This window comes from Schistocerca americana, chromosome X (assembly GCF_021461395.2).
Source record: "Schistocerca americana isolate TAMUIC-IGC-003095 chromosome X, iqSchAmer2.1, whole genome shotgun sequence".
Classification (NCBI taxonomy): Eukaryota; Metazoa; Arthropoda; class Insecta; order Orthoptera; family Acrididae; genus Schistocerca; species Schistocerca americana.
In genome coordinates, this window is record NC_060130.1 from 679,301,595 (window position 1) to 679,373,683 (window position 72,089).

Genomic DNA, 72,089 nt, shown 5'->3' on the forward strand with positions numbered 1-72,089 from the left:
CAAACTACATACTAAACGAAAGAAGCAATCGAATCACGCAACATTCAAGGATTTTTGTAAAGTATAAAGGTATCAAAAATTAAAAGCTCTTTTAATATATAAGAACTGATGTAAAATGTATGGCAGTGTGGTACACAAATGGCACCTGTGGTAAAAAATGTGTGATTGAAATTTGAGTACACCATGTACTTGATGACGTCAAGTGTAATCTGTCACCATAATATAAATTAAACCAGAAAAGTGTAGAAACATCAAGGGCTAGTTGAATATGAAAACAAAATACCGGAAACCGGTAACATTAAGAAATGAAGGATATCTATAAAATAGGATGGCTGGAAACGGAGACTATGACGCCACACAATAGCACAACAAACTGGTGTCCCTATGTATGTATGTAACCGTAAGTCACTGGTGAACTACGTTACAGTATTTTTGCTAACTCTAGCACGCCAGTAATAAACAGATTCTTTCACTGTCAATATTTCATGATATCCACACTTTCATATATGATTCTAATGTACTGTAAAGCGTTTATGTGCCCTTAAGTAATATTTGGACACCGTGTACCGAGTACACAATACTGCAACTAAGTCTGACACGCAAGCAGTAAACGTAATGAAACTATGAAATTTTACATTGCTATAGATGTGTTTACAATGCCTGGAAATAAGTGCATCTTTGACAACATCGTAATAGCTGTTTTAGTTGTGAGGCTGCAGCACTTTTTCAGGTGCTTGATAATGGCTCATCGCCGAAACTAGCTAATAGCATGATTCAAATATACCACAACACAATCTGCAACATATATCATCCAAACGGAGTTCCTTGGTGCACGTCTGAAGTTACATTTACGTTTGTTGGTGGCTTTTCATCCAAGATAATATGCTGCGCCATTCTTAGCAACAAAAATTTTGTTCGATCGATCCCCATCTGATCGTACTTACTTTAATAGTGAAACGTCCCCTTAGAAAAATTAATGAATTACTGTGCTGATAAACCTCTACATTATTTGATTTTCAAACAGCTGAGCAAAACTGAACGTACTCAGAGATTACTCTCTTTACTTATTACGATCAACACTAAACTGACACACAATATTTTTAGCGCAACGCAGTCTGACTTTCAACAATCCCTACAAAAGAATGGCCCTGACTAACATTAACCTATACCTTTCACGTATCACTTACCTCACAAAAATCTTAGTTACTCGAACTACTGCAATACAGCTAGTGCCACTAGTGCCAGCTAAATAAAAGATTAAAAGATTCAAACTACTGAAGCCACTAACTACTGATAGGCATAGTTAGCAAACGAAAGATTTTGATAGAGAACAAACAATGTATTTACCTTAATAGTGTTCAAAAGTCATTATATATACATATATATATATATCAGTTCATGATATCCAGTATTACAAATTTACTCTTTCTGGCAGACACACGTCCAGATCATCCACTCTCAAAACTCTGCCATCTCACTCCCCACATCCACCACTGCTGGCTGCTGACCTCCAATTGCGCAACGCTACGCGCTGTTCACATTCAACTGCCCAACACTACAATAGCGAATATTGCAACAATGCCAACCAGCCACAGACTGCACACAGCGCAGCTAGTGATTTTCATACAGAGCGCTACGTGGCGTTACCAGTATAAAAACCTAAACAGCCTACTTACAACAGCACTAGTGTGGTAGTGATTAAATCACTTTTCCGAAGCTAGGTGACAGATTCACCTGATTGCACTGCTCAGTAACTTAGAGGATATACATGATAAAAGTGCCAGTTGATTTTCACACGACAAATATTTTTGGATTCCACGCTAGATGGGCTTTCAGGACGTAGTTCTGTTCTATGTACTTCATTAAGGCTTATAGCATATTCTAAGATTGAACAACTGATAGGTGAGAGTGAGACTGGATGGTAGTTTTGTGCTTTCCTTTTTATTCGTGGGGATTGCTTACGTTTTCTTCCAACCAGTGGCGGCACTTCCCCGAATTGAAGTACTTACGGCATATCCGTGATGTGGTGGACTATGGAATGGCTAATACCTGCAGACCTCTGACATGGAGCGTCTGTCGCGTCGGACCCTGATTATATGCGCCGATAATTCGTCGAACTATAGCGTCTTTCGAGGCGGTAACAGCAGTACTCCTCAGAAAAAGGAGCTGTCACAAATTAGACACAGAAACCGCAGCAATACTGCACAGCATAGTAAGTAGCACTGTAAACACATTTGTTATCAGAACAGTCCCATTTACGACCGCGAAATATTGTATCTTTCTCTCTCGTTCTCTACATGGAGGGTTCTGGCAGTTGTCAACAAACATCTCAGCAAAACGTATAAATGAAGCAATTAGAGATTGATATTGAAAATTATTTGTATTGTAAGAAATGCCTTGTTATGAGGCTTGTGCCTTGATAGGCGTCCCATTAACCATTAATGAAATTTAAGTAGTACAACTATAAATTGAATCGAGAACTACATTTGGCATGAATTTATTAAATATTTCGCTTCACGTCTTCTTTTTGACAAAGCGCAAAATGATGTTTTCCTTGAAGTACTTTTACCTCTACTACTAGTACCGAAATTACCGACTACTTCCGAGAATATTTCCGCACTGCTATTAAAGTTAGACTGCGTATTTTTCCAAAGACTTTCTAGGGAAAAGACCTAATGTCCCCGTACGCAACAGGCTTACAAGCTGTGGATAATATATGATAATTTCGAAGCAACTTGAGCACTGGTGTTCAGCACCGCTAATTTGCCTAAGTGAGACAGAGTCAGTCAATTAAGTGCCCCAATAACATTCTCTCTCTCTCTCAAAAGAATGATCTCGTCCAGAAAATAGGTGAACCAGGAAGATATCTGCAGACAGATTACTGCATCTAAGGAAATGCTAAGAACTTTTCGAATTTTAAAATTTTAAAGTTAACCCTAACCCCTTTAACCTCTCCCCCCCCCCCCCCCCCACACACACACACTAACACACTTGTTGTTGATACCAAATGCTGTTAGAACTAAGGCCCCCGATGAGCATCAGCATGGTAGTTCTAAATACTGAAGTCCGCGCAATGCTTGGGATCAGTATTGTTATACATAGTTTTCAATCTATTCTACGTAAATATAGTTCTGTATTATACAAAAGCCAACAAACAGGCCGCATTCTATGGTCTAATCAAATTCCGGAGGTGATATGAAGATTCAGTGAGTAACAATTTTAACATCTATTGTTTGTTCCGCCCAAAAGATAGGATCAGTTTGACTCATCTGTTGTCAATTCTAGAGTGTAACTCTATTTCTGACCCCAGATTATATAACATCAACTGACCCGGAAATATAGTTTTCTGACGTTGGAACCGAGAGCTGTGTATGTTCTTGCGTAAATTAACTGGGCCAATAACTCATTTTTATGACCTTTGAACAATGACGACCTCCTTTCAACTTTGGTGACTTATTTCATTTATTTCTAACGCTCGTTAATTCTTTCACGTATTACAGTGGCAGCCTATGAACATACAGTTACGTTTAGAAGGACGTAATTCACTTTATTGCTGTGACTGGAATATATGAGAGAGTTGCTGTTAGTTCGTTCGCTAGTTTAACGTTCCATCGATCATTCGCACGATGAATCTCAATGATGTGGAACGACTCATTTTACTCATACGTTAACACTGCAAATTCATTCGTAAATGAGGCTATCTGCTGAGCATTTATAAATTTTATTCAGTTTTTTTTAAATTTTTTTATTATGTATACAGATGTGGGTTAGTATTTCGCTCCAGCCACCTTTTACACGTTACCATAATACAAATTCTTCTTCGGAATGCAAGATGTTGTCAAGTAGAAACTTTTTCAGGTGAAATTACAATGAAATCCTAACTTTTAACGGCTTACAGGCGTTGATAAATACCAACGGGGACAGTTGAAAGTTTGTGGCCCGACCGGGACTCGAACCCGAGATCGCCTGCTTACTTGGCAGACGCTCTATCCGACTGCGCCCCGCCCGGGTTCGAGTCCCAGTCGCGGCACTCATTTCCAACTATACCCGTTGATATTTATCAACGCCTGCAAGCAGCTTAAGGTTTGGATTTCATTGTTATTTCATTCTTCGAGAGCTGCATGATCACCAATGGTATCTGTTCTTTCGGACGTGTCCGGAAGAACAGATACCATGTTCATATACTTTTTCAGGTTGTTTTCAAATTTTACTTTGCTGTCCGTTAGACTTTATATCACTGGGTACATTATTAAAAATTTTGGTTGCCCGCATTGTGCACCACTTTTGTGCTACAGGCTTAATGTGGAGTAATGAATGTCATTTTCCCTTCTGGTACTGTAATGATGTACACCGTTGTTCCTTTTGCACTGCAGTTGATTATTTACAACAAGCTTGGTGGGGGAATAAATAAAAAGAGAAGCCGTAGTCAACAGTAGTTAAACAGATGTCTACCTGATGGTCTTGAGTGAGCACCGCATATTAGTCTTACAGCGCGTTTTTGAGCAGTGAAAACTTTTTTCTCAAAGATTTGTTACCCCAGACATAACTGAATGAAAATATGAAAAATATGTCAGCTTACTGATTTGTCACGCCCAAAGTTTTCCAGTAATTCTAAATGCAAATCCTACTCTTCTAAACTTATTTCTAGAACCAAAATATTCTCCAGTTTAAATTCTCATCTGTAAGGAAACCCAAGAATTTAGAAGTTTCCAGCATACTTATTATTTCCTCGCCATATGTTACACTTATATTGATGTAGTACCCTAAGAGTGATGAATTGAATATGTTTTGTCTTCTTAAAATTAAGGGTGAAATCATTGGCACAAACCGACCAATGATACTTTTAAGAACATTATTTACCATGCCTCCTGCTGCTGTATGTAAACTGGATTGATTACAGTTCTAGTGACATCTGCACAAGGAACTAAGTCTCTAGTTGCGTATTAGATGGAAGGTAGTTTATATACATGGGGAATAGCAGAAGACTAAGATTGAGCCTTGGGGAAACCCATACATGGTTTCTCCCCGGTCAGAATAATGTGTCTAGACTACATAATTTGAATTACTAAATACAATTTTCTGCATTCTTATGGTTAGGTATATGGCTATGCCATCCATCCCATCAGCTTTAGTTTAACTACGAGAATTTGCTGATTCACACAGGCAAATGCAATGGTTGGGTCGCAGAAAATAGCAACTGGTGCTATTTTTATATTTAATGTTTATAAAACTTGGTGAATAAACATGTAAAAGGCATTCTCAGGAGAGGTACTCTTCTGATATTCTAACTGATTTGCTGAGCATATTACTTCTGTCCTGGTGTGATTCTATTCTAAAATATCTCACCCTCTCAAAAATTTTTGAAGATGATGTCAGTAATGAAAGAGATCGGCAGTTATTGACATCTCTCCTATCACCTTTCCTATAGAGGGGTTTGACAACGGCGTATTTCAGTCTCTCTGGAAAACATTCCTTGAGACAGTGATGCATTACATATTTCATATAAGTCAGTATTCATTACGTGGGAAAAATCTTTAGTTTTCTGTTGGAAACACCAACAAAAACAGATGAGCTTTTATTCTTGAGAGAATGTACAATTTTTTTAACTTCAGAAGTAGAATCTGTTGATACATTCCTGTGGCTGAATATACAATTTTCTTAACTTCAGATGTTGAAGTTGTTTATACATTTCTGTTAGTGAATTTTATGATAGTTGATATTTCAACATACTGCTGTGATTTTTCTCTTGAACTGTTTATCCCTATACTTTTTACTATATTTAAGAAATGATTATTAAATATATATGCTACCGGTAACAAAGCATTTACAGCCCTTCCCTTCAGTTCAATATCGATGTTATCTTGTTCTGTGGCTGGTTGTCCTGCCTCTCGTTGCACTTTCCATACAGCCGTAGGTCTGTTGTCGGAATTACTGATTTCTGACGTTATGTCGATGTTCCTTGATTTTGTAAAAACTTTTCTTAGTAATTGTAAGTAGTTTTTGTAGTGTGCGACTACTTTTGGATCTCTGCTTGTCCTTGTCAACAAATACATTTCCCTTTTCCTTTGCCCGCCGAAGTGGCCGAGCGGTTCTAGGCTGTACAGCCTGGAACCGCGCGACGGCTACGGCCGCAGGTTCGAATCCTGCCTCTGGCATGGATGTCTGTGATGTCCTTAGGTTAGTTAGGTTTAAGTAGTTCTAAGTTCTAGGGGACTGATGACCTCAGAAGTTAAGTCCCATAGTGCTCAGAGCCATTTGAACCATTTTGAATCTTTTCCTTTCACAAGGTACTTTAAGCCCTCTAGTGGTCCATAGCTTTTTACATTGCTGTTTAGTGTTCTTTCTGATTAGCTTATACGGAAAGCTATTTTCAAATAGTGGCATCAATTAATTATTCAATACATTAAGTGCTATTTAAGCATTTGGTTCATTGTAAATTTCATTCCAGGTCATCCCTTGCAAACAAATCTTCAAAACGTGTGTCCAGGAGTCACTGATTTTTCTGTTTTCTACTGAGGAATATCCATACTGTAAGGCAATGCCTTATTTATCCCAACTAAGTGTGCACCATGATCAGAGAGCGAAATTGTTATTAGGTAACGGCTATATTCTTCCTTTGACCTTCACCAAAGAAAAAATTATCAGCGTCCTACTGTCTTTACTCACCTGTATTGGGAAGTTAATTGTTGTGATCTAATTGTTGAACCCAAATAAATTATCCAGATCGTTTTTCCAGTTAGAATCCTGTAGAAATCTACATTGACGTCACCTCAGAATATTAACTGATTGCTGCCGTATGACAGATAGCACAGTAAGGAACACGGATTCCTCTTAAATAGTTCAAAATTTCCCGTTATGGATCTATATACAGTTACAATCAAAAGGGTCAAAAGGGACTCACAAGTACACTTCATATGTGCTCATTCCCGCAAAATCTACTTGTCTCAGTGGAGCTTGACTTCTGTTGTATCTTAATATATGTAATAACTCCTCCTTCTTTGATATTAGTTCTGCGTGAGTAAGAGGCCAGAGTGTAATATTTTACACGTAACTTGTCGAACCCGGTAACTATGTGGTGCCCAGAGAGATAGACGTAATAATGTCTCATGGAAAAGCTAAGTATTAAGGCACAACAACAAAGTGCCGGATAGAGGCAGTAAACTTATGGTACACGGATTCTAGTTCCCTCACTATAATTCAGAAATTCTTGTTCCACAGATGAATTTCTTAAAGAATCCAAACATTTTCTGATGAAACACTTTATCAAACCCATTCCCTTTTTTTCACTCACGGGACAGGCGGGCATCAGTCTGTCGATCACAACTCCCTTATAGTAGAATATTAATGCAGGATAGAATGCACAAATCGTAAAAGTATCTCTAAAACACTTATGCATCGCAATTTTCACATTCTGAAGCGCCATTTTCAGCATTCTCACAAGAGTTGTGGAAGTACTGAAGATCACTAAGAAAAACTGAGTGCAGAAGGTATTACCGAACCCTTTTTGCAGGGAAAATGTACCAGGTAAAAATTCATTTAAAATTATCACTGATCAAAATTAGCTATAGGTTAGTAACAGAATGAGACAAAGAAGTAGCACGAGCTACATCGTATAAAATTGTGGAATGTTTAATATTTCTTTTTGAATCGGTTCGTGTGTCGACTAGCATGTATATTTCAGTTGACCGTACATCAAGCAACCCGAATATTTCTCCATCTAACAGCAGCTCAACAAGAGTTATTGTATTAACCTACTGGCCTTAAGCAGCATAAGACTATAGTCTCGGTTGCGTAAGCCCAGCAAGACTGTTGTCCTATAAAAATGTATCGTCCTACTGTGTGGAAAATACACAGCCAAGTGTTCTAAGCATCTCCTGGTACCCGCGCACTATTACATCTTCTTAGCCAGTTTCCACGCGGCCGAAGTGGCCGTGCGGTTAAAGGCGCTGCAGTCTGGAATCGCAAGACCGCTACGGTCGCAGGTTCAAATCCTGCCTCGGGCATGGGTGTTTGTGATGTCCTTAGGTTAGTTAGGTTTAACTAGTTTTAAGTTCCAGGGGACTAATGACCTCAGCAGTTGAGTCCCATAGTGCTCAGAGCCATTTTGAACCAGTTTCCACGTGTTCTTCTCTTCTTTTTTTACTTTTATTGCTAGAGGTTTCATTCTGATGTAAGTTCACTGCTTTTGTTATTTTTTCTTTTCATGATATGTTTTCCGCATAGTCGTTCCGGTGTTTCAGTCCGAAATTATTGCAGTTTCCATATCTTTGTCTCTAATGCTGTTTCTAACACTATATCGGAAAATTTTTATTTTGGTGAGGTGTCTGAAAGTAATGAGTTCATTCCTAGGCAACGAATACATTTAAATTGAGAGTCCCCGTAACGAGAAGTTCATTTACTATGGAGGTAAGTGATCGCAGTATATGCTGTTCCCCGAGAAAAAAGAGGTGAGAAACTTATTGGAAAAACAGAGGATTGTTATTTTGTACTTCGTTTGTAAATACGTTAGACCTTACAAAGCGGAACATATTTTACAACTGTGTTAACTGTGCTTCCGACAACAGTTTGAAGCATAATGGATTTGCGGCGGCTGTTGTGATGTTTTACATTGTCCCGCAGCACACAGCGCTCGTTAGACGGCAGCGGGGCAGAACTGCGAGAAACAAGGCGGCGGTGTTTGCTCGGCACGCTGTGCTCCCATTCACTGCAAGTTGGCCCCGCTGCGAACCGTGCCCTCAATTACTCTGCGCACAATCTGCAGCCCTCACCACAATTGCTCACCCAGTAATTACTCAACACCACAATTTCTCTCCCAGTAAACACTCATCGCCACATTCGTTCCAAATTCGGATTCCGAATGAGAAGTGATACAGATAGTTCTCACGGCTTGGGTAAAGTAAGAAAAAAAAGGTTACAACTGTAGGAAGTCATATGTGACACTAGACTTGAAAGTTCGTACGAATATTTATATCACTGATAGAACTGTAGAAATACTTTGATGATAGCAGTGACATTATGTGTATTATTTTATTTTTGGCAGAATGGTTGTAGCACAAGAAAATTTTTCTATTTCATAACCTCAGTGAAGCCAGCTGCAAACTACGTACTGCACTCACTAATTGAACCAATGAGATTTTAATACATTTCCCTTGCATTAACCAAACTAAAAAATGTATATACTACGTATCTACCGTAACTCTGATTTTTCCGTGTGATACATATCTATACGATATACACTGCCCAGTCACATTAATGTAGCCACCTGTCAAAAGCCTGGTCCCACAGATTCTCCAATAGGGCATGGGAGCACGGTAAACACACCCTGATACTCTTAGAACCACACACGTACACTGCAAGCAGTGGGACACATCCCATTTTTCTGCTGGTAGATGCCATCGTGCCGAGGAGAAACTACTCATATATATCGGATACATTAGTGACACTTGTGATTTTGATGTTGGAACAAGTCATATCTGTAGATACACTAGGCACTTTATAACTTACTATATGGATGATTTTTAGTAGTAAATTATGTCATGCATTTCGTTGCTCCTATGACTCCATGTTATGCTCATAAAATAAATCCCAGATGTTTACGCTAATTTAGGAGCACGTTACTCTCGAGCAGTTGTTGCAAAGCTCTAATGTGTAAGGCAAATTTTTTAAGGCACCTAACACCAATGATGAACACTAATTAAATATAGTTGAGATCAAGAGCATACGCTGGTTAAGTAGCAAATTTCTGTAAAATAATTATAATCTTCCTAGTGTTAAGTACGTGAAAGAGGTCGTTGGTTCGCAGCTCGGCTGCGTTGATGACTCGGCGATCGTCGATGTGTGGCCCAGCCATGATAATGATCTGCTTGGCTGGCGCAGGGATGTACATACGGCTAATGGGGGCTTGTTAATGCGGAAGATCATTACTGTAGAATTCTTCGGAGCTGGAAAAACTTACTGAAGGCTGGTCATTGGCCGGAGAACTGATTCGCTATTGATGAAGCTGTTGATGTGGTAAAATGCTGCGAAGGCTGGCTGCAAGCTGCGCCTTGAATGAAGCACTCGACTCCCGACTGGGACAATGCTATTACGTTTCCTCCCTCCTAGAAATTATTTAGCCCACCATGTTTCTGCTTGAGAAATGTTCTATAAAAGAAATGCTCATATATTTACAGTTGTTTACACTTGGCATTCTCGTACATGAATTCGGAATAATCACAACTTAGTAACCTAAACCTTTTGGCGTCGTTTATTGTTATTCTCAATTTACATTACTTCACTATCTCGCTTTTATGTGGCATAGACAAGGAGTCTTTACGCTCTGTTTTGTATTACTCTACTTCAGGTCTTCCTTTTTCGTCGGGTAAGCAGCTGTGTCGTATCACTTTGTAGAATGAACGTGGGGGGGGGGGGGATGGGGGGAAGAGGGGAGAGGGGGGGAGGAATGGGGATCAAGAAGAAATCCTGTCGCCGAAACCTCACTAAGCTTAACCATTCGTGTAATAGCTTCCTCGACACCACAGATTCTGGGTAAATAGTCTGGAGACATCAGTATCATGTGTGTCCCAGAGGACTATGACCCGTGTTTTTCTAAGTAAATAATGCTGTGCATTCTTAAAACGTTCAGGGTGACATCAGGCGCTTCTTTGCCTTATTATCTGTATATACTTTGCCCTATTGTGCCTTATCGCTGTATCATAACAAAAATGATAATTATTTACAAATTGAAGTCGTCTGTTGTGGCATTGCTATGGTCGCATTCTCAAACTTAATGATCAAATAACTATCAAAACTCCATCGTTCTATAACTCCTATTCTATAACCCTGTGTGTAACACTTGGATAGCGCCCTACATTTCGAATATTCCACTTTCTGCATCTGCACGGTCCGGCACCAGAGGCCGTCTGCTGTGAGCCACGTAACTTTTTCACACGGCACCGCGCCAACTACCGGAACCCTCCTCTTTAGAAGTGCAGTGCTTCAGGCACTTGCTCTCGCAACCACTTGCATCAGTAGTTGGATTGTTACTGTGGTTGTGTACATTTGCTCAGCTGTTGTTCGCTTGTATGTGGAGGAAGAATAAACTTGGGTTCACTGTGGCCGTGCTGTTGTTTGTATTTTACAGTACGTTACAACTGGTGACGAGTGTCGTGTTCATTTACACCTGCTCAGTCTATTTGATAATTCCTTCGATTCCTTTGTCCATGGTGGCAGTGCTCCAACCTCTGCTCGAGCATCAGAAGGCTCTTACACTTGTTATCACGAAACTGTCGGCTACATTGAATGTGCAGGCATCCACGCTGTCGTCCTACGCGCTGCCCTTTTCCCCTAACGAAGTTGCGGTTGAAGGCTGAGAGACTTACGAGAAGAGGCTTCGGCAGCACTTCCTCGCCTTCTGTTCCTTCACTTTCTTGGTTGTGGATGATACTGGCACCGCAATTTTTTTCGATCTGGGTGATTTCAATGCCTTTGGGGTTTCCATTTCAGATACTGTGCACTTCGTTTCCAATCAGATCTTTTACCAGTAGTTAGATTCTCTGTGTTCTGAGTTCTCATTGCGTTTCTCGGATGGGTTAGTTTGTGCCACTAATTTTTCTGTCCACATTACCATAAAACCTACGGAACGGTCGCACGTTTTCCATGCACGCCCCATTCCAGTGGCTCTGCGTGTTGAAATGAAATCAAAATTGGACAGGCCGACGTCGTTGGGGGTCATACAACCTTTTACATCGAGTGAGTGATCTAGCCCCTTCGTGGTTGTTAAAAAACCGGCTGGTCAGCTTCGCCTTCTGCGTCGACTTTAAAGTTCCAGTTAACGCTCAATACAACATTGACACCTATCTTTTGCCCTTTCTGGAAGAGTTATTGGCTAATCTCGCTGGGGGCCAGTTCATCTACAAACTGATTTCTATGAAGCCCATTTACAGGTTCCGCTGGATGAAGGTTCTAAACGGCTCTTTGTGATTAACACGCACTTCTGATTGTCCCAATATCTGCGCCTTGCATTCGATGTGGCTAGTGCCCCGGCGATTTTTCAGGATCTTTTGGAACAACTGACCTTTCCCGCTCCAAGGAGCCTCCGTCGTCATAACGGTCACAGATCACCGCCTATCCTGCTTTGCACAACAGGCAAGCTTCTGACCACCACGTTGTACGGTGAGGCGTAGATGTCCAATACCTTCTTGTCTATTCGTGTTTTCACAGTACTGAAACAACTTTGCATAGCTGCACACGACAGTATCACGCGAACAGGCCTCCAGCTTCGAAGCTTCGTCCCCAGACACTGAGCTTTCAAAGTCACTTATGTCAATATATTGTCCCAATGCGGGCCGTTCCTCCGCAGAATGGTACCCCATTCGTCTTTGCTCCGCTTGTATACTTCCTTACCGTGAGGTTCAAAATGCTTCAAATGGCTCTAAGCGTTATGGGACTTGACATTTGAGGTCCTCAGTCCCCTAGACTTACAACTACTTAAAACTAACTAACCTAAGGGCATCACATACATTCATGCCCGAAGTCGGATTCGAACCTGCGACTGTAGCAGCAGCGTGGTTCCAGACTGAAGTGCCTAGAACCGCTCGGCCACATCGGCCGGCTACCGTGAGGTGCCATTCACTCTTGCGGTAGCAGGGGTCATAGTGAATTGGCTCATAGTATACATACATAGTATCATAGTATACATTAATAAAGCCGACAAACTGCAGGGACGGATTCCTGCCTGGAAATGGAGGAAAAAAGGTCCTATGAACATGTGTCCGGAAATGGACGGTGTGCGTTCTATGACAACAATTCGGCCCAGAACACAGTACAGAGTGGCATCACATCCACATCACAACAGATGTTCAAAGTGGCCTCCAAGGGATGCATTCATTTTATGGGATGCATTTCATTTTATTTTAAGATTGGTCTCTAGTATTTTCTAAAATTAATTCACAGGTCTGAAGATGGTTATATAAATATAACCGAAACTGGTCACCTATGTTATTGAGATATAAGTGTTGTGATCAAGACTGAACTTTAGTTAAAATATAATACTCTATTGATCACTATTTCCAAAAATGTTTACCAAAATTGTACAAAGTTTGTCTAGTCAGGCAATTGCAAATTACAAAAGGTTTAGAAATATTAGAACCAAAATTATGAAACTTGGTATGAAAATTAAATTTAATAAAATTTGCCTCATGAAACATATCATACCAAAGTATGCTAGAATCAATATCCAATCCAAATCTAGTACTATAACATATGTACAACAAAAGAGTAGTGTCTTATGGATTAAATCTGGAATTAGAGAAGCTTTTAAGATAAAAGATCTTTTAAATATCGAAATGTATAGTATGCATTTACAGTTAAGTAATGGACTCTCACCTTTGATTTTTTTTCTACTTTACTAAGCAGCACTGATGAGAAAATAGACTTTTTACGTAAAGCGATTACCCAAAAACATCAGAGAAAAATTGACTTACTCGTAGCTAAACAACAAAATAAGCTTTTAGAAAAGGTTCACGATATACATCAGTTTTATCCAAGGACAATGAATCTTACAGATACTCGGTTCACAAAGTCCGAAATGTCGCTACTTGACAAAGGCTTACAATATAACCTAACTCCCCCACTAAATAATACGAACGTTAAACACATAACTGCTGATGTCATAGCAACATGCAAAATATCGAAAATAAATAAACCCGAAACATGTAAGATAGCCCTAAAAACCAAAGATTTAATTCTAAAAGAGAAAAATAAAGTGCATAGTAAAACTGAAGATAAAACACTTAAAAATATCAATAGTAAATTACTGGCAGTAGAAGCAATTGTAGTGAAGGCCGATAAAGGAACTACCCTTGTTATTATTAAAGAAGACGATTATATATCTAAAACAATCTCATTTTTTAATGAAAACGGGATCGTTGAAATAACTGAAGTCCGCACTCCAAAGTACCAGACAAAGATTAAGAAATTAGTCGATGAGAATAATCATCCTTTGACCCCTGGAGAAAAGAATATCATGAAAATTATGAATCCCCAAATACCTAAATTAAGATAACAGATTAAACTGCATAAAAAAGAGAAAATTATACGACCTATTCTCAATTACAAAAGTAGTCCTTCATATAAACTAAATATGAAACTTAATGAAATTTTGAAAGCATTCTATGTATATGACAGCAATTGCAGTATTAAAAACAGTTATGAACTTGCCCAACGTATCCACAATATAGACATTCCAACTAGTGCAAGTTTCGCCTCATTAGATATTAAAAACTTGTGTACAAATATACCCATTAATGAGACGATTAACAAAATTAGGGATAACTTAGTACAATACAAAAGTATGACTAATGATGAAATAATAGAATTTATAGAACTGCTTAAATGCACTTTAGACTACAATTATTTCTCTTTTAATACTAAAATCTATTGTCAGAAAGATGGATTAGAAATGGGCAATTCTTTGGCTGGGACAGTTGTAAACATTTTCGTGAACCACATTGAGATGCAATTCCTGAAAAATAACCCTGATATCGCAAACAAAATCATATATTACAAGTGATATGTAGATGATACATTAGTGCTTTATAATGCTTTAAAAGATGAAATTAAGAAGCTTGCTCTAAATTTAAACTCTATGCATCTGAAGTTACAATTTACGGTTTAGCATGAAAATCAAAAATCTATCAACTATCTAGATCTCACAACAACTAATAACAAGGGGAAACATTGCTTCACCATATACAGAAAACCTACAACCACTGATGTTATTAATAATGCTACATCATGTCATCTGGCAAATATAAAAAAGCATTTTTTAAGTCTATGATACACCGAATACTAAAATTACCGTTGGAAGCTAATGACCATCTTAAAACAAATTGCGGAAACCAACTCTTTCGACACACGACAGGTAGATATCATTTTTAATAAAGTGCAACAATCACAAAGTACTCCACTAATAGGTAATCCAAAATATATGAAGATAACATATATGGGAAACGTATCAGATAGAATTACTAATTTATTCAAAAATTCTGGAATAACAATAGCATTCACAACTGCAAATACCTTACAACAAAAACTAAGATATAGCATAGGTAAAGATCATGAAAAATTTACCAGATCAGGAGTGTATAAGATCCAATGTAGAGACTGTGAGAAAATATATATCGACAAATTTTGCAGTAAGGTACAAAGAACACACGTTGGGTACCTCATGTACAAAATCTGTATTTGGCCATCACATAACATTTAATAACCATGCTGAGGGGACAGTAGAGCAGAATCTACAAGTTCTTCACTATGCAAATGAAGGCTTACTTATGAATATCTTAGAAGAAATCGAGTTATATGCTCATTTGAAAACCAAATAATCAATACTGCTCAATGAATAATTAGATTTTCGAAAAAAATATTTTTACGACCTTTTTGACGAAATTTTATAATGAAGATGCACCTACTCTTTTGTTTTAAAATATAAGATTAGTTATACCCATGGCAAAAGCTATGTAAGAAAAATATGCTATACAACATATAAAATTTTTTTGAGAGTGATTATTATAAAAACTATTACATCGATGAGTTCTAAATATTAAACAACATCTCATCAGTTATTCAGACATACATAATGCGGAACGTACTCTTGGCTGCTACCCTACTGTTATAAAAAATGTCACTATGAAAACTACAGTTAAAGTAAGACGATTCTGCAACATCCATCAAAGATGTAATTGTGGTGTAGGCGATTCGGTATAATCGATATATACCACAACTCCAAGGACTTTTACATCTTTGGTCTAACAGACACTGTCATAGTATTAAGGTTGCCTATAGAGGGCACAGCTATTACACATCGTAGTTTACCGTTTTTATCTAAAATATAAATAAGTTTTACACATACTATCTGTTAATCAGACATTTTAAAAGAATCAATTTTATGTTATTAGTGTATTTCGTACTTTTATACTTTGACCTTAGCGTCATATTATGAACGCTGATTGGCAGTTGTGAAGTAGTGTGAGAGGAAGTAGGCGGATCCTCTGCATATTTAAGCTCACACTCAGCCCTCCTAACCATCAGTTGGCTTCGTAGCAGCTGAGGTGGGCTCCGCCTACAATCCTCCAAGGAGGCCGTGGTTATAATAAGTTTTATTTTATCTTGTTAAAATTTTGTCGTCATTAGACACATCTTATTTTACAATTGATCTCTAGTATTTCCTAAAATTAATTCACAGGTCTGAAGATGGTTATATAAATATAACCGAAACCAGTCATCTATATTATTTAGACATAGGTGTTGTGATCAAGACTGAAGTTTAGTTAAAATATAATGCAACGCACGCTTTCACTCGTCGCATCATGGATTGCCCCACTCTTTCGCACGTTCTGGTATCTCTCCTAATAGCGTCACAGGCGTCGTCAACACGCTTTTGAATGGTCTGCACATTATGAACGGGTTCAGAATACACAGCGCTTTTTAGATTCCCCCAGAGGGTTTAAGTCCGATGATCTAGCCGGCCATGCTACAGGGTCTCGTGATCCTATCCAACGTCCGGGGAAGATGTTCGGGTGTCGGCGAGGTGTAATGCGGAAGTGGGATGGTTCTCCGTGATGCAGAAACCAAATAACATGTCGTATTGCCAAAGACACATTCTCAAGCTGCCCAGGCAAAGTATTCCACAGGAAGTACAGGTACTTCCCTCGGTCAAGGCGTTGTGGAATAATAACCGGTCCAAGTACGTTGTAGCCAAGAATTCCTACCCACACACTGATGCTGAACCGATCCTAATGAGAGGCCTCAACCATTTCCCGAGGATTTTCTGTAGCCCACAGATAACATTTATGCAGGTTGATGGTCCCAGTTCTTATAAAGGTTGCTTCGTCGATATAGAGGACTGCTGACAGAATTCCCATAAATGTGATGGGCTGGCGCAAAAATCATCGACAAAATACTTCCCGTAGAGGGTCATCCGCTGCTGGTAATCTTTCCATTCGTTGTAGGTGATAGGGACAGTAGCTGTTGCCATGCAGGGTACATATAACCGCACTTTGGCTCACAGCACGTTGAAGGACCACTTGCCTGCAGGTTTTACTAGGGTTCGTCTCAATAGCCTATAGAAACTGGTCCTCAAAATCTTGTGTACGCACAGTAAACCTCCTCCCTGCACATTCGTTTGTCTGAAAGGATTCATAATCACACAAACGCACAAAAAGAGCTTGAAATTTTTTGTGATGAGGTTGACGTGAGGATACTTCCTGTAGTATGACCATGCTGCCTCTTGACCATTTCCGTGTGCTTGGCTGTACACGAACATCATCAAGGCTTGTTCATGATATGAATACCGTACCATTCAGCTACTTACTGTAAGCTCCGTCAATCACACCACCTGAAACACACACGGAACACACGTCATGTGGTCAGAGGAACTTCCATTCATAAGCGCCATCTATCGTGGCACGATGCATTTCTACACACATGTTAATAGGAGATTTTTTCGTCAATTTCCAATCAGGAATCTGTCCCTGCAGTTTGTCAGTTTTATTAATGTCACCCTGTATTCAGCATGGCACCACACACGTGGCAACGCTCACAAAGGAAAACTTTATTTCCATTTTAAAAGTTCACGCTATGTTCTGAGATATACGTAGAAGCTAAACAGTTCCCAGTAAAACGAAAAGAAAATAAATTTCATTTATTGGCTGTTAATAAAGTTACCGGCTGTTGAAACGAGTCCGGGTCTATGTGTAGCTACCTCACTTTGGAAACCATCCCAGAAATATCACCCTGTTGGAGTGTCGGACCATCAGCAAAGGAGCACCCTTAGCCATAGACCAGTGGTAATAAAACTGATGACCAGTGCACACGCGTGGACGGAACTGCTGAAGCATCCAAGCCACCGAACTGCACAGAACTTCTCCCTGTCTACAGCTCCACTCTGTTGTCTGTTGTTGAAGTAGAGTCGGATCATTCAGTGCGCTGGTGGAAAAGTTTTTCTGTCTTTGATTTTAGAACAAGATGTGAGAGCTTACAGTATCAAACGCATTTCTGAAATAAAAGGTTTGTGCCCAGGAGAGTGTCTATATCTTAATCGTGGTCGTCACTCGTAATTTGTATAGTATTCATCTAGTGCTGCCATATTGATAATTACTATTTATGTTACAAAAATTGTCATCCAACTAAAGACGGTATTATCATTCTTACGGATACAAAATACGAACCTTCTTCATTTCTTCATTGGTTTTCAGTATTGGAGAGGATGCTAGAAGAGGATAGGGAGCAGGCTACTTTGAAGCGAGTGGAGCAAACACAAAACCAGATCTACACCATAAGAACAATCGTAGAAAAGAGCATAGCCAAGAACCGGGACCTCTGTCTCGCGTTTCTCGATCTTAAAGCTGCTTTTGACTCCGTGACAAGGCAGTACGTGTGGGAAGCACTGGCAGCAAAGAGAGTACAAATGAAATTGGGGAAGTCTGTGAATAGTGCATGTGAATAACCAGTAGGGGGTGACTCGTATTGATGGTGAAGAATCAAGAGAATTCCCAAAGGAGAAAGAAATGAAGCACGATGATAGCCCCACGCTCTTATAATATCTTTCTCGATGAAGTAACAAAAAAATGTAAACGTCGGACACACAGAAAAAATCTTGTAATGTGGAGACTACGAGCAGTCTCTCTGTAAACATTGCTCTCTCCAGATGATATGCACTGTTGAAAAAAAAGTCGCAACACTGAAAAGGAATCGTTCGACGTAATCGAAAGTTGTTAGGCATGTTTCCATACTACTGGCCATTAAAATTGCTACACCAAGAAGAAATGCAGATGATAAACGGGTATTCATTGGACAAATATATTATACTACAACTGACATGTGATTACATTTTCACGCAATTTTGGTGCATAGATCCTGAGAAATCAGTACCCATAACAACCACCTCTGGCCGTAATAACGGCCTTTATACGCCTGGGCATTACGTCAAACAGAGCTTGGATGGCGTGCACAGGTACAGCTGCCCATGCAGCTTCAACACGATACCACAGTTCATCAAGAGTAGTGACTGGCGTATTGTGACGAGCCAGTTGCTCGGCCACCGTGGACCAGACGTTTTCAATTGGTGAGAGATCTGGAGAATGCGCTGGCCAGGGCAGCAGTCGAACATTTTCTGTATCCAGAAAGGCCCGTACAGGACCTGCAACATGCGGTCGTGCATTATCCTGCTGAAGTGTAGGGTTTCGCAGGGATGGAATGAAGGGTAGAGCCACTGGTCGTAACAAATCTTAAATGTAACGCCCACTGTTCAAAGTGCCGTCAATGCGAACAAGAGGTGACCGAGACGTATAACCAATGGCACCCCATAACATCACGCCGAGTGATACGCCAGTATGCCGATGACGAATACACGCTTCCAATGTGCGTTCACCGCGATTTCGCCAAACACGGATGCGACCATCATGATGCTGTAAACAGAACCTGGATTTATCCGAAAAAATGACGTTTTGCCATTCGTGCACCCAGGATCGTCGTTGAGTACACCATCGCAGGCGCTCCTGTCTCTGATGCAGCTTCAAGGGTAACCGTAGCCATGGTCTCCGAGCTGATAGTCCATGCTGCTGCAAACGTCGTCGAACTGTTCATGCAGATGGTTGTTGTCCTGCAGACGTCCCCATCTGTTGACTCAGTGATCGAGACGTGGCTACACGATCCGTTAGAACCATGCGGATAAGATGCCTGTCATCTCGACTGCTAGTGATACGAGGCCGTTGGGATCCAGTACGGCGTTTCGTATTACCCTCCTGAACCCACCGATTCCATATTCTGCTAACAGTCATTGGATCTCGACCAACGCGAGCAGCAATGTCACGATACGATAAACCGCAATCACGATAGGCTACACTCCGACCTGTATCAAAGTCGGAAACGTGATGGTACGCATTTCTCCTAATTACACAAGGCATCACAACAACGTTTCACCAGGCAACGCCGGTCAAGTGCTGCTTGTGTATGAGAAATCAGTTGGAAACTTTCCTCATGTCAGCACGTTGTAGGTGTCGCCACCGGCGCCAACCTTGCGTGAATGCTTTGAAAAGCTAATCATTTGCATATCACAGCATCTTCTTCCTGTCGGTTAAATTTCGCGTCTGTAGCACGTCATCTTCATGGTATAGCAATTTTAATGGGCAGTAGTGTACATCTAAAAGATGACGTCTATTTGTATTTCGTGTCAGTCGCATAGGAGTGGCGCTGGTAAGCCTCCTATGAGGATGAAAGTCAGATCTGCTTTAAATACAAGCTGTAACGGTCGTGCGCGTTAGTTAGCTTTGAGTTCGGACGTGGCAAGTTTATGTTAGTCAAGAATATCTTTAAGGCCACAAAGACACAATTATCGACACCTCACTGAGCTTGAAGAAGGACGTGTAATAGAGCTACGTGAAGCTGGATATTCCTTCTCCGACAATGTAGGAAGAGTTGGCAGGAATGTAGATGATTGCTGGCAGCCGTGGTCACGAGAATGTACAAGCACAAGAAGACCGGGCTCCTGACGGCCACTTGGAACTACCGAGAGGAAAGACCATAGTATTCGGCGTATGGCTCTGGTGCATCATACTGCGTCTGCAGGACATATTTGAGCTGCAATTGGTACTTCACTGACACAAGGAACTGTTACAAATTGGATATTTCAAGGACAGCCCCGAGCCACACGCCCTATAGCGTGAATTCCACTGAATCCAAATCACTGTTATTTGCGACCTCAGTGGTGTCGAGCGAGAGGAAGGGCAGTGTGGTGGACTCTGGTGTTTCCTGATAAAAGCTGAATCTAGCTCGGTGCCAGTGATGGCCGTGTGTTGGTTCCAAGAACTCCAGGGTCTGCAAACCAACCCGTCTGCGTGCTAAACCTACAACTCCGACCGCGTAGGCTGCAGATTCCTCGAATTGCGCCAAAGAGTGGTTGGGTTTCGGGTTCCGCTGAATAGGTCAGATGTCCACTATACGCAGGAGGCGGCTACACGGGTAACAGGGGCTGTGTAGGGTGGACTGGGCGACATTTAGGTTAGCGGGTGTCGGGAAAGCACAAGAAGGGCTTCAGTCACAAAGGGTGCAGGCCGATTACAGGAAAAACGTACATACAGGAACCATCGGTATTACAGTTGTAAACTGTCGCATCTGTGTTGGGAAAGTACCAGACCTCCAAACGCTAATAGAAAGCACTGATGCTCAAATCGTTATAGGCACTGAAAACTAACTAAATACGGAAATAAGCACAGCCGAAATTTTTGCGAAGAACGTAACGGTGCTCCGAAAGGATAGGCTCAGCACGGTTGGCGGTGGCGAGTTTGTTGCTGTTAGAAGTAGTTTATCTTGTCGCGAAATTGAAGCAGATAGTTCCTGTGAGTTAGTATGGGCAGAAGTCATTGTTGGCCACATGAATAAAATAATAATGGGATCCTTTTACCAACCTCCCAATTCAGGTGATACAGTTGCTGAAAGGTTCAAAGAAAACTTCAGGTTGATTTCAAACACGTATCCGACTCATACGATTATAGTTGGTAGTGACTTTAATTTACCGTCGATATGTTGGGGAAATACACGTTTAATTCCGGAGGTACGCAAGGAACATCATCCGAAATTGTGTTAAACGGATTCTCTGAAAGTAATTCCAAGCAGCTATTTCATGAGCCCACGCGAGTTGTAAATGGTTGTGAAAACGCACTTGACCTATTAACGACAAATAATCTTGAGTTAATAACGATCATCAAAACGGATACAGGGATTAGTGAACACAGGGCTGTCGTAGCGAGAATGAATATTGTAACCCCCGAATCCTTCAAAAATAAACAAAAACTATACCTATTCAAAAAAGCAGATAAAAATCTACTTGACGCCTTCCTGAAACACAATCTCCACTACTTCCAATCTAACAATGCAAGTGTAGACCAGATGTGGCTTGAATTTAAAGAAGTAGTATAGGCAGCAACTGAGTGATTTGTACCAAATAAATTAACAACGAACTCAGCTTGGTACGCGAAACAATGCCGCAACTGTTGGTTACAGTACTTGTGCAGTCTTGCACATTGAACTGTGCGGATGGTGTTATGTGCAACTCAAACCATAGCCAGCGTATTGAGATTAATCTGTCATTTGTAGCCGACCTCATTTACGCTAAGGCGCTTACAGCGCCATCTATTTGTGAAATTTTTGTTATTTTTTTCCATGACGTTTGCACCTACGTCAATAACATTCTGTTCAAATTTGATGTCAGTCTGAGCAGTGGTCCTCTTTCTACACCGGTGTGGAACTAGAATTTTAATTATGGACACCCTGCATCTGCCGTTCCAACCTGTAACGCGGATAGTTGCGCAGTTACTTTCACCGTTGGATGACAATTGTCCTCTTCCCGTTCAGTTCGTAGGAAAATATGTGTAAGAGAACTGGTTTAGTGCGTTCTTCATTGATCTGTTTACAAGTTGTGGCTTAGGGAGAGAAGAGAATTGTGACTGGACAAGCTGATGTGGCAGTGGAATACTGAGCTGTGATATCGAGAGCTAAATATGTGTAACATAATTTTCTTACAGACTCTCTGACTGGCCTGTTTCCAAAAAATTAATAGAGAACAGGGTATGGGAAGCGGAGGAGGGTGTGGAAGGAGGTGGTGCGAGTGGCAGGGTCATGGCTTAGGAAGGGAACGTGGCTTAAAAGAGGGATGGGCTGAGGCCCACAAGTTAGACAAGCCGTTGCACGTACGTTACAGGATGTGACACAGCAGGTCTTACTAGTGCCAGCAGCCGCCAACAGCGAAGAGGGCAGTATCTGTTTCAGAACAGTTTAATAATCCTTGACTGCGCGTTTAAATGTATGCAAGCTGTTGACAGCGTACAACAACGTTGAGATCTTTAGTATATACCTATTCAATTACATACTGGTTTCTGAATGAACAGCACGGAACCGAGCTCTCACGACGTGTGGCGAATAAGCCAACTAGAATGACGTCACAAGTTCGTTATCTCACTACAGTAAATTACATACTGGGAAATAATTGGGTAGTGAAATCAGCAACATTAAATTCAAAAATAATTAAGCCAAATGGCATTATTGAATTAAAGAAATAGAGAAGCATGCAATTCTCAGTTGAACTGTTTTACATTGAGTTTAATTTTGGTATCATTGTCAAATCATTTCTTGGAGTAGTCCTGTTAGCAAGAAATCACCCATCATTATACATTATTATCTGCATAGTAACAAAGTTGCATCAGAGCCGTACGACTAGACACCAGGTGACAACACATGGGTTACGGTCTTGTTAGACAGACAGGGAAATAGGACCCGAATGGAACCACATGTCCGATAAAATATCGCTGCTCTTTTACACAAGCCACTTTGGCTATAGTTTCAAGGTGGGTTCTCCAGATTCATTCTACTGAATGCCGTGCTGGTTCCACGTCATAACCTTGAGACTCGTAACTGCTATGAAGTCGGCGCCAGCAAAAGGCTGTTGAGTGAAAGGACTGGACCTCAGGTAATTTAAAACATCATTCACCATTAAAGTCAACGACATCTTTATTTCGCTCCCAGAATTAAAAAGGATCACAATAATAATTTCGGACTTTCACGAAGTAAATTCTTTTTTACTCCACTGTCCAAGAAAACATCGAGCGGAATAAAATTTTAGTGGCTTTAAATTACGTGAGCAACCTTTTAACTGTCAAAGTGAATAACAGATGACCTCAAATTTATAACAACTCAACATCACATAAAACAATAAAAGTGCCCAAGGTTTCACTAAAATGAATTAACAATATTAAACAATCGAAATACTATTACATGGAGAAAAGAATCGAACAAATGAAAAAAAAGAAAACAAGAGATACAGTCACAAAATTGCAAGAGTTTTAAAATTAGAAGAACCCTTACCTCCTTCTTTGGTCGTGTTAACAGGCAGCCAAGAAAATACTGATTTGCCAGATACACACAGCCCAAGCTAACTGAAATGATGGGTACGCTTCTAATACATTTACTTCCTGTGACCAAACATCAAAGGGCTGGTCTAAAAAGGATAGCAACACTGAACAACTGCGATTCCAGTACAAAATACAATTCTGAGGTAGGTCAAAACACAGCAAAAATGTAACCTTCATCACGTCCCCAAACACCAAACGTATGTCCAGGCACACCTGTAATACAGACAAAAGGTTATTAGTGACAGAAGCTGAAGAAAGGAATGAAAATTTTGTACCACAGCCAGGATTTGTCTTCTGCTTACTAGACAGATGTGCTAACCAATACACCACCATAGCAGTGTATCTAACACAGTTGCATGGGCTACCCTAGTCCAATGCCTTCCATAACACAAACTTCAATTCATGCCTTCAGCCCATTTTCTTCTTTTTTTAAATTCTCAGTATTGCCAAGGCTCTCTGGTATTGGAATAACACTCCAGCTGTGTATGTAATAGGCAAATCCTGCCTGTACCTCAGGCGTAGATGGTCTATTGATCTGATGGAATTAAATTTTCCTTGAGGTATGAGAGTCTCACATTTTTCTTTGTGAATGATAGAAACTTAAGAAATAAATTAAAATTTGTGCCACGGCCGAGACTTGTCTCAAGGGAAATTTAATTCCATCAGATCGATACATCATCTACACCAGAGGTACAGGCAGTATGTCCACGTTACGCACAAAGCTGGGGTGATATTCCAATACCAGATCGCCTCGGCAAATTTAAGAGGGTGAAAACCGACTGTAGGTTGAAGTTGAAATTTGTGTTAAGGAGGACAGTGGACTAGTGTAGTTTGTGCAGCTATGTTAGCTATACTGTTATGGTGGTATAATAGCACATAATTTTTTCAGCTTTTTTCATGATCGAGGATAAAGATTAGACTCATATGTCTCTAGGAAAATTTAATTCCATCAGATCAAAAGACTATTTGAAGGGCTGGGGGCAACAACATGGTAACCCACAAAAACAAAGTTCCACTACAATTTAGCTTTTCTCGTTCTGAAATGTACATGTAAGCTGGAAAATTCAGAGAGATCATAATTTAATGTAGAGAAGCATTTTTATTAAATCAGAAAAATCTCTTTTAGTATTTTCTAAACCTTTTGTGTGGTTTACTATGTTTTTCATAGGAAAAATCCCCTTAAATGTTGGTTAACATGCTTTTCTAGCATTGTTGTTGTTGTTGTGGTCTTCAGTCCTGAGACTGGTTTGATGCACCTCTCCATGCTACTCTATCCTGTGCAAGCTTTCTAGTATTATAATTATGTTATTTCAGCATAAAGGCGCATTCATATTTATTGTTTAATTCCTGAGAAAATTGTACTGTCAGAGTGTGTAACACATAAATTTTGTTTTCAAACAGACTTACGGAAATAATCTTCTTAACATGAAAAGTTATTTCTATTAACATAGAACCATTGGTTCGTTGTTCAGTAAACATAAACTGAAAACAAATTTGTCTCATAAAAATAGACACACATAATCAAATGATCTTAATAACAGGTAAATGATTTTGTTTAACATTACGTAACTCTTAAGGAATAAGTATTAAGTAACATCTGTTCAAAACATTATATCTAACACAAACAATGTACAAATGACAATATCTTAAACTGGTATAAAATATATACTGAATACTTAAGAGTGTATGTATTTTTATCTTATAAGAACTTATTAATACCAGATATGAACCTAATTGATACTAATAAACAAATTTAGTCTAACAATATTTCATGAATTTGAATTCCATAATAGATTCTGACTTTTTTCACACCCCTTTACATTGAGAAGCAGGAAAACCATAGTGAACGTTGTTACTAAACTGCATAGGGATTTATGGTATTTATGTATCTTCAGTTATCATGGCAGAACAGTTCTCTTCATCTAACTCTCCTTCTGGTCGGTGACCTACCTTCACTTTATTGTAACATTGTTTTAAGAAGATGTTTGGGGTGTAACCTATCAGGGATAAAATAACTTTCATTTGTAATGGATCTACTCTTCTTGGTCCATTGTACTTTAAGATTAAGGCTTCCGTTGCTGGCGATCAAGCTTGACCTCTCGGGCAAAGATTGTCTATTTCATCCAGCTCACATATTGGTACCTAATGTTTAATTGCATTGGGTCAACCTCTGAAAATGAGCAGGTAACTATACCCTTGATTTGGATTGATTCCTTTTTGTCAGTCTTTGTCCTGAAGGTAAAATATTTCCTGAGGTTCTCAAGACCTACAAAATTCTTCTGCATCATTCTCATCACTATGAACGTCTTTCTTTGAGAAGATTTATCTATAATTTCTACCCACTGTTATGGAGTGTACACAACCTGTGCTTGGCTTCTTACATAGCTTTCTAAATGGCGAAAATCTTGGTCTGAAGGAAGCTCGTATGGCCTGAAACAGGGAAATTATGTTCTACATGTTCAAAGCGACCGAATTCAATGGTTCAAATGGCTTTGAGCACTATGGGACTTAACGCGAAGTCAATAATATTTGATAAAAATCAAACATAGACCAATTTTTGTTTTGGCCGCCACAGTTATCACTTATCAAAACAAGTTCCTTTTGTGGTGTTTCAAAAATCTAATCAAGAAACATCGCGTTTCTTTACCGCTAGAACGACGCGAGGTAAGAAATGTTAATATATATATTTATTTATATGTAGTATGTTAAGTGGAGATTTGTTATTTAAAAAGATTTTGTTTCTTTTCTTTCATGTTTTGCGTGACAGCAAGATGATCCAGTGCGGACTCCAGACGCGGCGGACGACGAGAGCTAACCACTAGTGCATCGTAGTCGACGGCCGGCGGCTGGAAGAACTGTTGAAACATCATGCTGACCATTATTAAACTATGTTTTATGTTTTTTTTATAAAATGAAAAGGAGTTCAATTTTGAATGTGGAATGATAAAGTTTGTAATTGGATGTCAATTAGTTACCAACTGTTAAATAAACTTCGAGTTGGAAGTTAAAACAGTCAGTTGACTCTGTTGTTACGACCTACATCGTAAATATTACTTATGTGTGAAATTTGCAAATTTTATTAAAATTCAGACTTCTTGAAGAGTCTGGCAGAATTTTATCAGGAGTGTGGACGATCTTCAATAATTAACTAGTTTAAAGTTTTATTAATGGGATGTCGACACGTATTGACATTTTGAAAATAATCGATACTGTGAAGTGTATAAAAATTCTGTTTTAAAACTTTATCTTCGATTGTGGTCAAGAAGATCGGTTTTAAAGTGGAATATTTCGTTAAATGAGAACAAGATTGATTCTTTAGTGACATTAATTAATTATTTAATACAAAATTAGGAGAATTTCAATTTATTATGGGAAAGATATCAAGGAGTGTCAAACAGCACAACGAATATATAGAAACTCTGTGACTTGGTTGAATTTAAAAAAAAATATTTTACGATAATACTTTTCTACAACAGGAACTGGTGAATTTTTCTGCGTCTGTCATTATCTTCTAGGATGAATCTGCTACAGCTTAATGTTTTTCTTTATGGATTTTTCAAGTAACTGGGAAAAGAACTCCTAGTTTGATCTGCGGCGGACCGTCGATATTGGGTACACGGTTAGGCTGTTGTGAAGCCTGTTGGTCTGCAGATTTCCTTTATTTCCCCTGCTGCAGACATTGTTGCTGAATTGCTGCGACAGGATCGGAGGTTCAGCGCAGATGTGGCGACCGACGTGACAGCACACCGAAGCTGGGTAGAGCGCGCCAGTGATCGGAGTGCGGAACGGCTGAAGTCAAGACAGCCGATACGACTGGAATGGTGGGGAGGAAGAAACCTCACCGTCGATTTTGGTAAAGAGTTTGTACAGGTTCGAGTTGTCGCTGCTCGCAATCGGCAACGCCCGTTGCCGGGGAGCCGTTTGCAGCCGACGACACAGTAGCTGTGTAGCAGCTAGCGGTCGGCGACGCCCGTTGCCGTAAAGCAGTGTGCAGCCGACGTCACCTATGTAACAGTTAGCGGTCGTCGACGTCCGTTGCAGTAGCGCCGTTTGCAGACGACGTCGCCGGTGCAGAGTAGCTTCTAGTGATCAGCGACGCCGTTACAGAGTCGCTGGTCGGAGACAGCGACGCAGTTGCAGTAGAGGCGTGTTGCAGACGACGAGGCCGGCAGCTCGTCGTAGCAGTGCAAGACAGACTCGATGAGTCGTTTTCATTACGGGAGCGTAACGTGAAGCGCGAGTGAGTGTACTAATTTGTAGAATGTTAGGACTGGAGTGAGCACGGACAACAGTATAAATTTGAGTCATTGTATTTGTGGGTTTTCGCTATAAAATGGAAGCGCAAGAAGGTGAACCATTGATAACAGATGAAAGGGAGCAGGTCGAACGAGACCGTAGGGAAGCCAGAAAGGAACACAGGGAAATTAGAAAAGAAGTAGCCGAACAATCGAAGCATGTGAAGGAAAGGTGTGCACAGCTGGAGAAGGAAAACTTATCTGTAGCTACTCAATTGGCAGGAACTAGTAGTATCCTTCAAGCTCTTTCAGGTAAGTTACATGATACGAAAATCGAATTGTCACAGTCTGTGGACAGAATGAAAACCGAATTGTCGCAGTCCTTAGATAATAGTATAGATGCTTTGAAAGTGGAGATCGGTGGACAGATAAATGATATTAGAAAGGATAATGATACTTTCAGACAAGAAGTTACGGAACAGATAACAGAAGTAGCTTCTAAATTACAAACACACATTCGTGAGTCTAGGGAAGAAAAAGATAAGCTGATACAAGATATACATAAGCTTTCGGAAGACTTTGCTAGTCTGAAATCAAATCTCTCCACCGATCTCGAAACTAACAACAGTGATTTAAGAGAAGAGATTCAAAATATTGTTGAAGCTACCAGGGATGAATTTACTAATTCTCTGGAGGAAGTTAAAACTGTTATAAACAATATACAGGAAGAAAAATTCTGAGATTACAAGTGAGTTAGAAAAGGAAAATCAAGAACTCTCTTCTCTTAAGCACCGAATAGAGAGGAATGAAATAGATTTAAACGAGTCTCGGCAAAGAGAATCTTTTGAACGATGCGGGTTGGAGAGACTTCGTGCGGAAAGAAACAAGACAATTAGAACTGATCGTAATTTAGATTCTGTAGTGGACATTAGCCGTGACGTAACTAGCGATGGATTGTCCGTGTTACCTCCCCGAGGACAACGGGAAGAGACTTCAAGTGCTAGCCCAAAAGCACGAGATAAAATAATATTAGACGAAAATCCCGTGCAGTATAATACCCCTGAAGAGAGCACGGAGAATCCACGCTTAAATGGAAAAGAACCTATGGTTATTCCTTGCACTAAAGATTTGTGGTAAGAAATTCGGATTGGAAATAGTGGTCAGTTATCGAACCAGTTTTCTGGTTTTAAACCCGAAGGCTCAATACATCCCATTGTGTTTATAAAAACATTTGAGGATGCTTTACCTCGCACGTGGGATAGTAAGAAAAGAATAAGCTTTGTGGTACGACACCTGGAAGGAGAAGCTGCCGAATGCGGCGTATTAAATGCTAAATATTTTCGTAATTTGGAGGATTTTGTCTACCAATTTAAGGAAAAATATTGGTCAGAAGGGGAGCAACAGAAGTTAACTATAGAATTATTGGATCCGGCCCCTTACAATCGTAGTTGGGGAGGATTCCGAAAATACTTCGAGTGGCATTTAACAAGAGTGAAGTTTTTAGATGAACCTATCAATGAAGGACATCTAATTAATGTGTTAATAAATCGCATGCCGACATATGTAAAAGAGAAATTAATAGGGAGAGGAGGGGAAGAGTAAGTAGTAGTTTAAGCTACTTAGAACAATTAGATATTTTAAATAAATCCCGTGAAGATGACAGGTTAAGATTTTCGAGAGATAATTTTAGGCGAGGAAATGATTCAGGTGGTGGTTCTGGAGAACTTCGTAATTCTCATTATTGCCAAGTAAAGTGACCTTTCTCATCTAATAACAATGTAATGTTATATGTTACAATAATAGCAATCCAAATTTTCGTAACAATAATGAGGAGAATGACGGAAAAAGAAGAGAAAGAGTTCGTAGAAAACAGGAAGAAAAGTCGTCTGAAATTCAGGAATGTCCCGTAGGGGCAGTAGTGATAGAAAATATGGGAAACGTGGAAAGTCTTTCGATGGGGGCGGTATCGAGAGACAAATAAGATCTAAATATCGGTGCAAAACGCTAAGAATAATAAATTTAAAGGAGGAAAGGGACCTCAGGGAAGAATTATTGGAAGAAACTGAGATCATAGAATGACGTGATGTTAGAAAACCGTTCGTCCAAGGGCATATAAATGGGGAAAGGGTCACCATGATGATTGATTGCGGCAGTGAAGTCTGTGTAATAGATGAAGCATATTATAGAGATAGGGAAGAAAACCTGAAACGTCCAAAACTTCCTGTAACGAGTGTCAAGATAGTAGGAATTGCAGGCAGACATGGACAAAATGTAAAGCTAGAGGTGTGGATTTCTTTTGTAATTGCGGGTCTTAGATTTTACCAAAACTTTTTGGTAGTTCCTAAGATGAATATACATGTTCCTTTGGGATTAGATTGGTTAAATAACCATGGGGTTATTCTAGATTTGGAGAAAGGGTTTATGATGTGCACTGTACAGGGTAAGCGTTTAGAATCTCAGTTTTGTAATGGTGAACTTGAGGGTGTGCAGAATGTAGAGAAAGAACACCTGTGTGTGGTCGCAGACGTACCAGTTAATGATAAGAAACTAGTAGAACAAAGTAATGAAAATCGTTGGGAAAAGATATTAAAAGAGAATAATTATTTACCACCAATGGAAAAAACACAATTTTTAGACTTGTTGGTAAAATATAAGGAAGTTTTCTCCTATGATCCCTGTCGTATAGCAGGGTATGAATGCAAACTTAAGCTTAAAGATAATAAGCCTTCCTTTAAGAAACTGTATCCCATACCTACAGCCATTAAACCAGCTGTATCTCTCGAACTTAAAAAGATGATAGATCAGGACATTATTGAAAGACCTCAAAGCCAATATAATTATCCGATTTTAGTGGTAAAAGGAAGATGGCAGTGTGAGATTAGTTTTAGATGCACGGACACTGAATCGAGTGATTAAAATGGAACGAGATCGTCCCTTACGTACGGAAGAAGTGTTGGTTCGATTAAAAGGAGGGAAGTACATCAGTACAATGGATTTAACTGCCAGATATTGGCAAGTAAAACTCCATCCAGATTCTAGGCCATATACTGCATTTTTATTTAAGGGCAGATCATTCCAATTCAAAGTTTTACCATTCGGTCTTAACGTATCGGTATTGGTATTTATGAGGGCGTTGGATTTAGCTCTTGGAGATGAGTTAATGCAGAAAATGATACTATATGTGAACGACTCGTTAGTAATCTCTGATAATTGGGAAGAACACAGAGAATTATTGGAAAATGTATTTGATAAGTTTAAACAAAAGGGAATAACACTTAAGTTAGCTAAATCTACATTTGGTAGCAAAGAGCTTAAATTTCTAGGTCATATAATTGATGCTAAGGGGATTAGACCTGACCCGAGTACAGTAGAGGCTATAGCGCTATGTCCCAATCCGCAAGATAAAAATCAATTAAAATCCTTTCTAGGAATGATAAATTTTTTTAGAAAGTTCATGTCAGGAGACTGTATAATTAACCCATGTATTACAATTTTGGTTAAACAAAAGACACCTTGGCGTTGAAGTGATATAGAGAAGGAAGCGTTTAACAATATAAAAAAAAATTAGTATTTTCAAGATTACTGTATCACCCAGATTTTAATGAAGAATTTAAAATGACTACAGATGCCTCGAGTTATGAGATAGTGTGTGAGGTTTTTCAAGGACATTTTGGGAAGGATTCAAAGGATCACCATAGTACAGCGATCGCTAGTCGCACACTGAATAAGCATGAACGAAACCACAGCGTAACAGAAAAGGAAGCCTTAGCCGTTGTGAGGAGTTTAAAAGGTTTAGATATTTATTAGCAGGAAATAAAACCATGGTATATACAGATCATAAGACACCTAAATTCCTGACGAAAGTAAATTATTACATCAATGACCAATGAGGTGGATATTAGCCCTTTAAGAATTTAATTTCGAAGTAGTATATATACAAGGTTCGCAGAATACAGTATCTGATGCTTTGTCAAGACTGCCGATAGGAACTGGAGAGTATCCGGAAAGGTTAAACAACAACACAAAAATTAGGATCTATTTCCTTAAACAGGGGGACCATAACAAAGGGATTCAAAAGTTAGTTCAGCGAATAATGGTGGAACAAGAATTAGATGAGTATTTAAAAGCAATAATACAAGCTTTAAGAAATCATACTCAGGTATCTGGTAAGAAAGTTGCTGGTTACTTCGTAATGAGATCTTGTATTGGAGGAGTGATAAGGAACAAGGTAGATGGAGGATTTGTATACCCTCTCACGCAACTGAACAACTTATTGAATACATACACCAAGGTTTCGGACACTGTGGTATTAGAAAATGTCTGATGCATATGATCAGACACTATTATTTTAGGAATATGGGAAGAATAACAAGAAAAATAATCCGTGTATGCAAGTTATGCCAAAAGGTGAAAGAAACGACACCAGCCTTACGTTATAGTATGTACCCTACAATTCCAGATAGGTTACTAGACCTCGTAGCTGTGGATCTCCTAGGACCCCTTCCGACTGGTGAAGGAAAACAGAGATATATTTTGGTGATAGTTTATTGTTGGTCAAAATACGTTCGGTTATATCCACTTCGCACAGCAAATGCACATAACCTGAGTAGATGCATTGAAAGAGATTATGTAGTAAAAGTGGGTGTTCCGAAGAGAATATTGTCAGGTAATGGAAGTCAGTTTACAAGTAAAATCTTTAGAACAATTATGGATAAATTTAATAATTTCCACATCAGAACTTCAAGATATTAACCACAAAGTAACCTGGCAGAGGTTTTATAGGGTGCATCGTGCACATAAATATTCAGAGTGGCCTGAGATACTAAATGAATTTGAATTATTGTTAAATGAATTGCCTCATATTAGTACAGGTGTAGTGCCCTTGGAAGTAATGAAAAAGGAGGTGTTAGGAGAACCATTATTACATCTTTTACCATGGCCTGAAAATAACAGCCCCCTTGTAGATATGAATCAATATAACGTGAGGAAAAAACTCGAAGGCAGTGCAGAAAAAAGACTACAGTGGTATAATCAGGATGCAAAAGTACCCCAGTTTAACAAGGGAGAAAAGGTTATGTTTAAGACACATATTAATAGTTCCAAGATTAATAAACAAATCGCGAAAATTTCTCATATTTATCAGGGTCCATGGGAGGTTATAGATAGTTCCCATTCCAAATTATTACGTTTATACGACCCCACAAGTAAGAAAGAGAAGGGGACTTATAATGTGACACAAGTTAGAATATATCGGGAGATTAGAGAAAAATAACCTCAGGAGGTTCACTGATTTTTAGTTGATGTAACGACCACAGGGTTCAAGCTTAGACAGTGGTTATTTTATGACAACCTTCCTCATTTTCTATCTTATTCGAATGATCTAAGAATAAAGCAGATAGTTTCGATGCCCACTATAATCAATTTGAGGATGAAATCTAGAGAAAGACCATTACAATAGTCAAAGTTTACAGTACATAGATTATTTAACTATAAATTGCATTTAATAATTACATATTTCCCTTGAAATATGTTTATTGACTTGTAAGGAAAGGTTATTTCTATGTTTTATGAAACCAATCGAATGCAATAAGGGTGGGTTTTATTGTTGTTTGTAGGGGAGGTATAATACGACACATTAAACATACACAACACGTTACACTTACACACACACACACACACACACACACACACACACACACACACAGATACTAACTCACCTCAGAAAGGGTTAAGTTAGTAGGGATTCGTCATTTTCAGAGGATTGAATATCTTATCCTATGTACAAGAAGGTAAAAAATGTCAAGCAAAGAGGTTCTCGATAAATAGTAAGATGCGAGAGAGAGCGAGAGAAAAGGAATGGATACCTCGGGATAACAAAAAGAAATAAAATCTATTAAAGGATAAGCAGTAAATAGAAGTTAACCGTCCAGAATGCGAAAACTAAATGATGAGTGAACCTTAATTAAGCATTAATAGTATTACAGAGGGTGTAGGAGAGTGGTTATAGTAATTTGAAGTTGCATACTGGTGGAAGGAAATATGGGTTTTATTAGCCTCACTTTAGTGTAATCCCTTCTCTTGGTACATTGTACCCAGGTGTTACTATGAAGATTCTCTGCAATTGCAAACACATATAGAGGAAATTGTTTTGTCATAGAGACTAAGGTTCGTTCAGGGAATGACTTGTAAATATCCTCTGCAATGACATCTAACTGGAATATGGTGGTCATTGGGGCCATGGGCGCCTGTTTAGGGAAAAGGGCAGTAATCAACTCCAATTAGCAAAAAGAAACCCATCAGAGCAATTGGAAGTAGGAAGATGTTAAGATGGTTGTATATGCATAATGAAATTAAAGTTCGACTCTGATAACTGGTAAGAGCATTCTCAAATGGTATTTTATAAAGTTCATATAGGGAGTGTGATAATATGCATTATTCAAACCCTTGGGATAAAACCAGTAAACTTGTGTTTATTTAAAATATTAAAGAAACTGTAAACAGTTCGTATCCATAGAGGAGTGGATACCTGATCTCTCCAAAACGTATCACAGTATATATTTATAAATCAAGATAAATTATCAAAAACTTAAACATCAAATGGTAGAAATAAATAACATGGAAACACAGCAAAATTTCATTAATAGAAGGTATTTTGGTAGTAACCAAAGATTACGATATTATGAAAGAATAAATATCATGAAAAGTTGCTGAAAATCTGATCTGTAAGTGACTAATAGACTTCTGGTAGATTAGGTGGATTTGTATTAATGGATAAACTAGTTGTATTAAACAACAAAGATAAAACGCTGTAATCTGTCATAAAATAATGTTGTTCTTAAGACTAACTACCATAATGGGTGACAATTAAATTTAAGAGCTTAAAAACTTAGAATCACTTTTAATATAACTATTTAGTACTAAAACGACTAACAGGGAACTTACCTAAAGGAGACTACTATGTAGTCTCAAACAATTTCTTCAAATATTCTTAAATTAAGTAATATGAATGATTCCTATGAATGACTGGTAGGGAATGACACAAAAAAGGGATAGATGTACATATTTATGCAAACTGAAATGATGTTTATAGTCAGTATTAAAAGGTTTAACGGGACTAAAGGAAAAGATGTTAATAAACTTTGGAAAAGAAAAACATGAGTGTATACAAAAATGAACTGGAACAGTTAATCATAAAGTAAATGCAGTGTCTAAGTTAATAGTAACATTTTAAGATTAATATGAGAAAATGATAGGTTTAGTAGACCTGGAGTCGCTCAGCTAGTGGTGGGGATATGTGGTGTTTCAAAAGTCTAATCAAGAATCATCGAGTTTCTTTAGCGCTTGAGCGACGCCAGGTAAGAAATGTTAATATATATATATATATATATATATATATATATATATATATATATTTGTAGTATGTCAAGTGGAGATTTGTTATTTAAAAAGATTTTGTTTCTTTTCTTTCATGTCGTGGCAGCAAAATGATCCAGTGGGAACTCCAGGCGCGGCGGACGACGAAATATAGAAGTATACTAGCCCAGACTTGCAGTCATGTACTCTATACTTACAGAACCACAATTACCTGGAATAAAACGTTGGGCCAGTACTCAGTTTAGGAATAGGCAGTGCTTGATAAAGATCGAATGTGAACTTATAAGTCTCTTCTTCAGCTTTGGCTAAATGTCTATTTGCTTTTATTTTTGTTACTCTTCTACGGTGCAGTTCTTGTTGAACTCATGGGATTCGTTGGTATCTTTTTTAATTCGCAGTCCTTGATTTTCAAGGAAAGTCTGTCACGTGCTTTACGCGTGTCGTTCTTTGGATGCTTGAAATATATATTCAGTGTTCTGAAGATTTTTCTCTACTTGTCGAAGGAAACTGGCTATAGTGCATTTTTTGCAGAAATTACTGACAGAATCATCATAAATAATTGTAACAGAGTGTTCATGTCCAATATAAACCCTGTCCGGGTAATCTTTCCAGCTGTAATGACTTCTGTATTTCGGAATTATGTTAATGTTGTCAGTTACATACCTGCTCTGATCTTCATTACTAAAAGTATTATTTCTAGTTCCATGATGGCCTAACTGGTCCAAAGGAGGGCCTTTCTACCTAGAGCTAGTTTCTTAACGATAATGTCATCCCTTTTTCCTTGATTTTTGAAGTGCATGTAAGTTTAGAAATGCTACTTTACAATCTTTCAAAATCGTATACACCACACTATTAGACCTCCTATTTCTGCCATCCTTCTTGGTGTATCTACGTTTAATTGGGATCACTTTGCTTCGTCCATGTAAATACGAATTCTGGAGATCATTGTTTTTCATGCCCTAAGGTCTTGTGGAATATTTAAAAACATTGTTTCTTGCACTCACAGTCATGACCTTTTACCCGTTTTCTCATAATTATTCCTTTATTAACCGTTGTGTACTCAAGGCCTGCGTTCCTCTTCGGATTCTTTTCATTCCTTTGGTTAAATTTAAATTTTTGTACAAGAACATTTCCATTTCTACCCTCTGCGTTTTGTCGCTCGGTTTGAGGCGCCATGTCATGGAATGCGCGACCCCTCCCGCAGGAGGTTCGAGTCCGGCCTCGGCTGTGTGTGTGTGTGGTGTTCTTAGCATAAGGTAAAGTAGGATGTAGGTCTAGGGACCGATGACCTCAGCAGTTTGGTCCCTTAGGAATTCACACAAACACACACACCTTCTGCGTTTTGTTCCTGTAGTACGAATGGTTCTGTCATGGTTTGTGTACTCTCAAGATTTGTTTGTTTTCTACTTCTTTTCCAGGGAACTGAAAATATCAACGCTAATACTTCAATGGGCCTTTAGCTTCTGAGCTGTAACCCTCAAATGGTTCAAATGGCTCTGAGCACTATGGGACATAACTGTTGTGGTCATCAGTCCCCTAGAACTTAGAACTACTTAAACCTAACTAACCTAAGGACATCACAAACATCCATGCCTGAGGCAGGATTCGAACCTGCGACCGTAGCGTGTAGCCCTCAGCAAGGGTTCATTTCACAAGTGCAAGACACTGTAAGCCAAGTAAATACGCACAGACAATTACAGAAAGTAGTTCAACATTTTATAACGCATAAAAGTAGTCTAACAATATTTTAAATTACACTTTTTATCCTTAGTAAGCACACAAAACTCGTGATTAATTTTCCAAGATCAAAACATGTTAACCAACACAACATGTATGCTGAGCCAAGTACTTACAGAGCTGATATTATGACATTCACTGCTTTCATCATTGGACAGATTATACCTACTGCCAGATTCTTCAGACAATATTCACAATGATTAAGTTCTTCAAAATTAAATTGCATTCTCGTTTCACGTTGCCTTTTAAAGGAACAAATCCCACTCGAACCAGCCATTGCATCTGTGGGATACCAACGTATGAATTTTAGGTGATGCAGTTATGGCTTAACAAAATGTGTATTACTCTTCCAACTGGTGGATTTTTGTTGGAAGTACGTGATGTCGTTGTGGCTTACTACCTGAAGGGTCCCAAAGTTATCATATCTCAGTTTTTAACAAAATTTCGTTTACCATGTTTTTGCTCCCAGTCCTTCATTTTTAACAGATAATAATCGTTCAGTACCAGTCCCGATAGGAAACAGAGCATCGAATGGACATGTTTCAAGAAATACAACTAAAATAAGCTGAAAATAACAGAAATAAGTCAGCTTTAAATTTTTCTCCCTTATTTCAATCATTAAGCGTTTAAATATCCATAGGCACAAAGAGGCGCACTACTTTTAATACCAAAACTGCTTAAAGTTTACAACCACTTTTCTTCTCCCAATACAAGGTCGGCTACAAACAAACACATGTCCAAAGCGTCAGACGCAGCAATCGGACGGGGAACCCAAAGCGCAACGACCTTTAGCGGCGTAGAAAGAAAGGAAAATCGTAATATATAATTTACTATCAATACAATAGATAGACCTCCTTTGTTAACAACATCAAGTTTATGCCAGCTCAAAAGGCAGTTGAAGTAACACCCACAAGGAAATCAGCTGCCTTCTTTCACCTTTTCCATAAAAAAAAATTAAAAAATAAAGGCCATGTTCTCACTGAAATGAGGAAAAATAGAAATTTTTTTTGAAACAATGGAAAGATATACAAAGGATCTGTTTGGCGATTATGATTGATCATTCTTTGAACTTTATTTTAGATTTACAGTAGAAAAAAGAAACGAAAAAGGCGCCCATAATTATAGTTTGATAAAGGCCCTGCGGGTTTGAAGTACGCAGATTGCGTGCGATGTAGCTCCTCAGAACATATCAAATATCAGAAATTGATAAAATCAGTTGATATTACTTTCAATTTATGGGAGCTTATACCTAACCACAATGAAATGCCATTAAATTTATCGTAGGTGCTAACTCGAACTTTGAGTTCGTTTTTGAAGGGATTTGTTTCACATTTTATGGATTTACAAAAAATAGCTAATATTATCAAATTTCATATATTATGGGTATAAACTTCCAAGAGTAGCGTTTATTTTCGGGGGTCACAGATAGAAGTTAATAGGTTCAACCGTTTTTATTTTATACTATACGCAGTTTACAAAAATCGTTCCTGAAGAAAAGCGTGTTTAAAGCTTAAGGAAAATTTTTATGTATATTAATACTTCATTCTGCATAAAATCTACATGTTATTATACATTTTTGATGCAGCTGAACACAAATCTGAAGATGGATTTTCAAAATTCAGAGTGGTTAACCCACTGTGGCGGGGTAAAAACTAGGTTATGACCAATTTTGACCAAATTTGACCAATAAAAAGTGTTTTCATGACTTACGTTTAGTCTGCAATCCCAGGACCGTGTATCAACTCTTCCTCTAACTCTAATTGTTCCTGGAGAGCAATTCCCCCGTTCTTCTTGACGAGAAAAGCCGATCTGACTGTGCTTTATGTGTTGCGCTCGGCAGGCTGCACACGTTGTTCGTCAGCTTTTTCGGCCAATATGTTCGCGTGCCTAGTGTAATATAAGTCATTTTCTTAACGTGCGTCACGGCGTGACAAGTTTTCCACCTGAGCCGGGCGTCTCCGGTTGAGAGCGCCGCACGACAGCCGTGTTACGGCACGCCAGAGCGAGAGATAAACCTAATTGTCGATAAACTACTGTAAACTAAGCCCTACTAGTATCTTGCGTCAGCTTATTGCTAAATAATTTGGTGCACCGCAAATACTGAACTTCGGCGGTTGAGAGCAATGAATAGATGAGACGCGTAATAGAACGCCGTAGAGTGGAGGTGGGCGGTAACCCAGAAGACAGGAGCGGTATGCAGCAATAGGATCTGCTCAGAGTAATTTCCTGTCATCACTCAGCAAATACTTTAGTCTAATGATTTAGCTGTATTGCTCAAATGCGTGTTGTCACGGAAAGACCACTCTATAATGCTGCTGAAGTGTATGACTTGCAACGATCACACGCATTAAGTTATACGTAAAATAAGTGACTGAGCATCATTTACTAATACGACAATCCGAGGTTACTCTAAATTTGATAAATAGTGGGTTTAATAAGCGCTTTACGGCGTATGCTGGACTGTAGCTGAATGACATGGAACTTATGTTGAATTTGACTACGATCGTATATCATATATTCACTAAGAATGGGTACAGAAATCACACGAAGGTGTAACTAACTCAGTATGAACGTCCCTAAAAACGTTGAAAATTCTGAACTTACAGGGGCTCCTGAAAAGGCGTCTGTTACGTTTCGAAAAAATACTTAGACTAGCATTGGTCTGTAGAATACAGCATAGAAATACTTGGGAACACTCTCAAAATTCTAACAGTGTACATTACAGGAATAAATCTGTCACGGGTACCACTTGGCAATCCGACGCAAGTATCCTAAAACATAGAGATGTTTCCGTTTCGTTGAACGTTCCTGTTTTTTTCTGCCAGCATCACGAGCAATCTAGCAGCACATGGCCCTTGAAAATAACGGTTGTTTAACACTTAATTCGTTGATGATGATGCAGTGGCTCGAAAATTAGTTAATGGTACAACAAAGCATATCAAATTCAATAACCGCGAATACTTGCATATTTTCACGTCGTAACCATTATCAAGTACAAAGCCGAAAGGAAGGTCGTCAGTGAAGTACAAAACTTACACTAGGAACATATTTACTACGAACACCAACGTACAGATAAAAGAGAACTGAACTCTTGGACAGAGCATGTCGTTGTTTATACAATCACCGATTGTTCCAGAATATACAAACATTAAGAACATACGAAATATCAAGATCTTTCCAAAAATGGTAAATACTAAATTTCTAGCAACAGCTGTTGGTTGGATCTGATCTTGGGACCCCGCAACGTACCAGCCAGTCTTACCAATTTCTACGCCATACTGTTTGCAGCTCAGTTTATACATATTATACTGGGTGGAGGAAAATTGTGCCACGAAATTTTAACCCTAGATAGCTGATGCCAGTAGGAACCAAAATTAAAATGGTTAAAATGGCTCTGAGCACTATGGGACTTAACATCTGAGGTCATGAGTCCCCTAGACTTAGAACTTCTTAAACCTAACTAACCTAAGGACGGTACACACATCTGTGCCCGAGGCAGGATTCCAACCTGTGACCGTAGCAGCAGTGCGGTTCCGGACTGACGCGCCTAGAGCCGCTCGTCCACAACGGCCGGTAACCAAAATTACTAATGTTGTGTAGGTCGACAAAGCACCATTTTTAAACTACGGAAACATGGCGCCACGCGCTCCGATTGGCCGTGGAATTGTCCTGTTTCCGTTCGTCGGTTGACGGGTAGCGCTATCGTTGTCGGTTCACACTGCCCCAACGTGAGCCGCACACGTGTCGAATACCACTAACGTGGGGACCGCCTTGAATACATCGCGATGTCCGGCAGGCAAAGCATGCACCGTCATGCGTTGTCCAGAGTATCCGCCAACAGGGCAATCCCGCGGCCAATCGGAGCGCGTGGCGCGAAGGTTTCCGTAGTTTAAAACTGGTGCATTGTCGACCTACACAACACTAGTAATTTTGGTTCCTACTGGCGTCAGCTATCCAGGGTTAAAATTTCGTGACACAATTTTTCTCCAGCCTGTACACACGTAAGCCACCAACTTTCGGTAGAGATCGGGAAGAAAATATTTATCTAATTTCTGCTCAAATAGAAACACATGAAAAACGGTTCATGAAGCATTCCATGCCCGAATGGGAATGATAGCAAAATTCTGCATATGGAAACATTCGTTGGCCCATAGTGCCTCGTATATATTACAGTGAAGTGTTGAGTATATGTGTAGGTTTACAGACGTACCCCACCAGACAAAAAGGTGGAGCACCCAGAATTCATGTTCGGATGTCAATGTAATTTCGGAAACATATACACCATCGGCAGGTATGTGAATGAGGAGCATTGCAATTCTCTGCAACTGACTGGACAGCACCAGAGTACTTGAATGTTGCGGGTGTTTAGTGTTGTTACAAGGCCTGGTAGGGAGTAGAAGGGCGTGGAAAGCGTCAGATGTTGAGTAATTAATGTGACGAACACGGATATGCCGTGAATTCATGTGAGATAACGTTATCAGCACCCGGCAGAGTTTAAAAGGGGGAAAATTGTGGGCCTCCATTTTACTAGATGGTTGATTCATACAATATCCAGATTTTTGTAGCACTTGTATATGACAGTGGACCGATGTTGGACGGCGCGGGAACGTGATGGCAGGCATACACATCGGCAAGGTTCCGGTGGACCACGTATAAACACCACAGTGGAGGATCGTTTTATCGTGCACCAAGTACAATGTAACCCTTTCATTTCTGAGCCTGCCTTCTGAGAACAGGTAATGAACTCTCAGTATTGTGCGTCATTCCACACCATTGGTCGGAAGCTAAGAGCAGCCGGACTACGGGATTGCTGTCTCACACGTAGGTTACTATTAGTACCACATTACAAGTGTTTACCTTGGAGGTGACGTCGTCACCATGAAGCATGGACTGCTACCAAATGGCTTTGCACCGTGTCCAGCGATGAATCGCTGTTCTGTACTATCCCCAATGACCATCCTCAGCGAGTATGATGGTGATCTGGGTAGATGTCTCATAATTCAGATGTTCTGCAGAGGCACAGCGGTGTTACTCCTGGTGTAACTGTGTGTGTGTGAGGGGGAGGGGGGGGGCAACGAAGGAATGACATCGAGTAACGGCTGGTAATGACGGAGGGTACTCTGACGGGACAACGGTATGTCAGGAACATCCTGTTTGCTCACGTCTTACTTCTCGTGTTATAGAATCGTGTTGCCATTTTTTCGCAGGAAAATGCCATTCAACGCATTTCACGTGTCTCTATGAACTCTCTGCGTGATAATGAGGTACTGCTGTGGCCAGGAAGATCCTGAGATCGGTTCCCGGTAGAGCATGTGTGGCCTCAGCTCGGACGTCCCAATTCCATATAGGGGACATAAGTTACCCTCTACAAAATTTGCGGGCCAGCTTGCCTTACGAGAGGATAAAACGGATTTACGACATCCTTTAGAAAACTAATCAGTGTGTGATTGAGACCAGAAGGCGTGCAACGTCATACTGATAAATGTGCTCATACTACCAAGTTCGTTGTAAATTTACTCGAATCTGTAATCACTGAAGTAACACCACATAACTTCTCAATCAATGAAACTTCATTTCGTTTCCTCCTCTCATTCTGGGTTCTTCAAATTTTTTTGTCATATTACTATATTACGAGTGGAAGCTGTAAACAAGCGTTATCACTAAAATCTGCACGCGTTTTGTGCTATGCTGTTTCAGTTATTGACAATAGAACGAAACTATTACTGTTCGAATACTATTATACATAATATTAATTACATAATGCAGGTACCCTCTTAACATTCCCCTAATCGTTCAGTCAGGGAAAGAAATATTATCTATTGAAATTAACAAGAAACAATCGGATATGATCGTTGTTTTGCTTTCTTCCGTATCATTTATTATTTAAATATCTTATCGAAAAATTCTCTGAACATCAAAATCATCACTGATGACAGTGCCACTAAAGTAGAGTTACTAAACTCGATTTTCCGACATTCCCTTTAGCAATGAGTAAATATTCCAGAATTGCACTGAAGAATAACTGCTAACTTTAGTCTCTTTGATATAGATAGTCTCGTTGTATCGAAGCAGCTGAAATCATATAATAAAAGTAAGGTCTTTGGCTGAGGTAGTATACCAGTTACAGTTATCAAATGGTGATTTTGATTGGAAGGTTTTGTAGAAGCTTCTGTTACAAGCTTTCTCTATGTTTTGAGGGTGCTGAACCCAAATTTTAAATGCCCCACCAAAATTTTGGCCAGAAAATTCGTCATAAATGGAAAAGAAACGAATAATTGTAATTTTTCTGGACTTCTTGCTCTCAACTCGGAAGCGACGCAATTTTTGGCAAAGTTCACTAATTCTGAAAATAAAGAGGATAATATTTCTCAGATAAGATATTTTTCGTGAGACCAACCGTACGGCGTGTAGCGCGTGTTGATGTTAGCGTTAGCGACCACCAAAATCCAACTCCTCATCCTTCAGTGTGTTATGGTATTCATTCAAACGGCCCAACGATAGCTTTCGTCAGTATTACAATTAAAAGGTGTTCAAATAAATTATGTAAATGACACAATAATTATGCTTTATTTGGCATTCGGTAATATTTAAGTAATAATATTATAATTATTATTAATATAATAATGTTGAAAAAGAAGTTTCAGCCTCCTGATACTTCGTGCACCACGGCCCTATTCTTTACTTTATTCGTCTACAAAATGAGAATATACAGGGTGTTACAAAAAGGTACGGCCAAACTTTCAGGAAACATTCCTCACACACAAAGAAAGAAAATATGTTATGTGGACATGTGTCCGGAAACGCTTACTTTCCATGTTAGAGCTCATTTTATTACTTCTCTGCAAATCACATTAATCATGGAATGGAAACACACAGCAACAGAACGTACCAGCGTCACTTCAAACACTTTGTTACAGGAAATGTTCAAAATGTCCTCCGTTAGCGAGGATACGTGCATCCATCCTCCGTCGCGTGGAATCCCTGATGCGCTGATGCAGCCCTGGAGAATGGCGTATTGTATGACAGCCGTCCACAATACGAGCACGAAGAGTCTCTACATTTGGTACCGGGGTTGCGTAGACAAGAGCTTTCAAATGCCCCCATAAATGAAAGCCAAGAGGGTTGAGGTCAGGAGAGCGTGGAGGCCATGGAACTGGTCCACCTATATCAATCCATCGGTCACCGAATCTGTTGTTGAGAAGCGTACGAACACTTCGACTGAAATGTACAGGAGCTCCATCGTGCATGAACCACATGTTGTGTCTTACTTGTAAAGGCACATGTTCTAGCAGCACAGGTAGAGTAACCCGTATGAAATCGTGATAACGTGCTCCATTGAGCGTAGGTGGAAGGACGTGGGGCCCAATCAAGACATCACCAACAATGCCTGCCGGTACGTTCACAGCAAATCTGTGTTGATGACGTGATTGCACAACTGCGTGCGGATTCTCGTCAGCCCACACATGTTGATTGTGAAAATTTGCAATTTGATCACGTTGAAATGAAGCCTCATCCGTAAAGAGAACATTTGCACTGAAATGAGGATTGACACATTGTTGAATAAACCATTCGCAGAAGTGTACCCGTGGAGGCCAATCAGCTGCTGATAGTGCCTGCAAACGCTGTACATGGTACGGAAACAACTGGTTCCCCCGTAGCACTCTCCATACAGTAACGTGGTCAACGTTACCTTGTACAGCAGCAACTTCTTTGACGCTGACATTAGGGTTATCGTCAACTGCACGAAGAATTGCCTCGTCCATTGCAGGTGTCCTCGTCGTTCTAGGTCTTCCCCAGTAGCGAGTCATAGGCTGGAATATTCCGTGCTCCCTAAGACGCCGATCAATTGCTTCGAACGTCTTCCTGTCGGGACACCTTCGTTCTGGAAATCTGTCTCGATACAAACGTACCGCGCCACGGCTATTGCCCCGTGCTAATCCATACATCAAATGGGCATCTGCCAACTCCGCATTTGTAAACATTGCACTGACTGCAAAACCACGTTCGTGATGAACACTAACTTGTTGATGCTACGTACTGATGTGCTTGATGCTAGTACTGTAGAGCAATGAGTCGCATGTCAACACAAGCACCGAAGTCAACATTACCTTCCTTCAGTTGGGCCAACTGGTGGTGAATCGAGGAAGTACAGTACATACTGACGAAACTAAAATGAGCTCTAACATGGAAATTAATTTTCGAAAGGGTTGCCCTTTAGTCACGTTAAACGATTCTCTTCAGTCGTCGTTGGTCTCGTTCTTGCAGGATCTTTTTCGGGCCGAAGTGATGTTGGAGATTTGGTGTTTTACCGTATTCCTGATATCCACGGTACACTTGTGAACTGGTCGACGGGAAAATCTTTACTTCATCCCTATCTCGGGGATGCTGTGTCCCATCGCTCGGGCGCCGACTAGAACACCACGTTCAAACTCACTTCAATCTTGATAACCTGCCATTGTATAGTCAGTAAACGATCTAACAACTGTGCCAGACACTTGTCTTATATAAGCGTTGCCGACCTCAGCGCCGTATTCTGCCTGTTTACATATCTCTGTATTTGAATACGCATGCCTACCGCAGTTTCTTTCGCGCTTCAGTGTATTTACCTGCACATTTGTAGTAAATTAAAGCCAATACACAGAGACTGCTAAAATGTTGATGTAATGAAATTTCACATCGGGGAATTGTAATAACAACAGTGTAAAATATGACTTACCTTCTTCTGTAAAATTCCACGTTTGAGCCTCCTGTTCTTCTTCTACTTCCAACAGTGCTCTTAATGTCTTGCGAATCGAGGTGGGTGACACTGTTGCAAAATGTATCGCCATTGATGTAGTGCTTCGAGCAGGGAGGCCTGTTTTTCAGTAGCTATAAGTGTATCAACTACACCAAGATTTGCATCTCCATGTGACTTAGTTTCGAATAAAAAAGTGGCGATCCCTGGATCTCGTGCTACCCCATTTCTATGGATTTTTATTTTTTCCCAGCCACTATTGCATCTGGTGGTACGTTCTAAGAATAATCTTGCTGGCAGCATCTCCAGCTGGCGGCAGAGAAGTGACATTGGCAATTGTTCTGAATTCTGATTTGAGGCAGGCTCTGTATCGGATGTGATTTAGAGACTGTGGCTTACACGACCATACTGCTTAACGAGGAATCGTTTTCCATATTCAACTACGGACTCCTTGTCGCATTTAGATACTAAATAATACTATGCCCCATAGCAATTCAGAGGTTTTCTTCAATGAAGTAATGCATTTCACTTTTTCCTGCTTGTAAAGAGCAGAAGTAATGTCACAGCCACTGACTGTATTCGAAAACAGGATATTCTCTTGGGCGAGGTGGTCAGTTCCCCGAGACGAGTAAAACTGCAGTGGGACTTCACCTCTCCGTGGTTTAATCAATAATGCATTATTATGTCGACAGAGGCCTGTCAAGATGACGAGTAAGCCCAAGTCTTCCCCAGCAACTACGAAGTAGACTATGTGCCAGCCAAAGGTAGTGCGATTTTAAAGATCAATGTATCAGTGTCTTCCATAGCTTGCTTGGAAGCTATGACGGCTTTGGACAATTTGTCCAGTAACACTGATATCAAACACTCCTTGTTCTTCGAATTAGAGAGGATTTTTTGCTGAAGGACGCGTGTTACTGTCGTTTCGTTGCAGGTTATTTCTACAGAGCTGTGTGTGAGATACTATCGCTCGCTCATTTTCCTTAATTTTTCGTTAGTGTTCCCTTCTCGAAATGATTCATGAACCTCAGATATAGTTTTTTCCCTTCAAAACGGCAGTAATCTCTTCTTTCTTCTACACTCCTGGAAATTGAAATAAGAACACCGTGAATTCATTGTCCCAGGAAGGGGAAACTTTATTGACACATTCCTGGGGTCAGATACATCACATGATGACACTGACAGAACCACAGGCACATAGACACAGGCAACAGAGCATGCACAATGTCGGCACTAGTACAGTGTATATCCACCTTTCGCAGCAATGCAGGCTGCTATTCTCCCATGGAGACGATCATAGAGATGCTGGATGTAGTCCTGTGGAACGGCTTGCCATGCCATTTCCACCTGGCGCCTCAGTTGGACCAGCGTTCGTGCTGGACGTGCAGACCGCGTGAGACGACGCTTCATCCAGTCCCAAACATGCTCAATGGGGGACAGATCCGGAGATCTTGCTGGCCAGGGTAGTTGACTTACACCTTCTAGAGCACGTTGGGTGGCACGGGATACATGCGGACGTGCATTGTCCTGTTGGAACAGCAAGTTCCGTTGCCCGTCTAGGAATGGTAGAACGATGGGTTCGATAACGGTTTGGATGTACCGTGCACTATTCAGTGTCCCCTCGACGATCACCAGTGGTGTACGGCCAGTGTAGGAGATCGCTCCCCACACCATGATGCCGGGTGTTGGCCCTGTGTGCCTCGGTCGTATGCAGTCCTGATTGTGGCGCTCACCTGCACGGCGCCAAACACGCATACGACCATCATTGGCACCAAGGCAGAAGCGACTCTCATCGCTGAAGACGACACGTCTCCATTCGTCCCTCCATTCACGCCTGTCGTGACACCATTGGAGGCGGGCTGCACGATGTTGGGGCGTGAGCGGAAGACGGCCTATCGGTGTGCGGGACCGTAGCCCAGCTTCATGGAGACGGTTGCGAATGGTCCTCGCCGATACCCCAGGAGCAACAGTGTCCCTAATTTGCTGGGAAGTGGCGGTGCGGTCCCCTACGGCACTGCGTAGGATCCTACGGTCTTGGCGTGCATCCGTGCGTCGCTGCGGTCCGGTCCCAGGTCGACGGGCACGTGCACCTTCCGCCGACCACTGGCAACAACATCGATGTACTGTGGAGACCTCACGCCCCACGTGTTGAGCAATTCGGCGGTACGTCCACCCGGCCTCCCGCATGCCCACTATACGCCCTCCCTCAAAGTCCGTCAACTGCACATACGGTTCACGTCCACGCTGTCGCGGCATGCTACCAGTGTTAAAGACTGCGATGGAGCTCCGTATGCCACGGCAAACTGGCTGACACTGACGGCGGCGGTGCACAAATGCTGCGCAGCTAGCGCCATTCGACGGCCAACACCGCGGTTCCTGGTGTGTCCGCTGTGCCGTGCGTGTGATCATTGCTTGTACAGCCCTCTCGCAGTGTCCGGAGCAAGTATGGTGGGTCTGACACACCGGTGTCAATGTGTTCTTTTTTCCATTTCCAGGAGTGTAGTTACTGATTTCAAGAACATTCTTCAAGTCCTCTTAAAGCCTATGTGATAACATTTTCTCCCACCGTCCACTACACACATCTCACTTGAACGTACTATTATGACTATTTTATACATTCAGACTGTATTAAGCTACCGCACATACCTTCTAAGCAACCACCCGAGAGCGAAATTGTAACCAACTGGCAGCACAGGAAACCAACACACGGGACTAGCCTTTCACCTGCCAGAAGGAAGACATCAGTGTAACATCGAGACACTGCTGGGGGATGAAATTCGGCAATGGATGCGCAACAAAGTACAGTAAAAGTGCAGGAAAGGGGGAGGCGGGGGATCTGTAAGTCCTAAGACGGCTCTTCACGTCAGCATTGAAATCGCCCTAACTTCAACAGAACCTTCACGCCATACGGCTGGTCTGATAAAACAAGTCACTGGAACCTAGTTTGTGGGAAATTATATCCACTTTACTTTCAAAGATAGTCAGCTTTTCCGAAAACTGTGTCGTTTTCGAGTTGTAAGAGAGAAACCCAAAAAAGTCCCGTATCTTCGTGACCTTCTTTTCATTTTTGAGCCATTTCCGGGCCGAAATTTTGGTGGGACTCTCAAAATTCAGATTCGGCACCCTCAAAAACATATACAACGGTTCTCGATAAAACTTCTACAACACATTCCTCTATTTGACCTATCTGAGCACCATTTGATTGGACTATTAGTTCCTTTCAGAGAATACTGCGGCAATAGATCCATAATTAGCAATCATATATAACCACTCGCCCGTCGGAAGATCCGCACCTAAAGCCTGGAAAGTTTCACAGACCACACCAACACTTAGGAGAGGAAATGGGACTAATCCACTGAATTACAGACCCGTACACCTAACGTCGATTTTCAGGACAGATTCTGCGTTCGAACATAACGAATTACTTAGAAGAAAGTGATTTATTGACAAATACACAACCCCATTCAGAAAATATCGGTCTTGTGAAGCAGATTTAGCTTATTGTTTACTCGAAGCAATGACTGCTTTCGACAGGGGTTATCAAACTGATTCCATATTTTTAGATTTCGGGAAGTCGTCTTACACCATTCGTCAGTAGCGGTTTTCAATCGAATTGCGTGCCTACGAAGGTATCGCCTCACCTGTGTGACTGTATAAAGTGGTTTCCTGTCAGATAAGCCACAGTCCATAGCAGCTGATGGAACGTCATCGAATAGAACAGAAGCAATATCCGGCATTTCAGAAGAAATTTTTACTATCCATCTGCTGTTCCTGATGTACATAAATAATTTCGGAAACAATCTGAGAGGCCCTCTTAGATTGTTTGGAGATGGCACTGTCGTTCACCGTCTTGTAATATCAGAAAAAAAATCAGCTGCAAAATGTTTTATACAAGATATATGTATGCTGCAAAGAGGGGGAATTATATATAAATAGTGAAAAGTGTAAAGTTATCGATAGGAATATTTAGAGGAATCTTGTAAATTTTAGTTACACGGTAAGTCACACAAATAATAGGGTTCCAAATACAACTAAATACTTAGGAATGACAATTATGAATAACATAAATTTGAACAATAGCATTGATAACGTGGAGAAAGCGAACCAAAGATCGATTTATTGGCACGACACTTAGAAAACGCAGTAAGTCTGCTCAAGTGATTGCCTAGACTGCAATTGTCCGTCCTCTCCTGGAGCACTGCTGGCGGTAGGGATCTGCATCTGATAATACTTACGAAGGACACTGAAAAAGTTCAAATAAGGGCAGCTCGTTTTGTATTGTTACGAAACAGCAGCCAGAGTGACACAGATATGATACGTGAACTGGGGTGGAAATCATTAAAACAACGGCGATTTTCGTTGTGGCAGGACCTTCTCATGAAATTTCAGTCACCACATTTCTCCCATGTTCTGAAAGTATTTTGTCGATGCCCAACTACGTAAGTGGAAAGTATCACTGTAATTAAAATAAGACAAGTTAGAGCTCTCACGAATAGATTTAAGTGTTCATTTTTCCTGCATGCTTTTCGAAAGTGGAGCAGTAGAGAAATAGCTTGAATGTAGTTCGATGAATAAGCAGCCAGGCACTTAGTAGTGACTTACAGAGAAATCAGGTAAATGTTCATGTAGCTTACAGAGGGAGCGCTATCTCACTTGGGGATGCTGACAAATTAAGAAACGACATGGCCTTATTAAATCTGTTTACGGACTCTGTGGAGCATTGCAGCATGTACAGCTTTCTGAACAGGAGTAGTAGGACAAAGTGAGTGCAAGGACAGTTTGTTAGTGCTGGTTGCCTATACCAGAGGCAAGCATACATTGAGGGAAGAACTATTGTTCGCTTTTGATTGACAGGACCATAACCTATTGTTCTGGTTAAGTTGGTTATGACTCCCTGAGTATAATCCTTTCTTCAGAGAAACCCCCCACCTCTCCCCTCCTGCTCTACCTCGTGCTTATTCTTCCCCACCTCTCTGGGAACTCCCCTCACCGATACAAGCACGATTTTCATATTAATTTGATTGAATAATTAATTAAATCGATCAATTAATTAATTGCTCCCAATCTGGTAAACACTCAGCCCTCCCTCCATCCCCTTCCACACATGGAAATTGAAGGGAAACAGATTCAGTTGATTGCCTATTTGGCCAGGAATCGACTGCAGAGTATGCAATGCTGTTTATTTAAACAATTTATTGAGTACAAAATAGTGTATGGAATAGAGTTTATTTATTGATTTAAAGAATTTGACAGGAAATCAATTTCAGTGTACAGAATATTGTTTAAACAGTTTCTGGTAGACAAAGCAATGTTTGGAATATTGTTTATGTAAATAATTTACAATTTATAAGCCAGTGTCTGGAATACAGCTTATTTATTTATATATTACTGAATTTGTTGGGAAATTGACTGTTTATTTAATCATTTTGAGAGTGATGAGGCAGTATGGAATATTTAAACAACTGTGGTCCATTTTTTATCCCGATCATGCACGGAATACCTTGAAAATAACTCACCACACGTAATTTCACGCTTAAAAACGTTTGAATCGAAAAACACGCACTGTCCATCTTCAGCCAGGTTGGCCACTTCACGTATTTCCGCATGCGCAGGCTGCACTATGGCCACCAGGGCATTTTTTTCCTCTCTCTATTTTTTTAATAATTTTCTCACTCTATCACATTCGCTGACTAATTAATTAAACCGATACCCTTTTGTGGGACAGACTTTCCTTGCTTTCTCTATGTGGATACTAGGATTTAAATACTTGGCGGGAGTCGATTGTGCAACCACCCAGTTTCCTAACCCCATTTGATTTTTTCCCCTTTGCTTCCAATCGATGTAAAGTGGCACAGTTAGTTCATTTGGTAGCAAGCCCATAGTGTTGGAGGTAGCTGAAAATTTCAAATTTCAGCTCATCTCCATGCTATGTCCTCAAACAATTTGCAGAGTGCTTGGACTAGTATGTGTGCTCACAATATAACTATTAGAAACAATAAATTGATCACTCGGGAGTTTGATATTGTGACTGGGTTTTATAGCACTATGTAAACCATAAGTTGGTTTCTCAGCTACGCCATTACAAAGAATGAAGAGGAGGAGGAGAACAAGGTGGAAGGGTTTCCCATATGGTAGGATAATAACAACAACAAATTCTGTTACAAGACAGAGGGCACTGCAATGTATTGAGAAGCATTAAACTACGATTCTGGTAGTTGTCACGGCTAGATGCCTAAGATCGCTGAAAACGCTTGTACATACACCTCACATTAAGCCGATATTTGCAAACTCCCTCTTGCCGCTGTTAGATACTTCCCAAGTTAACAAACTGTATTTGTAGCGCATTCCATCTTGATACCATGTAGACAGTGTCACAGAGGCCCTGCAGTATATCCAAGGGTTAATAGGTGATGGAGGATGATGGTTGATTTAGAATGATCACATATGGTAGGTGTCGTGCTATGTGAGGAATTACTTAAAAAACGCCACTCTATGTTGGGTCATAATAAACGCGCAAAATCCTGTGAGCGATATACTGGCTTTTCAGATCTATAATGTTACTTTTTCTAATGGAAATGCTTTCTGCGATTTAGAATGAAGTCTATCCATACAACGACATACATACGTTGCATACTACGGAAACATCTTTTAATGATTACTGCCAGTGGTTAATCATATTCGAGGCACTTTCACATCTCGAAAGGAGTGACCATTTCGAATCTATCTGCTAAGAACCTCTTACAGAAAAACTCGGGTGTGATTTCTTAGACAGACCCTCTTTCTCAGCCCCCCCTCCCCCTCTCTATAGCTTTGTCCATGTGATTGAGCTGGCCGCTGTGGCCGAGCGGTTCTAGGCGCTTCAGTCCGGAACCACGCGGCTGCTACGGTCGCAGGTTCGATTCCTGCCTCGGGCATGGTTATGTGTGTTGTCCTTGGGTTAGTTAGGTTTACGTAGTTCTAAGTTTAGGGGACTGATGACCTCAGATGTTAAGTCCCATAGTGCTTAGAGCCATTTGAACCATCCTTGTCATTGGCCAGTTTAAGTCGGAACTGATCGGAAATCTGAGAGTGCGATATTTAAGGCCTTTTGCACCCCGTAGTGGAACAGGGTGAGCTGAGTTAACGCGGGAGGACCATGTGTTGACCACTCACTGAAAATGAGAACATGCTGTCATACCTCTGCCAGCCGTGTAGAATGTGTTAAGCCAGCGCCAAATGAAGCTTTCTCCTGCAACACGAGGTAGTATAAAAGACAGTATGAGCAGTTTCAGTGGTGTTTCTTATCAGGAAAATTAGGAAGACTCCACGTCTTATGGAACTGGAAGAAGGACGGGGAGGTTGGTACTGCACTGAGTTGTGTCTCCAGATTAGGCTGCATGGAAGATGGTGAAACGACTAGTTACAAGATGCCGATTGATTGCCTAAAAGTAGAGTTTTGCTGTATGGGGCCTATAGAATATTACGTTGTCGTACGTACTTATTGGACTTTGTCGCAGCTGGAAACTTCTTTGGGCAATTGTTGCTATCTTGTTTAGGATTTTAATGCCTCTCTGGCAGACAATTTCAACATGTGCATGAAAGGTTTGCTTTTCGTCGATCTGAATTCCAAGATAGCTCTATGCTTCTTTTCTTTTCACAGATTGGTCATATATAATGATTGTGGAATTTTTCGTTCGTGATCACGTTTCTTTTCCGTAACAGATAGACTACACACTATTTACTTAGTTTTTCAGGAACTACCCTACTATTGTTTTACTAATTTAGCCCTTGTGTTGGCAGATACTATAATTAGTAGATCGTCTGAGCTGGTGATGCAGTCCCTTCTGTTTGATCTACTCTGTTTCAGTATAGGTTCACCGCGCGGGGTAGCCACGCGGTCTGCGGCGCCTTACCACGGTTCGCGCGGCTCCCCCCGTCGGAGCTTCGAGTACTTCCTCGGGCATGGGTGTGTGTGTTGTCCTTAGCGTCAGTTAGTTTAAATTAGATTAAGTTGTGTATAAGCTTAGGGACCGATGACCTCAGCAGTTTGGTCCCATGAGAACTTATCACAAATTTCCAAGAAATTTAATGGCTCTGTCCCAAAATCTCAGAACTCTGGATCACAAACAGAGCCCTGTGGCCTAACACTGTGGATGTCTTTCACAATTTTCTTTCCAGGACATTCTAATTGCACCCGACTGCACGTGCAATAACTTTGTAGAGTGTTATAGAGACACCTGTCCGCCCTAGTTCCGTTTCAGCCGCGCTCGCGAGTGGCCGCTGTTAACTGTTGCACTGCACTTCCGTGTTATCGCTGTCCTTGTGCTTCGCCGAGTGCCCTCTGTCTGTTAATCTCCATGTTCGTTTCTATTCCTTGTGATCTGATCACTCTTTCTGGTCTTGCTGCTGCTAATTGGAATTTCGGTTGTTTAACCGAAATTGCTTCGCTGGATTAACCATGGATTCAAACCTCAGGAAGAATATGCTGGTATTTGCTTTTGACAAGGAATCCCGTCCTGTTCAGCCGACATCCCAGGAAATAGATGACTGGATTACACAGGTAATTGGTCTAGATTCTGAAACCGTCCAAACCTGCAACTGGATTAGGAAAAATACTGTGTTTTTGTCAAGTTAACCAGTGCTGCGACTGTTGATAAAGTGTTACGAAAGTGGGGCTATGAAGTAGACTTTGTACATAGAAATGGTTATAAAAGTAAGGTTTCCATCTATAGAGTGGACATTCATTACAAAACCGTTCGTTTCTTGAATCTTCCCATTGAAATTGAAAATTATAAGATTAAGGAAGCTCTTTCAAACTATGTAGACGTTAAATCAATTGCAAATGAAAGATGGTCATGTTGTGTACATAGTTCCGCGTAGTCAGCGCGTACACAACTTTCCCACTAGAGCGCGCCCCGCTAAGCACAACAGCGCAGGCGCAGCGCCCAAATCCTGCTTCCGTCGATCCGCGTATTAATATGTAACGCAGCCAATGAGGTTGCTGCTAACGTAGAACGTTTTCTCCTCGCGGATCACACTCGCACAGTGATACCTGAACGCGCGAGGTATTATAATGAGTGTACAGACCTCCAATTAGTCAATCTGCATTTGTCTGCACCAGTCTGTACCAGTCTGCATTTGTCTGCGAGAGTCTGTACCAGTCTGCATTAGTCTGTACCAGTCTATAGTCAAGTTTCAGTCTGCACCTAAGAAGATTATCATATTCCTGTACATAGCCATGGAGATAAATGTATAGACACTTTGTCAAGTATCAGAGATATGTGAGAATAAGATTAACGTACCGAGACCAAACCAACTTCACATTGTCAATTGTAAACAGCATCCAGAATCAAGTTACGTAATGTCTATGCTTTTTATTATTTTAATAAATGTGTGTGAAAATTAGTCAAGTTCTGTTTAATGTTGGTCTCCGTCAATCTGCTACTCTAAGCGTGCAAGTGGCATATCTATCGTCTGACCTAACGGCAGAAGATAAACACACCACAATAAGACCACGAGACATATTGCTGACTTTCGCCTACTTCGTTAGAAAATGGCTCTGAGCACTATGGGACTCAACTGCTGAGGTCATTAGTCCCCTAGAACTTAGAACTAGTTAAACCTAACTAACCTAAGGACATCACAAACATCCATGCCAGAGGCAGGATTCGAACCTGCGACCGTAGCGGTCTTGCGGTTCCAGACTGCAGCGCCTTTAACCGCACGGCCACTTCGGCCGGCACTTCGTTAGAGCGACAAGTCAAATAATCTGATGGTGTGTGTACCGAAAGTCTTACAGTACGCACCCCATAGATCGCCTCGCTTTAAACTGCAGTGTTTTAACGGGGTCTGCTGTGTAGAGATGGACGTTAAGACGAATTTTCCGTCTCACATGACTGTTTGTGGGTATAAGGCACAAATTGTTTATACAGGTCAGGAAGCTGCATGTCATATATATAACGAAACCGGCCACTTCAGACAGGAATGTTCGCGGCGAACTGTTGTTCTTAAAAGTAAGCGTCAGAAGCTTACCTTAAATGATCTGTTACCAAAGAATAGCCCGGATCAACTGGTTGAGGACGTTAACGCAGCGGGTCAAGCTGATGTCTCCCTTCACGATAACAGTCAATTTCCCGCGTTAACAACAAAAGGAAACCCTGTTGCCACTACTCGTGAAACTGCAATGCAACGGAAAAAAATACCTCTGGAGATAACTGATAGTTGTTCAGAGGACGAGCTGTCTTGTCCCACTCCCTCACTTCGCAAGCAAAAACAGTGTGATGAGGAAGCAGAGGAACCTGAAGGCAAAATGCGAATGGAAGCTAATGAACACAAAGGTAATACACGCACGGTACCAGAAAATGAAGGGGGTGTAATCAGCATAAATTTGCAAGAAACAACAGGTACAGTAGCCGATTACAAAGATCAGCAGCTATCTGTTAATAAACAAATTCAGGGAGAGGTTGCAAAACTGCAGTCTTCATTGGTTTCCCTCGATCAGGAAGTGAGTGAAATCAATAAAGAACGAGGAAGTGGTGGCCAAACTGAAATCACAGTCAACACCTCACGGCAGGCGCCGTAAACCGAATTCGCGAAAGCGTCTGCCGCTGCTCCAGACAAGCCGCAAAATAAAATACCGACGCAACCAAATGAGAATGTAGCTCGTAACCAAGGGAAGGGAAAATCAGGTAGGGGCATCCCAAGCGCAAAGAATGTTCGGTCCGAAACGGTCCTACACGAATCACTGGAGGAAAAATCAGAAAATTTACCAGGAAATCAGTCTGCTTGCGGTACAAGAGAAAACATCAGAAGTAGAAAATTATTAGTCAACATCAGAACTGCACGCAAGGCAGGACCATTTTTCAAAATCTAGCAGAATTCAGTGATATCATTGCAATAACTTCCGTAACAAACATAAAGTGTGCTTTATTGTTTTTAGATTTTTATAAAGCGTTCGATGTAGTAAATTTTCAATATCTTCTACAGACAATGAAGAAAATAGGTTTCAACGATAGGGTCATACAGTTTATTGAGAACATAACAACTGGAATAAATGCTAAAATAGCGGTGAATTGTCAACAATACTGGCCGATGCAAATACAATGAGGTGTTCCTCAAGGAAGTCCTCTGTTCATGTCGCTCTTCGCCATTTCGCTGGAACCTTTCCTTCGACATGTCCATGCTAGATTAAAAGGCTTAACATTATCAGGAAATAAAACAGTTATAAGAGCCTATACTGACGATATAGGGGTCATTATAAGGAATAATTACGAGGTAACCACGCTAGCAACAGTGACTGATTCGTGCTGTAGAGCATCTGGAGTCAATGCAAACAGAAAAAAAGGTAAGATGTTAAATCTCAGAGGTTTTGATAATATAAACGTCGAGTGGGCAAAATTAGTCCGACAACATAAAACTCTTGGGATCACCCTGACAGCATGCCCTATGATGACTAGGTGTTGTGTGATGTCGTTAGGTTAGTTAGGTTTAAGTAGTTCTAAGTTCTAGGGGACTGATGACCATAGCTGCTGAGTCCCATAGTGCTCAGAGCCATTTGAACCCTAACACAATCGGAACCTGTGCTCCGCCTTTAATCACCTCGATGTCGACGGTACGTTAAACTGAGTATTCCTTTCTAACGCGGTCAACTGGAAACAGGCCTCGGGTATAGGCAAAATAATGTGTACACCTGTACTCACTTGGTTCAAATGGCTCTGAGCACTATGGGACTCAACTGCTGTGGTCATAAGTCCCCTAGAACTTAGAACTACTTAAACCTAACTAACCTAAGGACAGCACACAACACCCAGCCATCACGAGGCAGAGAAAATCCCTGACCCCGCCGGGAATCGAACCCGGGAACCCGGGCGTGGGAAGCGAGAACGCTACCGCACGACCACGAGATGCGGGCTGTACTCACTTGGGAATGGTTTATTAATAAGCTGTTGGACCCCCATCTTCCCGTGATACAGCTGCAATTCTTGTTGGAATACTGTCATATAATGACTGTATAGTCTCCAGTGGAATGTTGTGCCACCCTTCGATCAGAAACTCTTCTAACTCCTGTAGTGGCGAGGGAGGCGGAAATATGCTCCGGAATCTGCGCTCCAATACCGCTCAGAAGGGTTCGATAATGTTCAAGTCTGGGGACTGTGCTGACCAGGGAAGACGCTGTAGTTCAGTTGTATGTTCCTCATACCACGATTTTACTGTCCTGTATGTGTGAATGGATGCATTATCGTCCTGAAATATGGCATCATTGTTGGGGAACAACATTTGAATCATGGAGTGCTCCTGATCACCTAAAATGTTCACATAATCATTTTCTGTAACACGGCCTTTGAGTGTAATGACGCGATCAGCAGCATATCATGAAATGACTCCCCACACCATCTCACTTCCACTTCCACGCTTCATTGTTGGAATAAAGCAATCAAGATGGTAGGCTTCTTTCTTTTGGCGTTCTCCAGACGTAAACCCGACCCGATGCTGGAAACAACGAAAACGTTGATTCGTCGTGACTACAAACATACACAGTGAACGCAACATGATGCAAAAGATACAATGGATTAATAAAGTGACATTCCTTGAATGTGGTATCTAGGACACATATTTAAAGTTCCAGCAGGAATAGCACGTAGAACGTAAAAGGCTGTTAAGTGGTTTGTGCAGAATGGTGAAACATTTGAAATCATGCGCAATGCAATGATGATGTCCTAAGAAACGGGACGGTTATAGCTTGTAAATATCAAAGCAAAATGTGCTGCCATCTTCATGAGAAACTTGCTTCACTATCGTCAAAACATACACTGTGTAAATTGCCATAAGTTACATTAATCCCCTCCTTACACACTACCGTAGAGCAGAGTTACATATTTCGATTGAAGGAAACACAACAAGTAGGAATGTATGCAATGAAATACTCTCGCAATACACAAGGAGAGTTGAAATTGATAATAACTGCAAAGGGTGGAAAAATATATTGGAAAATATCTATTATCCAACGATCAATGCAAATACGTGATCTCGGTGGCACAGGGTAAATGACCTAAATATGACTAGAGAGAGCAAACTACATAAAAAGTGCTTAGCCCCTCACGAAAGCGTACTTGCTGTACCAAAGAGGATATGGTAAGACAGCCTAGCATGCTGCGAGAAACCTGAAATTTAATGTGGATGAAACTGAAATCTGAAATCATAATGAGCTCTTCGCCATCCAAATACAGTCCAGAAGACTTTCTTTTCCTGGACAAGTCTTTTTCGCCAAACATGAAAAATACTTCTTTGGCTCCTACGGCTACTCAGTTAGCAAGAAAACCGAAATCATTCTCTAAGATTACTGGTATTACCCGAGAGTGAAGTATAACAGACCGTCGCAATGCACGGAGTACAAAGTTATCCTTTGCCTGATTTTTGTCTGCTGCGCTACCTTGCTAACCCATGATATGGAGCAGAATAATGCTGATACTGCTCGGAAGAGGTGAAAGTCTCTAACGCAACAGAGTGAACGCACTCAGTGAACATTTACATTAACCAGTAAGTTTCATCGACTAACTCTTCAAGAAGATTATCTTAGGTAAATTTATAAGTGAAACCCTACTTGCATAAAAAAAGAGTGTCGCTCTTTTATAACTGATGTCTTGGCTGTTAAGGACGGGTGTTGATTGCTTCAGAGGCGGACTCTTTGTTGCTAATTAAAGAAGTCTTGTTTGGTTTAGAAGAGAAACCTTTCTCGTTTTTAGAAGAGGAGCCTGGTTTGCCTTAAAATGGAAAACTTGCTTTAGAAGAGAAGCTTGGTTTGTTTTAGAAGAGGCACCTTTGTTTGTTCTTGATGGAGTGGTATTCAGTTTAGTAATCTTGGTTGAGAGGGGCATTTTCTATTTTCTTTTTCTTTTTAGAAGAAGAACCTTGTTTGGTTAGAAGAGAAGCTTTCTTTTAAAGGAGAAGACTTGTTTATTTCAGACGAAGAAAAGAGACCGGTTTGTCTCAGAAGTGGAGAGCTATTTGTTTGAGAAGAGGCGCAGTGTTTATTTCATAAGAGGAAACTTTCTTTCATTCTTTATGGGAGTCTTGTTGTTTCAGTAAAGGAGAATTGCGTGCTATAAGAGAGAGTCTTATTTGCTTTAGAAGAGGAGTTTTACTTGCTTGGAAAGAGGATTCCTTGTTTTTTAGAAAGGTTACAACGTATATGTTTTGAAATGGGGTCTTGTTCGGTGTTTTGAAGAGGAATCGTAGTTCTTATGTCACGTTGGAGAGGAATACTACGTGTTACGTCTTAACAACACGTTGAAGACATTAGCTTGAGAACCTAGCCGTGGAGAGGGACAGGATGGGTTATTATGGTAAATGGCAGACGCGTGGAAAAGAAAAACTCAATTAAAAAATAAAAAGAAAATCAGTAGAAGCACTGCCCACGAAACGAAAGGTTCATGGTTCGAGCCCCAGTCTGGCAAACATTTTTGTCTGTGAAGCAGTTTCAGAACAGCGTTCATTGTGTTGTAGAGTGAAACATTTATTCTGGAAATCCTGATTTATATTTTCTGTAGCTTCAGTCAAAAATATGAAGCGAATATCGTGTCATATACTAAAGCAAGACCACGGACAATGCCATACTTGTTCAACTCAAATAGAGGTGACTCTCTAGCGATATCTCTCAGCTTGAAAAATAAAAGGTAAAGAAATAAGTTAGAAATATTCACTTCGTGCTTCAATAATATCCATTTACTGAAATAACATGGGTTGAATTGATTTATTTTTAAAAGTAATTCAGAACCACTTCTATGCAAGAGACTGCTAAATAGTATTGGTGCTCGGCCAAAGGATGGGATAAATTTTCTTAATCATAGTTTGATCGGCAACGAAAGGAGAAATGTCAGTATACCTACAACTCATCAATTGACAATGCCCTCAAGTCCTACATTAAGTTTCAAACCACTTCGCTGTGTTAAGGGTTCGTGATGATTAACCGTTCATCGAAAGGAGACGGTATTGTCTGAGTCCTGCTAATTCCTCTTGCCACAAACCTACAGAGTATTTAACCTTCTCATGCCCTTCGTTTCGTACTCACACACGATAACATCAATGCAACACTATACCTTAGAAGCAGGTATGAGTAAAGTACACGTTACTTGTGATATATAATCACAAGCCGGGAGTATATAATGACTAGAGCCATTCACTACTGTCTCAGTTAGGACGGCTCTGTAGGATTATCGAGTTTCGGGCCAATGTCACGAGGTCGACTATCTTTCGTGTGGAGTGCGTTGCCAGTCCACTTTCAAGCTCTCTGCGCTTGAATCATGGGGTAGATGGACTCGCTAGGCAGTGGGTACGCTGTACAATATTCTTTAGCATTCCCACAGGGCCGTAATGCGTAATGAAGCAGGGCGTGGTCGTGGCGTTGTGCTGCACGCTTGCATCCTAAGGGAAACAAGAAGATAGCGATGCGGGTAGGTACGTAAACTTTCTCGGGTGACACGCAAGAAACTAATTTCTTTGATGTACGAGGCGTTTAAAGAGTATATTTCTACGATATGTCTTAAGAATGAGTGTGAAATTTTATATTCCAGTATTGGTAACTGATGTTACCAAGACGAGAACGGTGTGAGAGAGAGCGTTTCGTGTAAAGCAGAAGAGGAGTGTTTACTACATCACGTTATGCTAAAGATTTTGGAGTAATCAGTCCAGTCCCAGATGTCGTATGTTACTCCGAACTACATAACTACATGTTGTTCTTCCTAGCACCGTCCTTGCATTAGTTTTTGTTATTAAATGTATTAGATGTTGACCAAATGTTTCTATAAGAAGACGCTACTTATATTTACACAGTAACACAGGTTTACAGTCTAATTTAATATCTTTGTTATTATTGGGCGTCTCAGAAGGGTAGTATGTAATTCCTAAATCTATAGTGTAAAGTACACTACTGGCCATTAAAATTGCTACACCAAGAAGAAATGCATATGATAAACGGTTATTCATTGGAAAAATATACACTCCTGGAAATGGAAAAAAGAACACATTGACACCGGTGTGTCAGACCCACCATACTTGCTCCGGACACTGCGAGAGGGCTGTACAAGCAATGATCACACGCACGGCACAGCGGACACACCAGGAACCGCGGTGTTGGCCGTCGAATGGCGCTAGCTGCGCAGCATTTGTGCACCGCCGCCGTCAGTGTCAGCCAGTTTGCCGTGGCATACGGAGCTCCATCGCAGTCTTTAACACTGGTAGCATGCCGCGACAGCGTGGACGTGAACCGTATGTGCAGTTGACGGACTTTGAGCGAGGGCGTATAGTGGGCATGCGGGAGGCCGGGTGGACGTACCGCCGAATTGCTCAACACGTGGGGCGTGAGGTCTCCACAGTACATCGATGTTGTCGCCAGTGGTCGGCGGAAGGTGCACGTGCCCGTCGACCTGGGACCAGACCGCAGCGACGCACGGATGCACGCCAAGACCGTAGGATCCTACGCAGTGCCGTAGGGGACCGCACCGCCACTTCCCAGCAAATTAGGGACACTGTTGCTCCTGGGGTATCGGCGAGGACCATTCGCAACCGTCTCCATGAAGCTGGGCTACGGTACCGCACACCGTTAGGCCGTCTTCCGCTCACGCCCCAACATCGTGCAGCCCGCCTCCAGTGGTGTCGCGACAGGCGTGAATGGAGGGACGAATGGAGACGTGTCGTCTTCAGCGATGAGAGTCGCTTCTGCCTTGGTGCCAATGATGGTCGTATGCGTGTTTGGCGCCGTGCAGGTGAGCGCCACAATCAGGACTGCATACGACCGAGGCACACAGGGCCAACACCCGGCATCATGGTGTGGGGAGCGATCTCCTACACTGGCCGTACACCACTGGTGATCGTCGAGGGGACACTGAATAGTGCACGGTACATCCAAACCGTCATCGAACCCATCGTTCTACCATTCCTAGACCGGCAAGGGAACTTGCTGTTCCAACAGGACAATGCACGTCCGCATGTATCCCGTGCCACCCAACGTGCTCTAGAAGGTGTAAGTCAACTACCCTGGCCAGCAAGATCTCCGGATCTGTCCCCCATTGAGCATGTTTGGGACTGGATGAAGCGTCGTCTCACGCGGTCTGCACGTCCAGCACGAACGGTGGTCCAACTGAGGTCCCAGGTGGAAATGGCATGGCAAGCCGTTCCACAGGACTACATCCAGCATCTCTACGATCGTCTCCATGGGAGAATAGCAGCCTGCATTGCTGCGAAAGGTGGATATACACTGTACTAGTGCCGACATTGTGCATGCTCTGTTGCCTGTGTCTATGTGCCTGTGGTTCTGTCAGTGTGATCATGTGATGTATCTGACCCCAGGAATGTGTCAATAAAGTTTCCCCTTCCTGGGACAATGAATTCACGGTGTTCTTATTTCAATTTCCAGGAGTGTATTACACTAGAACTGACATGTGATTACATTTTCACGCAATTTGGGTGCATAGATCCTGAGAAATCAGTACCCAGAACAACCACCTCTGGCCGCGATAACGGCCTTGATACGCCTGGGCATTGAGTCAAACAGAGCCTGGATGGCATGTACAATATAACTGCCCATGCAGCTTCAGCACGATACCACAGTTCATCAAGAGTAGTGACTGGCGTATTGTGACGAGCCAGTTGCTCGGCCCCCATTGGCTAGACGTTTTCAATTGGTGAGAGATCTGGAGAATGTGCTGGCCAGGACAGCAGTCGAACATTTTCTGTACCCAGAAACGCCAGTACAGGACCTGCAACTTGCAGTCGTGCAATATTCTGTTGAAGTGTGGGGTTTCGCAGGGATCGAATGACGTGTAGAGCCACGGGTCGTAACACATCTGAAACGTAACGTCCACTGTTCAAAGTGCCGTCAATGCGAACAAGAGGTGACCGAGACGTGTAACCAATGGCACCCCATGCCATGACGCCAGGTGATACGCAAGTATGGCGAAGACGAATACACGCTTCCAATGTGCGTCCACCGCGATGTCGCCAAACACGGATGCGATCATCATGATACTGTAAACAGAACCTGGATTCATCCGAAAAAATGACGTTTTACCATTCATGCACCCAGGCTCGTCGTTGAGTACACCATCGCAGGCGCTCCTGTCTGTGATGTAGCGTCAGGGGTAACCGCAGCCATGGTCTCCGAGCTGATAGTCCAAGCTGCTGCAAACGTCGTCGAACAGTTCGTGCAGATGGTTGTTGTCTTGGAAACGTTCCCATCTGTTGACTCAGAGATCGAGACGTGGCTGCACGATCCGTTACAGCTATGCGGATAGGATGCCTGCCATCTCGACTACTAGTGATACGAGACCGTTGGGATCCAGCCCCGCATTCCGTATTACCCTCCTGAACCCACCGATTCCATATTCTGCTAACAGTCATTGGATCTTGACCAACGCGAGCACCAATGTCGCGATACGATAAACCGCAATCGCGACAGGCTACAAATCGACCTTTATCAAAGTCGGGAACGCGATGATACGCATTTCTCCTCCTTACATGAGGCATCACAACAACGTTTCACCAGGCAACACCGGTTAACTGCTGTTTGTGTATGAGAAATCCGTTGGCAACTTTCCTCATGTCAGTACGTTGTAGGTGTCGCCACCGGCACCAACTTTGTGCGAATGCTCTGAAAAGCTAATCATTTGCATATCACAGCATCTTCTTCCTGTCGGTTAAATTTCGCACCTGTAGCACGTACCTTCGTGGTGTAGCGATTTTAATGGCCAGTAGCGTAAGTGTGAATGTCACAAATAAACACAGCTGAGTAGAATATGTCAATATCATGTAATACAAGGTCCAGAGGTGTATCTGGAAGACAGCTCACAGCAAAAAAAAAAAAAAAGGTGTATTTTAGGTGGCCCAGATCAGTTTAACAGATCTACCTACAAATGTCAGTCCATGACAGCCATAGTTTAACCCCGCTTTCCGATTGTTTACATGTCGCCACGGAAACCACATGTCGTGATTTAGTTGGATTAGTAGTCGCACGGAGATCAAGGAGAAGACGTGCATATTTTTTACGACCGGCTTAGTACACTTCGACAATACAATCACAAACCTGCAAGTCCACAGTTGTGTACATTCTCAGTCAAGCATTTCGCGCCATAAGATACCTACAGATCCATATGGTGCAACAATTCCACGTCAGTTTTCTGCGCTTGACTTTCTTGAAAGGTTTAATACAATGTTATATACGTAAGTCATCACCTTTGTTTCTACGTGCAGTGTCATCGAGTGAGATAGTTTACAGCTGGAGACGTGAACAGCTATCCGTCTTCATTTCAGACTTTGATCGAAACACACTCAATTTTAAAAGAGACAGCCTTCCTGTTGTATACACCGATCGGTACAATAGGTGCATAACACATCAGATATATGCAGAAATAATATGTTTTGTCTGAAATAGGTCTGCAAGGACGTGAACTTGGAGCAGATGCTGTTCTTTAACTAAGATTTTGAAAGTTAAACGTAAACATGTTTCCACAAATGAGACAGATTCAGAAAAGCATTAGTACCTCTCGAAAACATAAAGCAAGGGACTGACAAGCTGAATTTGTTTTCACCAAAGTTAGTGCTGTTTGAAGCTATCACATGCCAACCAGCGAAAACACAAGCTTCTTGATCAGTTGGTACGTATAAGAAAACTGAATGTTTGAGTACTGAACAGCATTAGGCCGTCTCTGACTATGAGGTGACGGCTGTGACGGAGGTACACCCATATTGTAGGTAAGTCAAACTCAGACACTAGCGTGCACCTGAGGACAACGGCCATAAAGATGTCATATCCTGCAATAGCAATTTCTGTGCAATTTTAGCACCCAGACGTTTCAGCCAACGACGTTCAGGATTTACTGCGCACGCCACAAAACCAATGTTTACCGCTACACACTAGAAGAAATGCGAACTTGAAAGAGGCCTGATTTAGTATACAAAGTGACAATCTTCGTCTTTTAATTTGTTGACAAGCGAGAAAACATCACTTTACTGAATGTCTTCAAGCGAGACAATATAGGCATCTAAGACAACTTACTCGGAATTAGACAGACAACCCAGTACAACTTCCCCTGTGGAAATGTGGCTATGCACACCTGAAGGGATCACAACTTTGAAGCAGAACTGTTTCTCGTACATATAATATCAGCGGATGTGATAGAGATATACCGACAGAAAAATATTTCACACATAATCTTTCATCTTAGTAACATTTAATTAAAAATGTTGAGAGATTGTCTGTAATACTTTCGAAAGATCCAGAAACCTCATAACCACTCATAAATTACTTTTGTGTGTCACAAATGATCGCAGATGTCAAAAGAGAGATAGCAGACTCTAACTCAGGGTGTTTCCACTGAATTACTGTTGACGATTATGGTGAAATAGTCTACCCAATGAAGCACCCTTTGTGATCTCAGAACACGTTCGTCATTTCGACTGAATATAACAGTGAGTTAAATGCCATGATAGTTTTATATAAATGATAATTAATTGAAACCCTCAGCTGCCGACAGGTGTTGTTGATGTACCTCGATGGGAAGAGTCTAAAATGTGTGCCCCGACCCGGACTCGAACCCGGGATCTCCCGCTTACATGGCAGACGCTTTATTCTTCTGAGCCACCGAGGACACAGACGAATAGTACGACTGCAGGGACTTATCCCTTGCACGCTTCCCGTAAGACCCACATTCCCAATTATCCACAATCTACATACGTAATGTACCTAATAGATATTTGCCCATCCACTCATTACTCGATGGGCTAATGGGCAAATATCTATTAGGTACATTTCGTATGTAGATTGTGTCGCGCTATTCATATGTGTCGTCGGCGGCTCAGCTGGATAGAGAGTCTGCCATGTAATTAGGAGATACCGGGTTCGAGTCCCGGTCGGGGCACACACTTTCAACTGTCCACAGCGAGGTATATCAACACCACCTGTCGGCAGCTGAGGGTTTCAATCAATTATCTTTTGTTCTAGAGAAGCTGCACTGTCAACAAAGGTATCTGTTCTTTCGAGAACATTTACTGTCTTCATAGTTTTGTATGTCTCTTTTCGTTACCTTCAGTGTAAAGGATGTAATCTACGATATCTTCCGCTACCCACTGATAATCGCATTCTCTGCGAGGCAGCGATAAATCGCGGCTAACTGTGGAGTTAATTCTGTTGCTAGTTCAATACAGCTGTTGACATGATTCATTCAGGCCCCACCCGTTGTTCCCTTTTTGCGATTCCAACTGCTTTTCACTGGTAATGACATTGATTTCTAAACGACTCAGGCCACAATTGACGCAACGAACTAAAAGGCGGAATACAGCTCTTTTTGGTGTACAGAGAAGCTTCTGAACACAGTTTTCAATGAATCAATGAAAATCTGAAATTACATCTTCGATCACAAATGCTTAATTGATATAAATTGGCGTTCTTTTCTGGCTGTTAACATGTTTCGCTGTGGTAGTTCTGATTTTCCCTTAGCTCAAGGCATTCAGCGCCCCTTGAAGACAAAAGGCCTGGAATTTACCCAACAAAAACCAGTTTAATTCAGTTACCATGTTATTACCAAACTACGACAAATAACTGTCATGCGGTATGAAATGCATTAAAATCTTTAAAGAAAATATAAATTTAAATGTGAACCTCCGCTTTTGTGGGCGTGTAGACAAATATGTCATTCTCTCACTAGACAACTTTCATTATGCACTAATACTTGCTAAAATACGTGTTTCCAGACGTGTTTACGAATATATCATAAAAAATACGCATTTAAAAATTACCTATTTAAAATAAACTACTGGCTGTTAAAATTGCTACACCACGAAGATGACGTGCTACGGACGCGAAATTTAACCGACAGGAAGAAGATGCTGTGACATGCAAATGATTAGCTTCTCAGAGCATTCACACAAGGTGGACGCCGGTGACGACACCTACAACGTGCTGACATGAGGAAAGTTGCTAACCGAGTTCTCATACGCAAACAGCAGTTGACCGGTGTTGCCTGGTGAAACGTTGTTGTGATGCCTCGTGTAAGGAGGAGAAATGCGTATCATCACGTTTCCGACTTTGAAAAAGGTCGAATTGTAGCCTGTCGCGATTGCGGTTTATCGTATCGCGACATTGGTGCTCGCGTTGGTCAAGATCCAATGACTGTTACCAGAATATGGAATCGGTGGGTTCAGGAGGGTAATACGGAACGCCGTGCTGGATCCCAACGGCCTCGTATCACTATCAGTCGAGATGACAGGTATCTTATACGCATAGCTGTAACGGATCGTGCAGCCACGTCTCGATCCCTGAGTCAACAGATGGGGACGTTTGCAAGACAACAACCAACTGCACTATCAGTTCGACGACGTTTGCAGCAGCATGGACTATCAGCTCGGAGACCATGGCTGCGGTTACCCCTGACGCTACATCACAGACAGGAGCGCCTGCGATGGTGTACTCAACGACGAACCTGGCTGCACGAATGGCAAAACGTCATTTTTTCGGATGAATCCAGGTTCTGTTTACAGCAACGTGATGGTCGCATCCGTGTTTGGCGACATCGTGGTGAACGCACATTGGAAGAGTGTATTCGTCATCGTCCTAGTGGCGTATCACCCGGCGTGATGGTATGGGGTGCCATTGGTTACACGTCTCGGTAACCTCTTGTTCGCATCGAGGGCATTTTGAACAGTGAACGGTACATTTCAGATGTGTTACGACCCGTGGCTCTACCCTTCATTCGATCCCTGTGAAACCCTACATTTCAGCAGGATAATGGACGACCGCATGTTGCAGGTCCTGTACGGGCGTTTCTGGATACAAAAAATGTTCGACTGCTGCTCCGGCCACCGCATTCTCCATATCTCTCACCAATTGAAAACGTCTGGTCAATGGAGGCCGAGCAACTGGCTCGTCACAATACGCCAGTCACTACTCTTGATGAACTGTGGTATCGTGTTGAAGCTGCATGGGCAGCGTCAAGGGTAACCGCAGCCATGGTCTCCGAGCTGATAGTCCATGCTGCTGCAAACGTCGTCGAACTGTTCGTGCAGTTGGTTGTTGTTCGCATCTCGTGGTCGTGCGGTAGCGTTCTCGCTTCTCACGCCCGGGTTCCCGGGTTCGATTCCCGGCGGGGTCAGGGATTTTCTCTGACTCGTGATGGCTGGGTGTTGTGTGCTGTCGTTAGGTTACTTAGGTTTAAGTAGTTCTAAGTTCTAGGGGACTGATGACCATAGATGTGAAGTCCCATAGTGCTCAGAGCCATTTTAACCATTTTTGTTGTTGTTGTTGTTGTCTTGCATCCAATCTCTGTTTGACCCAATGTCCAGGCGTATCAAGGCCGTTATTACGGCCAGAGGTGGTTGTTCTGGGTACTGATTTCTCAGGATCTATGCACCCAAATTGCGTGAAAATGTAATCACATGTCAGTTCTAGTATAATATATTTGTCCAATGAATAACCACTTATCATCTGCATTTCTTCTAGGAGTAGCAATTTTAATGGACTGTAGTGTACTTGCGTAAGACTAGACCTGCAGGTAGTTAAGATTATGTCTGGACGGTGTATCTACAGTACTTTGTCGAGCAAATGGAAGAATAATTTCATTCTTTTGTTCATTTAATGAATTTTGCTATTTTTTCTTATTATCTATGAAAATTTCTAATTCCTCCAGTACGCATTTATCTGCAGTTAGATAATTTTCATGCTATCTATATTATTAAATGTGATTTGGGACTTTCTCGGTGTATTCCATTCGTGAAATCTTCTCGGGTGATCAGCCGAGTAAAGGCGTCGTCTTCTCGCAACGTTTCGAAGGGTTTCGTACCCATCATCTTCAAGCTTGAAGATGATGGGTACGAAACCCTTCGAAACGTTGCGAGAAGACGACGCCTTTACTCGGCTGATCACCCGAGAAGATTTCACGAATCTATATTATTGCCTAAAATGCGGTTAGCTGTGTTCTAAGGTTAACCCAATGCATTATGGCTGGAATTTAAATTGCTAGGTTCTCTATAATATACTTTAAATTGATTTCTGGTTTGGCCAATGTACATACGCTGACAATTTTGACGATTTATTTTCTGTACTGCTAAATCAGATTCAAAAAAATGGTTCAAATGGCTCTGAGCACTATGGGACTTAACATCTATGGTCATCAGTCCCCTAGAACTTAGAACTACTTAAACCTAACTAACCCAAGGACATCACACAACACCCAGCCATCACGAGGCAGAGAAAATCCCTGACCCCGCCGGGAATCGAACCCGGGAACCCGGGCGTGGGAAGCGAGAACGCTACCGCACGACCACGAGATGCGGGCTGCTAAATCAGAGAATTTGTCTTTATGCACATTCTCCTTGTGTTTTAACGCAACTCTAAAGGAACTGCACGTACTACTTACAATACGGTAGGATTTCGTCATATCACGTCATGATAATTGATCTTTACTTCTGTTTGTATGTCTGTGGCAACTGTGGCATTCTGTGTAAAAGTGAATAAAAGTATGCTCTTTTGCATTGGTAGGATGATTTGAATTGTTACCACTACTTATTCCCGAATAGTTAGGCTTTCTGTATATTTAAAGGAAATATTTCCCATTTGATCTACCATCTAACAAATCCAAGTATTTATTGCTACTATCTTTTTCGCTTTCAACTGAGAACGGAATTTTTGGGAGCTTTTGATTAAATTTACCAGTTACTTTATTTAAACCATATTAAGTGCCTCTAAAGAAAACTACCCTCTCGTCAACATACAGCTTAAAAGCAATATTTTCTTTTTTCACTAAAGAATTTCTCAAAAAATCTGATTTCCAAGCTATTAAGGAATATTTCTGGCAAGATGTTTGTTAAGCTACTATCCATCTCTAAGCTGTCTCTCACTTGATACATTTTTCCATTAAAATCAAAGAACTTGAAGTCAAAGCTAAATTGCAAGAAGTCTAACAGTGGTACCATCTCACACACTGCCATGGTTTTATGTGTTAGTAAATTATCTTTAATAATTTCTAGTGTTTCATAAACTGGTATATTCGTGAACATATTTGTATCATCACACGAGGAGAAAACTGCATCCTGTGCGATATTCATATTTACTACACTGTTAATGAGTTGGATGTTATTCTTAACAGTCAAAGTCTTGTCATATATGTAGACACTTTTACTTTTTTCGTCAACTATGCGATTAAGTTCACTATCGGTAGAGTAATCGTTACTGAAACAAGTCTAAGTTGATTTTTCAGGTTTGTGTAATTTACTCTCGCAGTGGGAACTTTCGGATACATTAACTTTAATCTGCGTTTACTTACGGGTCAAAATGAAACTGAGAAGCATCAGGTTTTCAGTATAGCTGTGTCTGGAAAGCATTCATTGGGTCTTCACTAACAATCAAATTGCGTGCTTATGAAATATCGTCTCAGTTATGTGACTGGATTCGTGATTTACTGTCAGAGAGGTCACAGTTCATAGTAACTGACTGAAAGTAATCGAGTGAAACAGAAATGTTTTCTGGCGCTCCCCATGGTAGTGTCATAGACCGTCTGCTGTTCCTTATATGTATAAACCATTTAGCAGACAATCTGAGCAGCCGTCTTATGTTATTTGCAGATGATTCTGTCGTTCATCTATATGATCAGAATATCAAGAGAAATTACGAAATGATTTAGAAAAGATATATGTATGGTGTGAAAGTTGGCAATTGACCGTAAATAATGAAAAGTGTGAGGTCATCCACATGAGTGCTAAAAGGAATCCGTTTAACTTCGGTTACACGATAAATCAATCAAATTTAAACGTCATAAATTCAACTAAATACCTAGAAATTACAATTACGAACAAATTAAACTGGACAAAACACATAGAAAATGTTGGGAAGATGAATCAGAGACTGTGTTTTATTGGCAGAACACTTAGAAGACGCAACGGAACTACTAAAGAGACTGCCAACACTACGCTTGTCCGTCCTCTTTTGGAGTAATGCTGCGTGTTGTGGGATCCTTTCGAGATGGGATTAACGGAGTACATCGACAAAGTTCAAAGAAGGGCAGAACGTTTTGTATTATAGGGAAATAGGGGAGAGAGTGTTACGGA